Here is a 60,948-nt window from a genome sequence, read left to right as displayed (position 1 = left end):
GCCTCCTTTCCCCATGTTTCTGGGGCAGACAGCAAAGGAAATGAGGTGTAAAACCCAGTAGGAGCTAGAACACAGCCTTGCTCAGCCTTGATGCCATGGGAGACAAAAAGGCCTGCCAGCAATCCCACTCACCAGCTGCTGTGTGGAAAATCCCAGAGTGGGCTGAGATTCAGAAAAAAGTACTAAAATCTGTCTTGGTGGGTGACAGGGGCCTTAACTAGGTCATCTCCTGAAGCAGGAGGCTGAGTAGAAGTGAAGCCAAGCTCAGAAGAGGAAATGCTGGAATGATCTCTCTTTGCTTCTATTCTATTTTGAAGTGGGTAGAATAGTTCAATGGATTTGAAAATGGAGTAGCAGCAGCAGCTCTCTTTCTCAGCACCCTCCTTCTAGGAGGGTTGTATCAGTTTGCAGAACAGTCACTTATTGTTCTTCCTCCCTGTCTTACAATGGGGGACCATCTGCATACAGCCAAAGCACAGTCAGTAGCACTTGCCACCACCGCCGGCCCACAGCAAGGGTGAAATCCAGGGAAGTACCTGCAAGAAATAAGATCACCCACCAACAAATATGTCTCCAGTTATGGTATTCCACAAAAGAGCACCATGGTCTGCTGTCATCTTACCCCACAGCACAGGGCCTGTAGCTGGCAGAGATGGGTCCCGCCCCAGCACAGTGGTGAGCTGGAGGGTAAAGAACAGCTGCCTAATCATAGCAAAAAGTCTCTTGCTCTCTTGGCTGGTTTCATTTCTCTATTCTGGCCTGAATCCAGGCTGGGATGGGGCTAGGACACTTCCTCACCCTGGTTTCTTGTCTAGCTGTTACACTGACTTCTCCTTTGCTTGGCTGGATGCTCATCTGCTGGCCACCCCTCAGAAGGAGCTTCTGTGCAGGCCAGCCCAGACTGTGCAAAAGAGGCAGTGAAGGCCCTAGCCTCACACGTGGGGAGTGGTGCAGCTTGTGCCAGCGTCTGTCACAAGGCAGGAAGAGTAGGAGTCAGACTCTCCCAAGTCTCAGGCCAGATCTCTTTCTGGCCACCATGGGTGCGTAGGCCGACATGTGGGATAGCAAAAGCTCTCCTTGGTAGAAGTAAGAAGAGTAGTTTGAGAAGGTCCCAAGTTTTCTTCTCAGGAAAGTAAAGCAATACTATTTCACAGCATTGTGAGAACGTTGCTGACGTTTCAAAGAGAAAAGAGGGTCCACTGTCAGGAGGGCCTTCAAGTTTCTATTATAGTCATGCAGTGCAGCAAAGAACTAGGAGGCACAATGCATTAACCCCGTGGTTATTTGTACTGTGTACAAGCTGCTGCTGTGCTTTCTGGAGTTCATAAATATTCACAGTGAGCTCTGGACAGATGGCAGCCAGTGATGTCTCTGGGGAGTCAGAAAGTCTCTTGAATCTTCACTGTAAGGAGCTGGTGTCTGTTTGAAACAGTGCTGGAAAGGGCTGTCCTTCTCACTGACAGCCTGTGCTATGGCCAAAGCACAGGCACGTGTGTCAGCTGGACCAGAGATGTCATCCCTGGGTGGAAGCTGAAGGATGTATGCTGAAATCTCCCTGGAAGGCTAACTGTGACTCCCTCACCACTGCTGAAGGAAACAGCAAGCTCTTTGGTGAAACCCATAGCCTGCAGAACCCAGAAAAACCTCCACTGATGGCTCTTGTGTAGACTGTCAAATGCTTGAATTCAAGCAAAGTTTTCTCCCTTGGCAGAGAAGGAGCAAAGCCACACTTGACCTCCAAAACACATCTCCATTTTCCCTCCTGCCCCAGCCCAAGCAGTTCCCAGGTTGGCTGCTGACAGGCTGTGCCTCCTGCCATGGCCACAGCCATAGTCCTTGCTCTCCTGGGCAGCTCCGCCTCACGTGTGCTGTGCTGCAAACTATATCCCCGGGGAATCCAAGGGAAGGAGCACTTGTTACCAGGAAAGACAGGTTTCTCCAATGACTTTTGAAAAGCCTCTGAGCCCCAGGAGTGGGCTAGGTTGAAGTAATGTGTTCCTGGAGCAGGAACATGACGGAAGTCAGGAGGAAAAACAGTTATGGAAATAATAACAACAGTGCAAATCAGAATAGGTGGGATTGAGCTCAACACAAAGACAGCACGTCAGCTGGAACAGGCATCTGTTTCCGTGGAAAAAGTCATCTGCTGCTGTGATGAGCCTGTGCCCTCCTTGCCTTTGGGGAGCTCTGAGGAGAAGGTGGCAGGAGGGGAGCAGAGGTGGCTCAGTGTGCTGGTGACCAAACCTCTCTCTCTGACCTAAAGGCAAAGATTGAAGCCTTGGTGTGCCTGCAGCAAAAACAAAGGGAGCTCTTTGCCTTTCTCACTGCTCCCAGACAACTTCAGCAATAACATTTGTGAACCTCTGGGACAAGCTGAGCCTCAGTGGGGTGAACATGTCAGCAGAAACCCTAAATGCTTTGCAGGAAATACATCAGGTTTGGCAGTAGGGACCACCTGTGGTTTTAAACAGGTCAGCCCCAAAATACAGCAGCTTGTGATGGCCCTAGGTTTGTGGCCTGCAGATCGATGGTCTGGAAATAGAGCTCCAAATATGAGAGGAAGCCTGTCTGCAGCCTGCTGCTGTGAAGTCAGCTTGGACTTGGAGAGCAATGCAGCTTGAATAACCAAATCCTGGACAGTGAATGGCTGTACCTTGCCTGCTGGCACCATTCATTCATGGCCCGTGGTGTCCCTGAACCTGGTCCAAAACCAGCGGGGTACTGGGGTCCCAGTGGCAGGTGCTCTCATGTGACACAACCTTCCTCTCTGCAAGCAGTGCAGTCCTCCACCACCAGCTTCTCACCTCTGGTGGATGTTCAACTGACCTGTCCACTCCCCGTGGGTGAGATTGTCCTGCAGGATATCAAGAGGCTGGTGGCAGTCCTCCTCTCCTGGGCTGCATTCTTGTCACTTGCACAGTGATGTTCAGGTCACAAAGAATCACTTAGACCTGCACCAAGCCCCCACTGGTGGGGGGCTGCCCCATAGAAGTACCACCTGAGCAGTGGGATGGCAGCTCAGCTCCTGGGACCTGTCAGCTCTGATGCATGCACCCTTGGCTGTAACAGCACCACCCTGCTGTGTTTTGGAGCCACATTGTTCACAAAAAAATGAGCATCCCCCAAGCAGTCCCAAGGTCCTAATGCTACTTGCCAAGGATTTCTGCTGGGCTGCAGCTTCCAGCCTGCACGAACATCAGCCCAGCTGGAGATCAAACAATATCCTTTAATAGGAACAGATGGGCACCCATTTCTAGCACTGGAAGAGAAGAGCATTCCCCACTCAGAGTTCACACACAGGCAGCATGAGGGCCACAGGGAGACAAGGATGCCCTGATTTGGAAGTGTCTTGCTCGACTCAGCTACTCAAAAGGTGGCTGTTTTCTGCACTTGGGCCAAGGGAGATTTTTTATTTAGAAGATTCCTTGCCTGCTCAGCATAGAGAGAAGTTGAAAGGCACCAGCCTGGGCTCCGGGCCTCTGCCAAATGTGACTTTGACCTACAGCAGATATGGGTGTTACCAGCCACTTGTCAGAGCCCTCTTGGTACAGGGGGGCTGCAGTTTGCTGGTGATGCCATTTATGGGGCTCCCACTATCACCCTGATTAGATAGCACTCGCCCAGTGCAGGGGCACCTCTCCCTCCTGGGCCTCACGGCATTGCCTTGCTCCTTGAAGGCCACTCTGGGGTCCTGTCAGGGGCAGTCCCCAGGAAGAGGTCTGCTCAAGCACTCACCAGTGTAAACAGGAGCTGCCTTTAAAAACGAGCTGAACAAACAGCCAAGCTGGAGGGCATCACTCCTGTTTCCATGAGAACAAGCCTGCCAGAGCAGCCCCACTCTCGTCTTGGCTTTCCATCCCTTTTTTCACCCTTTAAGGAGATTTCTCTCTGCCTCTTCCCTGCTTTTACCCTCTTTGCTTTTTGGGGCTCCTTTGGGTGGGCCCTCCCTGTGGTCCTTACTCTCTGCAACCACTCCTGCTGCCCCCAAGCCCTGCAAGCCTTTCTGGGGCAGCAAAGCCACATCCTGCCACCACCAGCATCCTAGGGTGTGGGACACAAGGAGTTCAACACTCTAAAATGGCAAAATTTTCAGGACAAAGCCCAGAACCCAAAACAAGGAGCTGGGAGGGTTGCAGACCAGGAATCAGCCACATCTGTTACAGGGCTTTATTGATGCCAACACCTGAGTTGGCACAAGGGGCTGCCCTGAGCCAGTTCAGAAGGTTATGTCCCTTTTTGTGCATTCACCACAATGGTGGGAGGTTACCTGTGGTGGGGACCAGGGTCTCCAGTTGTGAGTGGACCACAAGGCTCTTCACCTCTGATATCAAGCTTTTTACAGTCTTTTCCACTCCCCCCAAAAAAATCTGCAGGAATTTTCTACTTCTGCAGGAAAGGCAGCAGGGAAAGGAAAGGTTGATCTCTCTTGAGACCTTTGCACTTTATTTTTACTTTTGTTGTTGAAGTGGGTTTTTTTAATCTTGAGGAAGGAACACACTAAAAAGGGCATAAATAAAATCCAGCTAGTTGGGACAAAAATACTTGGTTGGAATCCTCACACAGGACTGAGTTTGTATGTGAGAGAGACACACAGCTAAGGGAGGATCCTGCATCTCAAGCCAGGATTATTTCTTCAATTTATTTTGTTCTATATTCCATCTGGAGAAGAAGAAGAGTGACCAGGTTAACCCTCACCTCCATAGAGGATGAGCAGGAAAGCAGAATACCATGTCTATGAGCTGCTTGGGTGACCCTGATCCCAGCCTTAGGAAAACTGCTTCTTCCTCTCTGTGAAATGGGGATAATGATGCTCTCCAAGGGCTGGGTAAAAGCCTGCATGATGCTTTGCTAAATGCAGCATCATACAAATGCAAAGTACTCGGCATTAAGTCTGGTATAAGCTGAAGATCTTGTTTTCTATTCCAAGCCAGAGTCTGGTGGTTCTTTGTTGTTGATACCCTCAAAGCCCAGCTCGGGATGTGTCCTTCCTCCTGGGTTAGCATAGTGTGTGTGTGTCCCAGGGTGTGGCAGGGTACTTTTCTTCCTTGGAAAGGGAATAAAATACTGCCAAGCTTTCAGCCCCTTCTAAAATATGCTTTAGCTGCATGCTTCATGCTGAGTGTAAGTGCTGTTGCTTAAAATAAACATATAAAATAAATATGTAAGTATTTAATTTTCTTGTCTGATCTTCCCACTGTGTCAGTGTGCCTTGAGAATAGTCCCTCACTACAGGTTACTTTTCTGAGAGGCTCACTACCAGATCCCCAAATACCTCCTACAACAGCTCGTTTGGTAGCTGCAGCCTCTCATCCACAGCCACAGTGTCCTGGGTGTCGGCATAAGTACGGGCTTGCTGTTGCGGCCAGCTTGCTGCTGCTGTCCACAATCACCTCTGCTGGCACTCCAGGGTTCTTCTCAGTGGGGTGGAAGGACAAGAAAGAACATGTTGAGAAACAGCAAATGGAGAATTATGTGCCAAGTTGAAAGATTAGTGGTTGGCTTATTACGCTTTCCCTTGAGCTCAGTATGAAGTAATGCTAAATGACCTGCACAAAAGCCAGAAGAGAGGATTAATAAAGGCTTAATGGTGGATGTTTGTGTTTGAGAGTGTCATGGGGCTGAGTGTGCCAGCAAAGAAAGAACTGTTTGCCCTCTCACTGGTACCCAGGTTCACAGAGTGCACCAGGTTGGAAGGGACCCTTAAAGGTCATCTTGTCCAACCCCCCTGCAGTCAGAAGGGACACCTCCAACTAGATCAGGCTGCCTAGAGACACATGAAGTCTGATCTTGAATGTCTCCGGGGATGGGGCCTCAACCACATCCCTAAGCAGCCTGTTCCAATATTTTACCACTCTCACTGTAAAGAACTTCCTCCTTATGTCCAATCTAAATCTACCCTGCTCCAGTTTCAAACCATTGCCCCTTGTCGTATTGCTACAAGCCCTTCTAAACAATTCTTCCCCAGCCTTTCTGCAGGTCCCTTTCAGATACTGAGGTGTAGTTATATCCACTGGCATATGCTTCTTAGTACCTTAAAATTGTTTTCCTGTACTTCTTAGTTTTATGAGTCTTAATAACTGCTCACATGCCCACTCAGTATCAAGTAGCTCTTGGGTTTAGAAATGTATTTCACTGTTTCTCTAAATCTTCTTGTTATGTTTATTCCAAATCCCTTTTAAGTAATCTAATATGTGATTTTTGGTGGTCCCTGCTCAGGGCTGGCTTTAACTGGAGGTGAATAAACTGAGCTGAAATGCATGTCAGTTTGGAATTTAAACAAGCTCTATGCAAGATACTGGCTCACAAGAGAAGTTGTTTTTTGTGGTTCTTGAGCTAAGTTGTATGAAAAACCTCAACACATGGCCACATCAATGATAAATTAAATGGAAATGAGCATGAGAGGACAGTGTACAGGTACCCCAGGAAAGTAATGGCTGTAATGCCATGTAGGCTAAAAACCAAGATATGTCATTGCTGCCTTTGACACTGACTATATAAAGTGCTTGGAAAAGATGCACTGGCTGTCTGCTGTCGTTTGCCTCTTCATGGGCTAGAATAGAATAGAATAGAATAGAATAGAATAGAATTAACCAGGTTGGGTGGGAAAAGACCTTTGAGATTACCCACTGCTTGATGTCATTTCTCATAAATACTGCTTGATCCTTCATTCCTTATGAAGAAAAACAAAATACAATTTTTTCTGCTTTTGAAGCTGGTTTGTATTAGATGCAAAGGTCTTCATGAGTGTCATGCCCAAGCACCAGGGACACGCAAATCAATTCCACAGCACTTTGAAGGGAGCAGAAGGGGATTGTGGGATGAGGTGCTCAGCCTCTGGAGACATCCTGGTCCCCCCCACAAAGAGAGGAGAGGCACGTGGTATCTTACCAACAATGGGCTGTGGCATCAGGCAGTGATGCTCTTACTCAGGTGAGCCCAAGGCTGCACCACAAAACAGGCCTGTGAGAGGGCACAAGTGACCACCAGCAGAAAATGCTGCTGAGCATCTGCAGCCGGCAGTGGGAAAAAAGGCTGGATGCTCTAAGGTCAGCAGCTGGGGCCAGAATGACAATTCCCCACTGGGGCTGGGGCCTGAGTTTGTCCAAAATTTACGTTACAGCCAGGAAGCAAGGCACATGAATCAAGGCAGAGCACTGTGCTGCCGCAGAGACGCTCTCCCTCTGACATGCTCAGAGACCAGCTGCCCTTCAGCACACAGCAGAGACAGACATTTTCTGTACACTATTGAGGTTGTCCTCATCACTTTGTTTCACCTCATCAGTGACACAGGCTGGTACCCACAACCTGAGGCAGGCAGCTCCTTCCATGCTAAGCTGCATGGTCTCTGTCCTGCTGGCAAGTCTCTTTGCAAACCACAACATTCATTGCAAAAAAACCAACCAACCAACAAAAAAACCCATTAAAAACAAAATACCACCCCCCAAGAGGCCAAACCACCGAGTAACAAAACATTACAATAACAAAACCACAAAGCTTATGGGGTGCCATTCATTGAGAACCAGTCTGTACGGTCACCAGTGGCCAGGAGTGTTGGCCAGGACACAATCCTTTGGGACATCACTGCAGTGGGAAGGTGCAGCTTTCCCCAGCACTTACCATCTGCTGCTGGGATGGGACGTCACAAGAGTATTGTGGAGGGACCTTTTACCGTCCTTCTAGGATGCCATGAGAGACAATTTGGGCCAGGGATCAGCCTCTGAAGAACCATGGGCAAAAAGAGGATGTGCACACAGCATCTGGGGAGCATTGAGGCTGAGCACTGGAGGCAGCAGGGTACACTGTGGTGGTTGCACATGTCCATGCATGCCTGGCTTTGTGTTCCCTCTGCTCTGGCCTTCAGGACAGCTGTAAAAAAATCTTCAAGCCCCTCCTGAGGCTTTCAGCAGTGGGAAATAGCTAAGCTGGATTCTTTATGGCCCTTTGCATCCTTTAGGTAGGTGCAAGGCACTTCTGGAGCCCCACCAGACACCCTTCCATGGCAGCAGAGAGCTCCCCATACCACCCACCAGAAAGAGGAAAGGACGTGGTGCTGGCAGCAGCATGTTTCCTCGTCCCAGCAGGAGGCCAGAGGGGATGTCCCAGAGGCAGAAGGCACTTGGTCTATCTCCAGGGGAAAGAGCACCCTCAAAATGCACAATGACATTTTGCCTTAAAAACATGGCTTAAAAAAAAAAAAAAAGCCATGACTGTCCTGTAGTAAGGAGCTGATGCCATGAGCATTCCTGTCCATCACAGTCCTTTTCTCACACACATTTCCACAAGTATCTCTGCAGCCATCTCTCCGTGGACAAGTCCCAGCTCGAAGACTCTTACAGCAGCAATCCAATACAATGGTATCCCAATGCCCTTTGCTGAGGTCAGCCCACCTGTTGGGGAGTGTGGTCCCATGACTCTCCTGGTGTCCATCCCACTGGAGATCTCTCATCTGATGTCTATTCTGGAGATGTTCAGTCATTCCCAGCATGTCCCTTTGGATTGGCACTGCCAGCACGGGACAGCTCTCCAGCTTCCCTTGTAATTGCAGGCACGCTGTGCCCAGCAGCCTGGGAACATTGTCAGTCTGAGTGGTGATTAGTGATGATTCAAGGGATTTCACCACAGCCAGGGAGGCAGACCAGCCAGTTTCTGTGGGTGGACACAACCTGGCCCATGCTCACTGAAACACCAGTTTTCCTGCCTGACATGACTTCACCACCAAGTGCCCTAAAACCATAATGTTTGCCTCTTGCTGCTGTGGTTGGGTCCAACTTTGTCCCAGGACAGCTGGGCCAGTAAAGCAGGACAGGCTAAAGAACATGGCCTTTCAGGTGAGTTAGTTTACATATTTTCCAGTCATGATCAGCCATTGGCCAAACCCCACACCCACCTGGTTCTAAACACAGTGAGAAGCTGAGGTCTTTACAAAGGGCTGGGCCTTGGGCATGCATCTGTCAAATCAACCTTCATTTCTGATTTTATTCTGGATATGCATCATACAAAGTTCAAGGTTACTCATTCTGTATTTTTAGATGAAGCTTTTGCCATTCAGTAAAAACCAAAACATTCCCGTTTTTCTGTTACCTTTTCTCTCCATTTTCCCAGATGTTATGGATGAGACATTTTGACATTTTATATCCATATATATAGACACACATATATATTAAAATATACATATGTATGCATATATAAAAATATACATACACACACATATATATGTATGGTTTCTCATAGTCTTACTCACTGGCTGGAGTAGGAAAACAGAAACCTTTAGTAAGTATGGACGTATCTCTGTTTATTTTTACTCTGTCTGGTAACGCAGATTTTCCCCATTAATTGTCAATCCCAGTCTGAGCCACCACTGACAATTTAATTCCTAGATGTAGCGGACATGGCTTCTCACCTGGTGCACTCAATCTGGCTCTGTGCAGCATTAGGGCAAAAAAAAAGAGATGGTCTTTCAAAAGGCAGGGGATAGCCAGTATCTGCACATCCAAACAGCTCTGCAGCCCAAAGGCAGCCTTCACCCTTCATAGGCTTTTCCTATGCAGCAGCTGGCAGCTCACAGACAGTGGGGCAGAGGTGCTGTGAGGCTGGGAACCCAGGGCAGGTGGTCTGGGCCTCAAAACAGAGCTGGGCAGGAGCTTGCATAATTTACGTACAAGAAACACGTCAGAGGCAGGGGAAGAGAATCAAGCAACACAAGACACCTGGTTCTGATTAGCCTCTCATCTCAACATCCTAGGCTGTAGGGTGCCCTTCTCCATCACTGATCTTGACTGCCCCTTCACTGAGGACAAATAAACCCAGCAAAGCCCCAGGACGGTGAAGTGCTTTGTCCCACTGGTGGTGGGCAGGAGCAAATGCCTGCCCCAGCTACTGCCAGCTTTGTAACTGCAGTTTCTGGGGAGGTGAGAAGGCAGGCTAGCCGGAGGAACACAGAGCAGTTAAATGAGCCTGTTGGCCTGCTGGCTCCCCAGGGGAAAGAGCAAAGCAAGCAGGAGATGAAAAGGCCTTGATGCTGTCTCTGTTCCCAGCAGAGTGCCCTGCCCACCACACTACTGCATTTTTTGTGTGTGAGTGGGTGGGTGGAGCAAAAAAACAAAAAAGAAGTCCCTGTAACAGTGCTGCTCAACTTATTCCACATTGCGCAAAAGTATGGCAAGGATCATCTGAGGACAGGCTGGAGCCTAAGCCTCCTCCCTCCGAGGTGCATGCTGGAGACATTAGGCAACAGCACCTTCCTTTTTCTTCTTGGCCTAGTGATGGATTAATTATGTTGGGCAAAAAAGAAATGCTGGAGGAAAGCATTGCCCTGGCCTCAGCTGTGACTGGGGCTGAGCTGAGCCAGGCTGAGCCAAGTGAGGATCCCCAGCAGAGCACAGGACTCAGTAGCAGCTTTCCCCACCCTAAGCGGGGCTCTCACCAGGCATCCAGCAGATAAAAACACCTTGCTCCACACTGCTTTCATGAGGATTCACACTTTTTGGTCACCTTGTCCCAGAACAGTGGAGCCTCCTTGGAGACCCTGGACCTCCTCATGAAGCTGCTGCCCTGTCCCTTTACTTGGCTGTGGGCACAAGGAGGAATGCAGGAAGCTTGACCACTTCACTCAGGCCTGGGAGCATCCCACAGCATGGGAGGGTGCCCAGAGTTGATGTCATAATGCTGATTCTACCACTATCCTCTGTGTGGCTGAGTCCACAAGTGGGTAAAAGACCACAAATAGTTTTCCAGTAGAAGGCATGAAAGTGGAATAAGGACCATTTATGGGCAGTCTACTGCCAGAATGCCTAATGTGAGAGGCAAATGGTTTCCCAGGCAGCTCGATTTCCTGAATAAGAACCTTGGGGTCCCAGCAGGCAACAAGCTGCCTGTGCCAGAGTGTGCAGAAAGGGAAGGGGACTGGGCTGGTTGCTGCCGGCACAGGCACTGCACACAGGCCAGGGCTGGGCAGCTGCTCTCCTGAGGAAAGCAGAAATGTGCAGAAGAAAAAGACAAAGACAAGAAGAAATTCACCCAGAAAATGTTCCAAGAAAGGTGCATGCATTGAGTGGCAAGCCAGCAGCTGACGGACAGCACGACAGCCTATGGGAGCAGGGCATGCGGAGGCAGTGAAAGAGGACAACACAAGACTGGCATTACAGCTGGCAGAACTTGGCTCTTCTCCCTGGCAGGGGGAGAGCAGCCACCATCTCTGCTCCCAAATCTCAGCTGAAACATGGTAAAGCACATGTCTAGGCTGCTTAGCCTGCACGGCCCAAAGGGCTTTCCGGCCCCTCTCCTCCCCCAGCCTGCGCCAACCCATGGTCAGCACCTTTTAGGCCAACAGAGGAGCTGGTGCACTGCTCCAGGTTTGGTGAGGAATGATGCCTTCACCACTGGGTGTGATGCAGAGCATGGACTCACCCTTCCAGCAGGCTCTGCTGGCCACTCCACCTCCCACGACCTTTGCAAAGCTACATGTGGCTCTGTCAGCAGGGCTAATTACAGTTCCCCTGTATAAAACACAGCAGTGACTGACACCCTCCCTCTCCTCCCCTCAGTTTGAGGCCAAGGCACTCCTGACCCACAGCAGCGTGCCATTGCCCAGCACAATTTCAGGTGTCCGAGGCACATGCAGGGGTTTGCTACCTACAACCTACTTCCTATGGCCATGGTACCTGAGGGGCCCACAACAGGAACCCAATGGTGAGTAATGCTGAGAATCAAACCAAAGCTTTTAGGGTGAGAGGGTGGGAGGTTGCGTTTCTCTCTCGATCACAGGTTTTTACCAAGTCCCAGCTGGGGTAGGTCTGTGTGTCCAGCTTTTTGCCATGACATATTCATTTTCTGGACTATTTTCAATTGCTTTGTAGAAGCCGAAACAAAAGCACAGTTGTGTTATTCCTCATGGCAGCAACAGGAGGGAACACAGCAAAGGTGGTGGGTGGGAAAGAAGACAAATTAAAAAGAAATATTTTCTACTTGGATGCAAGCATTAAAGACTAGCTTGCTGCTATGACTATAACGTTTTAGCCAGCTACATATTCCGTGTAGGGACCCAGAGGCTAAACTGAGACAACTAGATGAGGCAGCTCTGATGGACACAGGAGAAACAAGATGCATAGAGAGAAAGATGTTTTTATTAGTCCAGCTGGTATAGCTAAAAAAAAAAGACAAGTTTTCAGGCATGTCCTTCCATTAGATAATTGTTGTGAGTGCAATAATGACATTGTGTTGAGGAGAGGCACCACTAAATGAACACCCTCTGATTACAAGATGCAGCATCAGCTATTTGCCAAGCGTCTGTGAACACTGACACAAAGCACAGCAGGGGGGAATCTACAGAATATACAGAACCAACTGGTTGTCTCTTGCACCATGTTCTCTTCCCCGCTCCCACAATCCTCACACAGAAAAATCCCTGTGCTGATTAACTCAAAGACAGGAGCATCAGCCAGCACAGAACAAAACTCCTACATGTGATCTCCCCTCCCCAACTCACTAAAATTTGAATCACATAGAAAGATATATTTAAAAAAAATAATCTCATCTGAGATGTTCACTCAGCCTTTCCCTCACCAAAATGTAATTATCTTACCCGAATTGGAGTCATCACTTTGGCTAAGTGACAGCCTGCAATCACAGCCTTAGAAATATCACAGCCTTTACAAAAGAAAGCTTCAGTTTTCTACACAAACCTATATAAAGCTGCAGGCTGTGAAGCTATGCATCAACCTTTCAGCTCACTCCCTCTTTAAGACAGGTTCTAGCAGTAGGTAGAGCTACTGAGCAGGTGCTACTGGCTTCCCACCTTGCATGAGCTGCAAAAGCTGTTGTTACCAAGGCCCTAATGATCAATGCTTCTGGAAAATGTTCACTTGTAGGTTAATATTGTGATGCTTCCGCACACCAAGCACCTGTGTACACCAACTACAGCCATCCTGGAGAACAGACCTACTTGATACAACACTGTAAGCTCACACAAGCCAGACCCAGTTGGGGAAGAAACCCAACTACTTAGTATGTTTTAATTGAGGACACTGCTTGTTTTTAGGTTCATGGAACAACTGGTTCATGGGCCAAGAGTCAGGTGAAAGCAAGCTATGATTTCCTGTTAACTGGCAGCTTACAGCCTCCATCTCTTCCCTAGCACAGCTGGAATCACCTAGAGAGAAGCATGGGTTTAAGTTAAAGTTCACCTCACTCCTTAATCCCCAAAGGCAGACAAGGTGTTTATACAGACTCTCTCCCCATCTCTAAAGATGTGATCTCCTCCCCACAAACTGCCTTAGTGTTGGTATTATTATGGGCTGAAGCATGATCTCAGAGCATTGCCCTGCAGTCCCAGAAGGACCTGTCTGAAAACAGTAGTCTTTTGTACCAAGATCTGTCTGCCCTTCCTTGCAGGAGTCTGCCTGGCTTGCTTTAGTTAGGATAATGACAGTTTACAGCTGCCATGTACAAGTCAAAGCCTTGGAGGCAGGGCATGTTTGCAGTGACTCATGTTTTAGCACTAGTTCTCAAGTTTACAGCAACTAAAACCAAACTACAGCTTCACTTTTGACACTGCTTTAACCACACCTCAAGTAAACTGCAGCAGCAGTGACAAAGATGTGCCAGCAAACAAAGCAGTACATCCAGTATAACTAAGAAAACCAAGTCACTTAAACCTCAAAGACATTCAGTTAACACATTGAAGACATCTCAGGCCAAAACAATACTTTATTTTGTTTTCAGCAACATCTCAACCATCAAAAAAATAAACTCTAACACAGATGGATGGAAGACTTCTCTACAGTGTAACTAAGTGGGCTCTGACCCCAAGGGTTTGAACTGGAGTGACATTTTTATTATTCATCCAATAAGTTAGGAACCATGAGAACAAAGTGCTTTATTTCTGAGCTGGCATGAGGTCATCAATGGACTGGCCTTTTTCAAGGCGTTTTTCCATTTCAATGAGCAGCTTCACACCATCCACCACCATCTGCACCAGCTCCACCTCAGAGAAGCCAAGACGATCAGCATTGGAGACATCAAATACTCCTCCAACAGCAGCTGTGTCCACACCACCTGGAGCATAAAATGCAGTTAGTACACTGACCACAGACAGAGCAGGTGAATCTACCTTTCTTGCCTCACTAGCTTGAGGTAGGAACACAGCAAGAATGCTCTCTACAAGCTGCCACTGCTGCCTCACTCCTACATGTAGGGAGCTAAAGCTGCAGGTGACTGCCAACATGAACCACTGAGCATGCCACTAGGCCAGCTCCTTATTCTTTTAACCCACAGGCCATCTAACCTGTGGTGAGAAGTACACACCATGGCTATTTCCTAGGCAGAAGTTAATCAGGATTCTCATGTCTGCTTATAACAGAAACACCTGCAGCCAGGCCCACCTTCTCTGGTGCTCAGAATACCACACAAAAGGATGTATCTAGATATCCAGATACAGTAAGGTCTAAGCACAGCACTGGCATCCCCAACTCCAAAATATGGTTTTAAGGCTGGGCTCTCTTCCTGCTCTTTACAAGGGTACCTTTCCAGATGGTCTGACAGACACTGCCAGCCCAACACACGGCTCTGACTTTAGTCAAGCTTCTGCAGATGTCTTAGGGCAGCTTGGACTAGGACATCACTATCACTTCTCACCTGTGCCTCGTTTCTGCAGCCGAAGCCTCTTGAGGACTTCTCCAAACTTCTCATGCTTCCCAAGGTTTGGTAGCTTGATATGCACACCAGCACGGAGCCCCGTTCCAAGGTTAGATGGACAGGTCAGGATGTAGCCCAAGTGTGAATTCCACATGAATTCATGGTTTTTGGCCTTGAAGAGATTTTCTATCTATAAATAAAGACAGAATGGATGTTTAGAGGCTGCTCTCTGCCCTGAAGGATCCAGGTCATCCATTAGTGCTCATTTACAGCTTCAGTTACATAGCAACAGCCACAACAGTTTGAAGTTAACGTCAGTCACTAAGCCCTTTCCATTTGGAAGAAAGGGCCACCAACATGGGGCTTTTAAAGCCTTAACCTTGCTCCTAGCAGTGAGACAGGCCAAGTTTAAGCTACACTATGAGTAAGTCACTATCTGTTGGGAAGCTTAATTTAACAGATGTGCCCAAGAGACATATGCTAGTATTAGGGAAGAACCTGGTTCACATCAAAACTGAAAAAAAACTTTCAGTCTATAAACTTCAGTCCAGCTTTGCCACACTCAACCAATTTCGCTTCCCACCCAGGGCATCTCAATGCTTGAGTTACAAAGTCACACAGAAAGCCTTTAAGTACAGTTCAGACACCTGGATAAGGGTGCCATATCAGAGAACACATTTTAGATTTCATAGTCACAATGCTTTGCCAGTGTAGTAGGTGCTTCAGAGCCCTCAGCTCTGGACTTCCATCAGGATGTTCTCTGAGACCCCAGCTATGAAGCACCACCAGGGAGGATTTTGGAGGAGGCTTAAAGAATTGGCATCCTCAGCTCTAACCAGAGAAACACAAACCATTTACTCCTACAGCTCAGGCAATATTGATTTACCTGTGTTAGTCCAGTACAGAAGCGGGTAAATACTTCCTTCATGTTGCCACCTTTCTGCATGGAAATAACTCTAAGGTGATCTTCCTCATTGATCCAGACAAGAAAGGTCTTGTTATCATTGTGCCTAGGAAGCAAGGCAAACAACTTATTTATCCCACCTGGTATTTTCAAGATAATTGCAACAGCACCAAATTATCACCACTGTAGGTTTCATTCAGAAGGCTCACTTAGTTGCTTCTTCAAAGACATTAATCTTACTCCTCCTATCCATGCAGGACCTGACAGAGTTAAGCTTGTGGTTTTCACCCTGCTATATTCAAGAGGTACTTTGAATTTGCCTTTATGTAAAGAGGTCAGAATGAGCAATAGCGTGACAGTATCAAACTCTAAAATCTAGCCATGCTGCAGAGGGATGATCAGTATAGACTTTGCAGCAGCCTTGTACAGTGATATTCATAATGGCACTATGCTGACAATGTCTAACAAAGCCTTTTGAGAATTTTGTCCAATTCTGTCAAACTATTTTTTCCCCCAACAATGGGGAACTAAGTTGAGTTTTTACTATTAAGTTTAGATTTGGGCTCTTCAGAGATGCTATAAAAACCTCCGAACACCCATGGTCCCCTCCTGCCCTAGCTTACAGCTGGCAGCAAGTGCTATCATCAATATTTATTACACTTATTAATTTCTCCACTTGATTAGGATCAAAAATTAACTAGAATGAGGAAAGTTATTTATGCAGACAACACTGGGAATTTACACTTCAGGTTTGTAGATTAGTCATGCTCAGATGACAGTGCTATCTTGAGCTGGCAATCTGCAGGTAGATGATGCAATCTTAAAGGTGACCTACAGAAAAAGCATGCTTCCTCTGGGCTGCAATAAGGCACCTGCAGTAATAAGATTGGAGCATTCCAGCTGATAAAAACCTAGCCACTGGCTTACAAGGGAGCAAGTTAATTATGCTGCAGAAGCTCCTGAGATGTAGAGTTTTATGTAGGTGACCTACATCTGACAAGAAGAGTCCTTCCTTTTCACACTTCTCCATCAGTCAACTCATGTCACCAAGCCTCTAAGGGCAGGAGAGGAAATCCTATCTCTGGAACAGGTAAAGCCATACTAGCCCAACATCAGTGAGTTTCTGCAAACAGAAGTGATGAGACAAGGCATCCAGTCTGAGGAAAGCCAACACTAAGGTTTCTTACAAGTTACTCTAAGCTGTTCAGACATGAGCTGAATGCAGTGGCACATCTACTACTTTAGAAGTGATTTACTTTTAATAAGCTGATTCAATTCAATTGTCGGTGCTGAATGGGGAAGCTCTCGTTACAGGCTAGCCAAGCTGCCTCGCTCCTACCAGCTCTGTGTGGTGCATAGTAACACTTGTCCAAATTCTGCTGGTTTAGATATGACTTCCCCAGAGGATACCACTCAACTTTCTCATGAGATTCAGTAATATGAGTTCAGAAGCTGCCCTTTTGCCCAAAAGTATGACCTACAACTGCAATATTTTTCAGGGACTTTGTACAACTCCTCCCCTTCCAGGCATACTCACCAGATACCCCTGGCATCAGGCCAATCTCGTGCCATCCCAGATGCCAACAGAAGAGGAGAAACTGGCTTGTCAAACAAGAAGTGATCATCAATCAGCTGCTGCTGCTCTGCATCAGTCATGTTCCTCAGAGCATAGTACTTCCCCTTGAGATCACCTTCCAGACTACCCAGAGCTGAAAGAGAATCACTTTTAGGTTGGTACCCAAGATACTAAACAATCTCAGCATTTTAAAGACCACACGTGAAGTATGGCATCATCTGATCTACTGGGGATTGGCTCCTCCCTTACTTTCATCTGCAATGGCAATGCCTTTGCAGCATTACAGGACACAGGGCAGTATCAGATGATTTATCTGCACCTTCCAGACTTAGACAAGTAGCCTTTGTTCCTTTATAATATAGAATCCTTGCTGCTGCTCAACTGTAGAAGTGGAATGCTTTCTTCCATGGAAAATCAAGGTCAGGAATATAATAAGCAGTATTATTCTAATCAAGGACTGTTACCCTGACCTTGAGAGTTTTTGGTGCAGCTACACTGTCTTCAGAAATGCACCCTGAGTGTTTCCTCTCCTCTCACTTAATGGAGGTGAGAGGCAATAGAAAAAACCTGCAGCTGAAAAATTCCATTGAAAACTGGGCTTTAATCAATTGCATATCCAGAACAAGACTACACCTCTAAGCAACCTGAACATTAATGAAAGTCAATTAAGGGCAGCCACAAAATACTGCAGCCATGACTCAAGCCCTGAAGTTGCTACATACCTACTACATGTCAGGTTTGAGCCTTAATGAACCAGCCTCTTTCCCCACACACACAGAAAGCAGCTTTTAAGATCAGCAGAGGTCAACTTAATGCAGTCCAACTTCCCTCTGACATGTGCTCTTGCTCTCAGCTACAGACTGCAATGCTGAGACAGCTGTAATGTAATGAGCCTTTTTCAGGGAAGGCTCCATATTCAGACTGAGTCTTGATGAAGGCAGCTTTTGCCAACTGCCTCCATTTTCAAACTGCAAAGAACACTTTGTGCAAAGGAATTAAGCAGTTTCCCCAATGTACCCACCCAGTTGTCACTTTACCTTCAACAGAGAGCTTTTCAATAGCCCGCCTCTCTCCACGACTGCAGTGTGGGGGAAGGCAGTACCCACGGATGCTTCTACCAGTTCTGACACGGGAACTCAGCACGTAATTGGGATCCAGGTCATCACCTCCCTGCACGATTAGGAAACCAGTTACCAGGATACCTACCCTAAATAGTGCAGCTCCCATGCACTGAAGCAGGCACCTTAGACCTGAGATAATTACTACTTGGCCTGCAAGCCAGTGTCTTACTTGAGGACTATTTTCTTCACCATTAGCTCAAGTATCCATGTAACACAAACCCTTGTTTCAAGGCTAAGGCTACAAAGACAGGGATACCATCAGCTTCATGTCCATTTCAGACCATAGTCTGGGCTTCTATTACCCCTTTAGATCTGCAATCTAGAGGTGTCAGCACAAGGCAAATTTGTTTCACTAGGGGCTTACTCTTGCAAATGAGAATTATTCACTACTGTAAGCCATACTTTCAAGACAACCTATGGTGAGCCAATCAACATGGCACTAGGAATTTCTAGAGTCTACAGTAATATTTGAAATCCATGAAATGGGCAGAAATCCTTACTCCTAGCAGTAATATTTACTAGTTACTCTCTAGTATGACAGGTGAGATAGCAGGAAGTGGTAAGTTTTATGACAGTCCTTGACTCTTAGAACAGTGCTGCTTAGCTTGACTACTGCAGCCCAGTTCAAGGAAATGCATGCTGAATGTCTTCACCATGACCTGTGCTGCAACAGCACATGAAGCAAGCTCCTGCTGAGTGCCAGCTGCTTGGTTTTACCCAGACAAATATCCTGCAGCAGCAAGCTGATAAGTCTGACTGCACTGATCACAACTTGTGGACCTGTGCTGGTAAAGAGTGAGGGGACAGACTGAGCAATCAGTTTAGGCAGTTCCCCACAATTATACCCAGTTCTCAGACCAGTAGGCACCAGTAATTGATCAAAATTTATACCTGCAAGTTATCAGCATTCAGGTCAGTCTTGTGCTCATCAGTTGGTTTGTAGCCACCATGCCTGTCTTCAATAACTGGATCAAAGAGTTCCTTAAACACATCATAGGATTCTTCATCACCAGCTACGCATCCTACTGTCATTATGAAGGGATGGCCTGGAGTGGTAATAAAGTCAGAAGAGCTAAGTTTGGGTGATATTTGGCTGTACTCCAGCACAGCACTAACCAGGCAAGTTCTTTAGTGGTAAGTCTAGTCACTTAGAAGTGCATTCTTACATTAAAATATTTGGAGAGACCCTACATTTTACACTTCAGTTAGTAAAATGCAGTGCTATGGAGATCCATAGCTGTTGCCATTAAACCATGCTCACTTATCAAGCTTGGTTTAGGACAAGTTTGCATAGCATATCCAGTTTCACTAGCTAGTTTAGACCACCAGATAAAACTTTACATCTAAACAGTCATGCTTTGCTGTAAGCAAGCATGCTTTGCTTTCTGGTTCCTTCTGCTATAGACAGAGCTGTATTTCTGTAGTCTGCTCAAATACCACCTCCACAAGATTAGTTTCAAGTCACCATATTCAAAAGCACCAGTTACTTCAGCTGGCTCACACAAAACAGTCTCAATGCATTTTACCAGGATTATCAACCCCAGTCTGAATGACATCATCCAGGGTGAAGCCACTGGGCGTGACTCTGTCTCTCAGTTTCTTGTATAAATCCAGGGTTAGAACTTTGGCCATGTGGTTGTTGTGGGTGCTCAGGTCCGGGTACTCCTCATCAGGAGGCAGTCTCTGATTATTTAGTTGGGCCATTTTGATATTGCTAGAGTGAAAATAAATACTGTAATGTTAACACGTAAACACATCTGCTCCCCCTTTTTTCATAGAAGTGCTAGGAAACATCACATAACCAGTTTGGAATAGGAATAGACCAGAACAGCCAGACAAACCGACTTTTTTTTTCCCCCTGGTTGTGTTATAATTAGAATGCATTTGTGGGTTGCCTTTTCTTTTTCTTTTTTTTTTTTTTTTTCCTCCAAATGAAAGTATTTAGCAGAGCAGTTACATAATTGAAGTGTCTGGGAATTGATATGTCAGATCACAACAAGGAACACAGCTTGATAGAATAAGGCCTCTTTTAACACAGTCATGTGCTTAGAGCCATTTCTCAATGCTTTATGAGATTTGCCCCTCAGCAGCTCAAGAGCTTTGGGTGCCATTGTCAAGAAGCACTTCCAGTGAGGAGGGAGAACAGATCATTATGCACATCTAACGGTCCCCGGCTGTTACCTGGGTTGTCAACCCCAGTCTGGATGACATCATCCAGCGTAAATCCACTGGAAGTCTGTTTATCCCTCAACTTCTTGTACAGGTCCAGGGTCAGCACCTTGGCCATGTGATTGTTGTGAGCGCTCAGGTCAGGGTACTCATCAGCAGCAGAGTGCTTCATCTTCAGGAGGTTGTGGCTGTTTGAGAAGGGCATGTCTGACCCTACCGCAGTCACTAAGGGAGAAAGAGGGGAAGCCTATCACTGGGGGCTTGGCAGGCCTCCGAAGTGCCCGGGGGAAAGCCAGGCACCCAGGCAAGGTCACCTTGGCTGTTGTTCCACCCGTGCAATTGCACCCTTGTTGCTACACAACCTTCCACAAGAGCCGGGAAGGAAGAAGGAACAAAGTTCTTCACCTTCACCGGCCTCGTCCCGTCCTTCAACAGCCCAGCCGCAAAGGCAGGGGGGCTCTCCTCGCTCCTCCGGGGCGCCGCCCGGGGGAAGGGATGCGCCCAAGACCGTGCAGAGTGGCCGTGGCAAAGCCGGGCAGACGCCGCCAGCGGTTCTGGGGCGGGGGCAGCGGCCGAGCAGGCACGGGGCTGCCGGGGGAATAGGGTGGAAGAGGCTCGGCCCCATCGGGACCCCAGCCCTGGCGGCAGGTGAGCGGGGCGGTACCGCGATGCCGTCGACAAGCGGTTGCGGCTTCCCCCGCCGCTGCCGGGCGAGGGGGACCAGTCGCTCCCTAGCCTAAGGGCGAACACCGCCCGGCGGCTGTTCCCTGACTTGAGAGCGGAGGGAAGCATCCAACAAGCCATTATACAACAGACGGCTCCCTCGGGGGACCTGGCTGGGGCGAGCATATGTAACTACCCTGCTAAATACCGGGTTAATCTGGTTTTAGAGCGGGGCCCGCTCCAGCTGGGGGCAAGCCCGGTAAGCACCTGCGCCGCGCCCCAGTGGAGCTCCGCGCGACGTCCCCCGCCCGGCTGCGCGCCGGGCACCCCTGCCCCGCACTGCCCCGCACTGCCCCCCGCCGCACCCACGGACCCGTTCCCGCTCCTCAGCCGAACCGGTTCCATCCCACACAATGGAGAAGAAAAAAAAAAAAAGGTACATAACCGCCCCCCCCCAATGTCAAAATCCTATTTTAAAGCCGCAGGACGCTACGGCAGCCCTGGGACTTACCAAGGGCTTCGCAGGAAAAGCAAGGATCTCCACACCCACTGCCGCCCTAGCCTGAGTGGAGCCCTTGCGCTGCCGCCGCGCCTCTTTTATATAGAGCGCGACCCACCGCCCCATTGGCCGCTATTTATAGCCCATTCATTCCATTGGGCCAGGCGCAGGAGGGTGGTGCGAGCACCCTGTCGCTGGTCAGGCCCAGGCTTGCCGCCATTTTGCTTGACTTTGGGGAGCCTGGGGGGGTGTGGGAGAGTAAGGGGCGCGACCGGGTCCCTGGGGCTTTACTGACGCTGCAGACTGACAATAGCGGCCATTGTGGCTTCTTTAAGCACGTGTAATGGTGTGGAAAACCACTTACACATCCTATCAACCAAGGGTTGTGCATAGGTGGTAGTGCCATCGCTCACCAACACAGGCACATGGCCAGTTGCTGTCCAGAGAATCACACCTTCATTGAGGATTCAGTAACAGGTAGAATAATCCACCATCCTAAAAGAAAAGGCTTTGTAGAGCCAGGACCAGTATGCCCTGAATCACACAAATGATTAACTGCCCCCCCCCCCCCAGTTAACTGGACAACAGCAACTGACATGGCTGTGGGTCTGCCATTCAGCTCCCAGCACTCCAGGGTGGTGGCCTCGGCCTGCAGCGGAAGGGTCTGGGGCTTGGCTGGTGCCTCACATCCAGCACCTGCAAATTCATGGGTTCACTTGAGTCTGAAAGGCAGTAGGGTGGTTATGTAAAGTGCAGTGAGCCTCCTGATTGTGTCATATGCCAAAAAAGTCAAGCTTTATTGGAGAGTGGCTCATTTCTACTGAAGACAGAAGCTCACCTGAAATTGAAATGGCAACTTCCACTGGTGTCCTTGTAAGAATGTGCAGGATTCGTCCCAAAGCTAAGATGCAGGTGAGAATCCCATTGTTTGTAGAAATAAATGTACTGCAACATTACATTAATCACTATCTTGATCTGACTTTCCATCTATACATAACAGTTTATCTTTCTCTGATGTGTATTTCTCACAACAGAGCCCATGTTTATCCTCCTGTCCAAATGGAGTGTACTTACCCACGTGAATGTGCATCTAAGCTGCAGAGCTCCTTTGTTTGACAAAGGTGGTGAATGTCAGGAGACATCAGCCGAAACTCTTTCTTTGCCACAATTCTTTCAGCACCACAATCAGTACCCTCACCCCAACAATGAGAAGCGTGTGCATTTCACAGAACTGCTTAGGATTGTTTTTAATATACATATGGAGAAAATCATTACAAAATTAAAAGCACAGACTGTTTCAAATAAAAATGTGTTGTGTTGGCTGCCATCCAGATTTTCAAGTTATTCCAGGTCTGGTAGACTGAGATGCTGGGTATACAGATCTCCAGTAGAAGCCAAGGACTCAACATCTGTACAAGTCTGGTCTCTTACCTCTCATATCAAAGAACAAATCCTCTCTTTAGGTCTCCTCTGCCTTTTTAACCTCAAAAAATATTCCCTTATCTTTTACTAGTCTCAGACAAAGCTCATGCTTCAGAATAGTGTAAATTGCAAATAATGCCATTGTTAAGCAAGTATTAAATGAATGTAAGTGTAAAATTTTACTCAGAATCCTCAAAATAAATCTAACACTGCTGGATGACCTCAGTTGCACAGATCTGATGTGTTTTTTCATGTAAGACACTCAGGGTTTATTTTTTTCTTGCATCATACCACATTTTTGTGGTGCTTTTCTTCACAAAAAAATTAATAAAAGTGTATCATTTATTGCCACACAAACACAGAAGCAATCAGCTGTTCTGTATTATAATTGTTGTGTAGATTTGTGGAGTCAAGGTCACCTCTAAACTAAAACTGAAGGATCCATTGTATTCATTTGGTACAGTCTTTCCGTCCCAGCCTTGAAGAGCAGGGAATGCCAGCCATTATTACAAGATGATAGTCTCAATGTGCCATTCATTAAAGCACCTCTGACACAGACACCTCTTCTTCACAGAACTTTTTTATGGAAAGAAGACGTGGAAAGAAAGTCACAGGTGTGTAACAACCCAAATATATCCAATTTACATGTTTAATAAACTGTGCCCTCTGTTCCCTTTTTCTTACCACTACTTGACAAATTTCTAGCTTGCAGGAAGTCAGAGGTGTCCATTACCTCACTGTGTTTTATTCAGACAGCATTTTCAGATTTCCTGAAAGCTGTGTGTAAATTGGATCCTACCTTTGTTACAGCATCCCATGCCAGCTTCCCCAGTGACTTAATTATAGATGCTGTGCTGTGTGTCAACAGCCTCTGATCAACCATTTTATCTAGCTCATCTGCTGAGAGAACACTTTCTTTGGATAAGCCTGTATGGCCTGTTAGACTGTGATAAAGGCAGCAAAACTTACTTTCCATGCTGGGGTATCTTAGTTCATACTGACTTACACACTATGTTGCCGTTCTCCAGTCCAGGATGGAAAGGTGGGATAATTACTCCAGAGATCTCTGCAATGAGCTTTACCCATGAAGAATTAAGAGAAGTTAATCATGGGGCATGCAGCTAACTTCCTAAGAGGCTTAACTATAAATGTTGTGCAGCATAAAACTGCAAGAGGAGATGTACGCTGGCTAGTGAATGTGTATTCTGAAATTACCTGCATGAACGTAAGATGAACCTGAAGACTTAAGAGGATAAACATCTTGAAAATCTAGAATAATATTCCAGGAAACAGCATGGGAAAGTGGTTTGCTATCAACAACTAAATTGTTTCCAACTCCTAATTGACAAGTGAACAGTACTTGAAAATTAAACATAACATTCATGTATCAGCAGATTAAAGAAATTGGTTATAGCTGCATCTGTGCATTAGTTACCGTGCATCATCTGCACTTCTCATATGAAACTTCTCTTCCCATTTACATCTATTACTTAAAATATATTTGCCTAGTTATTATTCTTGGTGTACTTTTTCACACTGCTTAGGCGGTCTGTTGAGAATTGCTGATCATTTCCAGTGAGCTGAGTGCCTGTGGAAACTAGGAGTTGCTGAGTGTCTTGACCTTGCATACTAGTCAGGCCCACAGTGATCTGAACAGCAGTTCATCATAGGAAAAAAAAAAGACTTAAGAACATAAACAATGACAAATACAACCAATGACACCAAAAATGACAGGAAAAAATTGGAGTAGGTGCAAATATAAAGACACAGTAGAATGATTGCTAGTCAGAAAAACAGCTGAGTAGGAGTTCAGTTTAAGAAACCTCTGAAACTGCATACATTACATTTAGATTAGATGGAAGAGTTTCATAACTACATAACAAAGACTGCTGCAATTATGATATGGGCAGGTCAACAGCATCACAAAAAAATATGTCCTCACTGAAGGTAATAGACAAAAATTCCCTTACACATGATGGAATCACAGTATTTTTTTTAAATCACAAAATGTCAACTAAATGGCTCTAAGTTACTGTATTCTTGATTGTGGAAGGATGACTTTTTCTCCACTATTGTCCATTACAGGTTGCAAGTGAATACAGCACTGTGCAGAGCATTATCTGATTTAGCCAGGAACATTACCTGCACATCCAGGATGATTCACATGTTCTCTCTATGCCCATACCCATCCCATGCCAGATGGCCTGGGCTTGTTGCAAGCAGATGAGGTGATATACTCCTCCTTTGCTCCTCTGCCTCCTGGCTACATCCCCCAGCACTGGTGCATTCAGGGCTCTCCAGTCATAGACTAGACTAGACTAGACTAGACTAGACTAAAATAGAATAGAATAGAATCAACAGCGTTAGAAAAGACCTCAAAGATCATCAAGTCCAACCTGTCCTGAACATGAGACAGAAGTAGGAGTTAGTACCATGCTATTTGGGGTTTAGATAACAATTCTGCTGTTCCTTAGCCCACATTGTGGTTTCTCCTACAGCCTCATGAAACCCATGTGATAAATTTGGTCAGCCTTGAGCTGCCTTTCCCTGGAGCAGGCTGCCCTGGGGGAGGGCAGGTAGAGCTTTCCGGAAGCCACCTGGCCAGGTGACAGAGGCAAGACCTGGCACCAGAGGCAGAGCCATTCCTGCCAGTGGCCCTCAGAACTCCCCAAAAACATGTTTTATGGATGACATTCATGAGTTCCCATTGGGTTCATTGGTTACTCTCCCCACAGCAACCTGCTGCCCACTGGGACCCTTCAGGTTTCCCAATTCCCCTTGCGAAAGCCAAGTATTACAATTTCTCACAACCAAGAGGTGTTGAGAACGGAGGCTGCCCCTTTACTCCCTCACAGCCAGCTGGGAGGGCCGCCCCTCGCCGAGGAAGGGCCACTCGGGCCGGCTCGGCTCGGAGCTCCCGGAGGGCTGCTGAGCATGGTCGGTGACTGCGCCTTCTCCTCAGCAACTCAGCAAGGAGCCCTGCGAGGGCAGGAGGCTAGGTCGGGGCAGCAGCGGGCTGCAAGGCTGAAGGCTGAGGGGATGGGTGCCTCGATGGGGCTGCGGGCGGCGGAGACTGAGAGGACGGGCGGCGGGAGCTGGGTCTTACCGCGCCGGGCACTGGCGGCGGCGACTCACCGGCTCCAGGCAAGATTGTCAGGGCGGAGGCGGCGAGGAGGCTGGAGCGTCAGCAGCCTGCGACCGGGGCGGAGGGAGGCGCTGGGCGGGCACCGCGTGTGAGGAGAGCAGAGCCGGGCCTGCTGGCGGGGCTCAGCTCCGGAAGGTAACGGTTGTGGGGACGGGGAGTGCTGGGGGGGACGCGAGGCCCAATGGAGCGGCGGGAGGCTTGGGACGAAGGCGCTCCCCATTGCCGCAGAGCTGCCGCACGGGCCCGTCACGGGTTAATGCTGCTCTCTTGCAGCCTAATCCCTCCTCTGACCTCGCCGGCGGGCACTCTCCCCTTTCCTCCTTAGTCCGTGCTTTTAACCCTCACACTTACACACCCTTCTCCCGAACCGCCCCCCCCCCCCCCACACACACACTCCCCCCCAGCAAATACCGAGTTAGATCACTGAACCCTGGACGCAGCCCGGAGTAGCAATGGGGTCTCGGGCCCTCTGCGGCGGGATGATGAATTCCCGTCGCGCGGGAAAGATATTGCCGCCCTCCCGGCAGGGGAGCCGGGCTGCTGCTCAGGGAGCGCGGAGAGAAACGGCCCTTGGGGTCGGCGGGAGGCCCTACGACCGGCGACAGGCTTCCTGCAGTGACTGGGTAGGCAGCGGGTTCACCAGCCTTCGTGTTGCCAAGCGTGGTGCGCGTCCCGGGGGATGAGGCGGTTATGCCTGTCTCCTGCTCCACGGGAGGTTCTCTCAGATGCCGTGACAAGCAGCCAGGCTTCTGAGAGAGAGGAGAAGCAGCCTGCCGGGTCTGCGCGGAAACTGGTCAGGAGAGGGAGAGGTACATCTGGCTTTTGGTTGAAAGGAACACAGTCATTGCAGTGGTTTCATTTGTGAGGCTACGAGGGATCGTCTGGTTAGTGAGTTTAGGTCACTGCAGTCATGGGAAATGTAAAGTTGAGGCAAGCCTACTTGTCTTAGAAAAGTCCTAACCCTTTGCCGCAAGCCACTGCCTCATCTCCCCTTCCACTCCACAGCCCCATGTGGCAAAAGTAATACTGTACCAAGAGATCTATGTGCTACCCAGACAGTTATGGTGATGCAGCTAAGAGCAGTACCTGAGGCCCTGCAAAGGGAATGGAAGATGACTCAAAATGATTTAAAATGAGCACTTTTAGATCATTGTGCCCCATGCCACAGGGGGAGACAAAGAAACTACCAAAACTCATGGACCTCACATTTACCCAAAGTATATGAATATAACCTGCCAGATGATATCTGAACCCAAGAGATCCATCTTGTGATATCAGCATACATTGTTATGCCAATTCACTGTTGTAAGTGTAGTGGCTGAAAGGAAGGCAAAGAAACTAGAGGCCAGTTTGTGTAGTCAAAGGGAGAATAATTCTCTCCATGTCCATGCAGATAAGTTGCAGGGACAACTACAGTCTCAGTACTGTGAGAGTATTGGCTTACAGTCAAGTTCTTTTCAAATAGTACTGTTCTAAGAGCTGAAAACTACATTGCATTAATAGTATCTAGAAAAAAAAGCCCTACAAGGATCATTTATGAAAGTTTGGGACACAAATAAGAAGCTATACATGAATCAGAAGCTATAAACCTTGGTTAAGCATTTGTACTATCTCACAAAGTTCAGTATGTATACAATTCTGAATTCATGGTATGCTTTTCTTACTATTTCATCATATGTCCAGACAGGCCAATTCTGCTTTGGTATCTGAATATCTTGTGCAATAAACACATCGTAAGCTTTGGAAGTTTTGGCCACAAACACATTTGTTTATCAGTATCAGTAACGAAAAAAATATAAATCTAGCTGCTTAACAGCAAATGAATTTTGGTCAACAAAACCAGACTAGAATTTGAGCATTGAAAGCTTTTAATAAAAATTATGAAGTAGGACAAAGCTGTTACATGGTCAGTATATGTCGTGGTTTCAAATACTTGCTCTGAAACCAAAAGTACTGCCACTATCAATTACTTCATGGAAGAAATACAAGAAATTTAACTTTCATAGCTTTCTGTTATAGACTTTAATTTCTAACTTTGGGATCACTATTTCTTCATTAATTCTTTCTGTGGACTGATCAACCTGCAGCTTACACAGTTAGCTACCTTGTCTGAAAGGCAATACCAGGTTTCATTCTAGGCTGCCTTCTAGTTTCTGGATTGTCTTCTCAAAGATGACAAAATTTAATTGTAATTCTCTAAGCAGTTCTGAGACCATGGGGCTAAAGTGATAGAACTGTTTGCTTTAGCTTGCAAATGGTTGTTTACATTTAGCTCCGGCACAGACAATTACTTTGTGCCCCCCAATGGCATAGTTTTCCTCATAGTTAATAAAATTTATGCATAAATTAATGCAGATACTATCTTTATCTTGTCTGTAAACCTTGATTTGGAAAACTGTTAATTAAACCTTTTCATGGTCCTAATAACTAGTGATTGGTATCTGGGAAAGTAACGGTTATGTTGTAAATCACCAAGGGATAAGCTAGCAGAAGGAAATAAAAGTTACTGCTTACAGCATACTCTGAGAGCTTGTGAACTGGAATTGAACAGAGTGCTGAAGTTGATACTAACAGAATCTTGGAATGGTTTGGGTTAGAAGGAATCTTAAAGATCATTTAGTTCAAATGCCCTTGCAATGGGCAGTGACACCTTCCACTATAATATCAGGTTGCTCAAAGGCCTACTCAGCCTTGCCTTGAACACTTCCAGGGAGGGGACATCTACAGCCTCTCTGTGCAACCTATTCCAGTGCCTCACCATCCTCACAGTAAACAATTTTTCTTATATCTAGTTCAGATCTACCCTCTTTCATCTTGACACCTTTACACATGCTGTCTCTGCACTCCCTGATAAAGGGTCTCTCCCCATCTTTCCTGTAAGCCCCCTTTAAATACTAGAAAGCCGTTATTAAGGTCTTCCCTTTTCCAGATGGAACAGCTTCAACTCACCCAGCCCTGCAAGTTTCTCTGTAGTATTGTGGACCAGGCTGAGTACATTATAATTTTTCTCTCAAATGTAATGTAAAATGGGGGAAATGCTAATTACATTCAAATCTCTGGGATCTTTCCGTGGTTTTAAGTGGATCAAGAGTACACTGGTGGGGAGAGGTCCTTGAACTTAACAGAGTTATCTTGCTAAAATCTTATTTGCATTGTGGTTTTGTTCTTTGTTGGGGAAAATATAATTACTTGAGTTTATGTGTGTTGTTTCAGCTTCACTGTGATCCTGCAAAGCTGTCTTGGTCTTTACTCTCGTGTATGTGACAACCATCAGCCAACTACAACACTATCACAATGAGTTTTGTTGAATATGGAGATAGAATAAAGGATGGTGACACAGCTATTGTGTTCTTGGGCCATGAATCCATGTTCCCTGTGAAAGTCCAGCATGGCACTGTAACTCAGACTAAGTATGGGGTCATCAGACATTCCACGGACCTCATAGGCAAGAAGTATGGCTCCAAAGTGACCTGCAGTAAAGGAGGATGGGTGTTTATTCTTCATCCGACTCCAGAACTGTGGACCATGAATCTCCCACACAGGACACAGATTCTGTATTCCACTGACATTTCTATAATCACCATGATGTTAGAACTGAAGCCAGGCTCCATAGTATGTGAATCAGGTAATAATTGATGCGTTGAAATCCTTTCTGCAGCTCTAGCACCAACATTTTCATGACAAAACAGGTTTGCCCTTGCATTCTGCAAAAATTCTCTTTTTTTCCATTGAGATATAGTTTGCCCAGCCTACACACTGAATAAGTCTGTCTCGTGCATGTGTTACCAGCTGCTGTTTCTTCAACAAGTGATGTTACCTCAGTATGCTGGCCTCATTTATGGGTATACTTTTGGGTATGTTTGATTAATTAATCTTGTTAGAATAAATATATAAACATTTTTCTTTGCCTATTCTAAAACTGTTATGCTTCAATATATTGTTAAATACATGATTTGAATCAATATTCAGGCTTTGAAATTGCAGTTTACGAGAACATTGCAGAGATTAACTAGTGAAAGAGACTCTGATGAACCAATAAGGGAAATAAATTGGCAGTATTTATATAATATGATACCATATAAGTACATCTATTTTGTGTTTTCCAGAATACAATCCATTTGTACCACTGCCACTGTGCACAAAATTACTGTAGCTGTGTAATACAATGTGTTCATCACAGGGCTGTGTTTTGTTTCTAAATTTGGTTTAATTTATTATGGGTTCCTTTATTTTGCTTAATTTGCAAGTAAGGACTGAAATTTTATATGAATTTTATAGATCTTTATATGAATTTTATAGATCTTTTTCATGGTTAAGTACGATTTATAATAACACCTTCATGACTTTATTACTGCAGGCAGTAGGAGGCTTGCTTGATAGGAGTGCATCCCTCCAGTTTGGAAAATACAAACAGGTAGTTTGTCCTTAGTTTTCCTGTCTGTTTCCTATGAGAGTTTTTATGAAGCAGTTTCATACACTTCCCTCCCAAGCATAGATACAGGCAAAGGATCAGCATGACAGGATCGTGCTGCACTGCATTCAGCATTTCATGTTCCCACCCAAGCATAATTTTGGGCAGCTTTTCAGGCATAATGACCATTTTCCACCACAACTAAAACGCCACTTGTCTCTGCATCCAGTTGCATCCATTAAGAAACAGATGGTATACGAAGCTGCTTGCTGTATAGCAGCACTTCAAACAGACAAAGCCATATGCAGGAACCTTGCTACTGCTAAAACAGTTGAATTCTTTGAGTTTAGAATTTGGTTTGTAGGTTGATGAGGCATTTTTAGGGTTGTCATGGAAAGTAGCAGCATTGTTCATTGGGCAGCTCTTCACCTCTTCCCCTCCCTGTGTTTAGAGAGGATGGGAAGAACAAATACAGCAAGTTAGTCAGGGTGCGGGAGAACTGAATTGCTCTGTGTCCTGCCACACTTGAAATATGTGAGTGTTAAAATACAAGACTGCATGTAAAATGTTTTCAGTAATGTCAAAGGTACCCAGAGAGGATGAAAGTGTTTAAAAAGCTCATCTATCTAAACAGCCAAGAAACAGAAACACATGATGAGATGACCTATTCAGATTCCCAGAAATGTTAAGAGTCAAAAGTCATAGCCACAGACAGTCCTTTTTGCTAGTGGGAAACTGGCCAGGTTTATTTTAATGCCTATGCTGTCAAAGTATTGCAACTTTAGCTTACCAGGAGAAGTGAACAATTATACTAGTATAATTTTGTTTGTATTGCTTGAGAGATTCACCATTCACAAGCAGACCTTGCTGCCAATTATGCTTGCAACTGCCCAGAAGTTGTGATTTGAATTTAAATTTTTACAGGTATTGACAACTGGAGCCTCCGGTGTGATGATGTAACCTGCTTTGGTGCCATTCTAAATTAGGCAGTATTCAGTGATCCAAAATCATTAGTTCTAGATTAACCTTGTGTGGCCTAGATGGAACCAGCCCAATGGTGATGAATAGAAACAAGAGAGGAAATCTAGTCTAGTCTGCTTCCTGTTGGTGCTGGGTTTAGATGTATTTCGAGCATTAATTAGCATGGAGGTCTGTCTTTTTTATTGGTTGAAATTGAACTGGTAGGCATAATAGCTGTACAGACTAGCAAAGCAGGCACTGCAAACAGGCCAAGCTCTTTTCCTCTGTCTTACTAATTAAATTGTGGAAGAGTGCCCTGCATTTACCCAGTGTAAGCAAGTAGAATTGTGGATTGGTTTCCACAACTGTATGAAGAAAAGATGTAGTAAGATAAGATACCCTCTGTGTTATGCTGTAATGCTGTGAATATGAGTGTAAATGATCTTTTGTGTCTGATTAGAAAAAATGCAGTAGAATAACCAGAAGGCTTAATTTTTTTTTTCACTTGTATTATGCTGTTTAAATTGATTAGTCCTAATTTGACATAGCTGGTTTATTAATACAGGTTTTACTATTTTTAATGGTCTTTAATAAATACATAAAGAGCAAGCTTGTTAGCAATGCATGCGTAATTAAAATGGTCCAAGCACACTCTGTTGATGCTGTAAGAGAGCTCGGCATCTGCTTGATGTTTTGTGCTGGAGGTGTAGGAATATCATCTTCTAATTTCTAATTTATAAAGGTGCATTGAGATTTAAAACTGTTAGCACTGTCGCTGGAACTAAGATCTCTTGAAAGCATTGGTCTGTGGTCTGAGGAGTCCCCCACTTTGATGTGGTCTTTTAACAGCTGGAGCTTTCCAGAATTGAAGGGTACTTGAGACGGCTGCTAAAATACTTGCTGTGGGTGGCCTAGTAGCGTGAAACTCTCATTCTCATCAGGTGACTCAGATGGCATTTATGTTTATTGTATATGCAGCCACTGTCTAGACAAAGGAATAAGCTGAATCTTCTTTTTTGTATGTCACCATACTCTCCAAAACCAATCTTGATGTCATCTTTCCAGGCAAGGCTGTTTGCAGTCCAGTGATAACAGCTGCATGTAGTACAGTAACTTAGTTTGGCAACAGATGTTGAGGTTTTTACATTTTATACTACATTGGAAGTACTATGAAACTTTTCAGATATGTTTTCCAAACAAAAGTGTGTGGAACCTTTTGTTTGTTTGTTTGTGGGGGTTTTGGTTGTGAGGTTTTTATCCCTCTACAATGCCCACGAATTGAGGCCTTTCTACTGACTTCTCTCCGTATGTCTGTCCTAACCATCTAAATTGGCCAGGCAATGCAGTACAGCACTGTGAAACCTCATTTAAACAGAAAAGTCTCCAAAATATTTTTGTTATGATGGAGCATTGTATTTAGACAAAATGTAACCTAGTCAGAACCATTCTAATCATTATCCCAGTGATCCTTCAGCATTCAATAAAATCAGGCTCATGTGCAAAAATGTTAATTGGATTTTTTGTGTCACTTCAGCTAAATCCCAAATTAAAAATTGCTAAATTCTGGATTACTCAAGACTGAGAACAGTATTCTGGGTCCTCCTAGGTTCTCTGAGGAGTCATGAGAGCTGCTGGCCAGCTTCATACTTGAGCTTTTAAAAAACAGTTATGAAATTTTCACAGTCACAGCCTTGATATATATTTTGTTAAGAGTACACTCATAAAAAATTAGTGAGGACTTAATCATTAATGGATACTCAATGAATGATTAATAGTTTATTGCAGAGTCCCCAGCAAGGTAACTGTATGATTATGACTCCTCTGATTTTTGGATAAATACTGCTTGTGTTTACAATTTTTGTGGCGTAAGTGTATGTAAACTGTTTGCAACTCTACCTTTAGCATAAACTACTGATCAAACTTTCTAAGTATTAATTTGGCTTTGAAAAATGCTCATGCTAATTAAATGTATGTTTTATGATGTCTCCCTTATCTACCTCTTAGCAGCTGTTCAGGTTAGAGTAAGAGAGGAATTAGAACACTTAATTCTTGGATAGCACCTTTTGAAGTATAAGAAGGGCCTCTTTGGTACAAACATGGGGCAGCATATTATTCTCTTGAGATACCAAAGGACTTAACCAAAACTGGCCACATAAGGCATCACTCTAATATATTCAGACTTGGGGCTGACCTGCAACAGATGAGTAATGTTGTTCATACCCTAAAGCATTTGTTTCCAGACCTTCTGGACTCACTTTCATCCTAACATTTCACTTGTCTACCACATGTATTTCACCTGCAGTCCTGAACTTAACAATATTATGTCCATTCACAGAAGATCCTTTCCTAAGAACGCCAAGTCTTCAGTCTATAAGGAAAAAAATGTTTTCAGTCGTCATGTTCTCATTCTTTTTGTAGGCAATGTCAGCCTTAAAAACTTCCTTACTATCTTTCCCTCAACTCCTCAATCTGGTCAGTGAACAGTATCCTGCTCTGATGTGAGCTCCCTGAAGTGCCTATTTCAGCACGGTGTCCACAATAGATAAACAGGAGAAAACCCTAATCTTTTGTAAAGGGAACTTCCTGATTGCGGTTTCCTCATTCAGCCACCAGCTCATCTCCTTCCCTCTCCTCCTTATTCGCTTTGTCTCTTTTCCTGCTGTGTCTCACTTCTGCCACCATTTTTGCCCTTGACTTATCTTTACAGTACGATCTTTGGGTTAATTTTCATCAGGTGCTTAATATCTCCTGATGTATTTGCTAAAGATCATTAATGGTTCTCCTGTTACATAAACTACTTGTGTAGAGTGAGCAGTGTTTATCTGTTCAGTGTTTCTTGACAGACACTAGCTGTAGAGTTAACTGTCTTAAGATTATTTTTTCTTTTCCTTCCGTTTTCATGGCTGACTCATGACTTGTCTTATTATTTGCTAGGTCTAAGTGGCGTAGCTAGGAGACAAATGCAGCAACACTGTCATTGTTTTGTTGTATTTACTCATTTTAGAATATCTTAGCCAAATTTTGCAGTAGAAACTTCAGTTCTGTAAAAATGTTACTAGATACTGTGTTGACTATTCAAGTAATACTCTGCATACTTTTCTTGTTTTCAAGCAATATGAACCTAGGTAAAACTAAGGGTAAGAGGAAGTTTTTTGCATTAAAAATAACTGCTGAATATTACTTTGTGTGACCACTGTTGTGCAGATGAAGTATTGGTAAATTGTTAGGTGAACAACCTGGTCTAGTGAGAGGAATCCCTGCAGGGGGGTTGGAACTGTATGATCTTTAAGGTCCCTTCCAACTCAAGCCATTCTTTGCATGCACTTAAAAGCTTTTAGAGCTTTATTCCAAAATGTGTTTGCTTATGCACTGCTGTAAATATCAATAGGTCCTAAATCACAATTCCTAGTTCCTTTTAAATAGGACCCATGGTGAGATTTTTTTAGGGAAGGTGAGGCAAGTAATAGCCTGCAATGAAGAAATGTAGTGGAACACAGAATCAGGTTATTTATGTTTATAGCATGAGTGGGATTCCAGGAGATTAGACAAATACCCTTTGCAATAATAAACCAGACTAAACAGAAAACAGTGTAAAAATGTACTCTCTTCTTCAGTTATCAGTCAAGTGCAATGCTAAACGCTGTGGTAACACTCAGCATTTCTCTTGATAGCGTTCTGTGGATCTATACTGTGTTAAAATAGCACATGTTGTTTTCAGACAGATCAGATGTTGTCCACTGCAGCTCTGAAAAGGTGAGAAACGATCTGAACATGGGCATTGTCTGCAGATGGCTGTGGTGTGTGTAGGCTTCTATGGAAAAGCTGTCACTTGAATAAGCAAAGAGTGAGAAGAATGGATCTGTTTGAGATCAAGGGGAATGATTGAGGAGTTAATTTGTGAAGTATTTCCTGTACAGAGATCAGAAGGAATATCAGTAGGTGTTGAGCTAGAGGCTAGGTGACCACTTGTTAGGATTGAAATCCTTCTAAAACTACAGTGTTGTACTAGTCTTGGGAGAGGGCAGAAATACTCATGTGAGCCTTGGTGTATCAGAGAAGAAGAATAAAGTATGTTTGAGCCCAAGAAGAAGGGAAGAATACTACAGTGGTCTGCAAGGTTATTGGCCTTCTAACTCATGTGGTTTTAATACAGGCTGTTAATTAGAGGACACAGTCTCAGGCTGCACCAGGGGAGGTTTAGGCTGGAGGTTAGGAGGAAGTTTTACACAGAGAGAGTGATTGCCCATTGGAATAGGCTGCCCGAGGAGGTGGTGGGGTCGCCGTCGCTGGGGGTGTTCAGGGCGAGGCTTGACAGGATGCTTGGTTGCATGGTTTAGTTGATTAGGTGGTGTTGGATGATAGGTTGGACACAATGATCTTGAAGGTCTCTTCCAACCTGGTCTATTCTATTCTATTCTATTCTATTCTATTCTATTCTATTCTATTCTATTCTATTCTTTAGACTAAGGTGGATCACTTTCCCATCCTCATGCCAATCCCCTACACATTGCTGCCTTCTCAGATTGTGAGCTTTGAGTATGTTTTGTTTGGGACCACCATGCAGTGTTTCATTAAATGCCTGCAATGCAGATGTCTGCTTTTTGACTAGAGAAGTTAGGATCACAGAACAGTCAGTGTAAAAGAGCATTGTATTTTCCAAAGGCATTAGCAATGACCAAAGTGGTCACCTAAAGTGAGCTCTAACAGCAGGTCTGGTATTAAGAATGTCTTCAGTACCATCTGAATGACCGTCTTTTTACCTCTCTTCTGTAGAGTTCATTCATGATTAATATGCTGTAGTTAAATGGTCATTGTCCTGTGGCAGAGAGCAAACCGTTTCTAAGGCTATTTATAGTACAAGCTGTCAGAGAGGCAAGCATCCAGGTGTAAAAATTGTAAACTCTGCTTGTTCTAGAAGCTATCTTACCTTCCACTTTCTAGGTCAAATCAGGACCATAGCTATTTCACTGCACCTATATGAGACTGGAAATCTACTGAAGTCCATCCAGTTCTTACCTTGCCTCTTCTGATACAAAATACTAATTTTTGAGCATTCAGGGCTTCTGTTTACTTGGTATACAGGTAATTCAGCTATGATATTTCAGGTTTGGTAGCACTCTCGATTGAGTCTTCAGTAGCACTCTTTGCATTTTGCTTCTTTCCTGACTGATTCTGTCTCATGCCAAGAATACCTTTCATACTACTTTTTTCAGTAATGGTTTTGAAATAAGGACAAAGAGAAACTGAAAATTCAGAAGGTGACATGAGGAGTCAAGTGTTGAGTGATGCAGGTTTGCAGGGGAGAAGGTGAATATAAACATTCATTTAATCATCTACAACATCACAGAACCATGGAGTTGAGCTCTCCTTTCTTTAGGCAGTGCTGATGGGGCTTTTGAGGTTGTGTTGAGCATGGACTCATGCTGAATTGCCAGACCCTCTCACATTCTTAATGAATTACATCAAGCATGCTGAACTAGTTGAGGGTCATCATCGTTTTACAGGACTGGGGGATGTCAACTTTTCAAGGAGAGATTTTATGGTGGTGGGTGATTCATAGTCATCTTGTTTGTTTCCTGCAGTTTCGAGAGTGTTGTCACAGAGAAGGCAGGCAGCATCTTCAGCAGTACACTCATTACTGATGCTAGTGTGATGGAATTTGATATGCTAAAATGTGATACATGTGTATTATTCTCATGTTTGCGGTAGCCAGCCAGCAATAAATAATTCCTGCCAACTTTGTTTAAAAAGCTCGGTCAGTAATACACCTGCAAGTGGTGACTTCCAACAGTTTAGTTCATGGTTTGGCTTGGAGTGTTTGTGGATGAAAAAAGAATACAGAAAAGAAGCCCAAAAATATTCCTGGGTTTTCCTAGGATGAAGACAAACAGTATCTTCTGTGGTTTAAAAGGAAAGTGATTAAAAATGTAAAAGAGTATGAAGAAGGAAACTGGATCTGTGCACAGGCTGCCTCTCTCTTCTGCCTGGAGCCCAGTTGTGCTGACAGGCCTGTTCATTCCTTTAGATGAGCAGAGAAAAGTGCAGAAAGTGTGCAGCATTGCCCATTTGAGAGGTAAAACAAATACCATCAGTTTGCAAAAGGTCTCAGATCTGCAGTTCTGCCTTCTGGCGTGAAATGTAAAGGCAGAAATCCTGTCATTTTTGGTATCCTGTTGACAATAGTCCTTCACTCTTGTCCTTAAAAAAAAAAAATCAATTAAATGCTCTTTTGGTGCTATCCCATGTATCATTCAGTTCTTACAACCATGTGGCTGCTGTGCTACCATTACTCCTTTCAACCAGGGAAAAGCTTATGTGGACATTTCAAGTGCCATGACGAGATAGTTCTTCATGTATGCAGGTGTGTCTTTTGGGGTTTGTTTGCTTTCTTTTAATACTGTCATGAATGTATGGATTTTCATTTTAAATAAACCTGTGTGTCACAGTTTCTCTCTTTTGGAACTCTCTGAGGCCAATGCTAAAACCTGTGGGTCCTACATCCCTGCCTAATCTGCCTCATTAAAGCTGAGGGGAGGGTGCCAGTCTGCCTGTTGGGGTCAGAGCCCTCTCAGAGGGAAGCAGGGAAGTAGTGCTGATTCCGCAGTGCCGTTGATTGATCTGGTGGTAAACATGGGCCCTGAGCTCTGTTTACAGTCTGAATGGCTCCCTTTCAGAGCTGTCTGATTAAATATAGTGTCACAACAATGTTCCTCCCCTTGTGTGACTAGGGGGCAAGAACCTTGGATCAGTCAGTAAACTCTTGACTTCCTGCACAGTTATGGAAAGTATTGGTCCAATTAAGCACTTGTACCAGTCCCTATGTCCCCTAATTAATTTCCTTTCTACTAATTTCTGAGCATTCTCCACCAGTGCTGTACTTCAGGTTCTGTCCTTTTTATATTTTTGTTTTGGTTTGTTTTTTTATATTTTTCTTAGTTGAAAGAACTTGAAATTTAGCCATTGATGATAGCTAGAAATAGATATTTTTTTTTCCTACAGAAGAAATGTGTTCCAAGTACAGATTTATAAATCAGTAAAGAGATATCTTGGTGTTGCTGTGGGATTTTGAGTTTGGGGGGGTTATTCTGTTTAATGCCACTTGAGTGAGTAATATGAAATGTGAATCGGTACATGGGTGTTTTCTTCAGTGAAAACGTTCGTTATTAGTCATTCATCTATTTAATACACCAATGGATCAGTTAAAATAAGTTTCCTAAAATACCAGACTAAAACGAGAGGAAAAACTCTGTCTGGATAGTCCCTGGTTGTACATGGGAATTGTACTTACATCTGACTTCAGGTATGTGATGGATCTCCCTAGGCTTTGTAAAGGTTGTGTAGGCATGTATGTCTGTAAGTCACCTGTGAAGTCAGGTTGTTCAGCCACTGCGAGTGCAAGGAGCCCAGAGGCCAGTGGGAGCTGAGGATGGCCAGTGTCTCTTAAGAGACCTGAGCAAAGCAGTCTCCATGTCCTGAAGGCTGTTTGTTTGCATGGACATCAATGGAATTTTCAAGCACAGGCACTTACCAATATCTGACAGGTTGGACCTGATGATCTTTGAGGTCTCTTCCAACCTTGGTGATTCTGTGATCTCTTCTTTGTTTTAATCAAGTATAAGGCTTTGAAAATACGCTAAAATCTTCTATCATCTCTTTTCACCCTAGAAGTCTGGCACTTTGAAAAACCCTCTCTGGTTAATTTCCCTGGATTTTTCCTGTCATGTTTATTTCCTCCTGTTCTCTTGTGGCACTTGTCAGAGCTATAGCTGACCCGTGGGATTGTTTTTTCTACTCCAGGGAGAGAGGACAGGTCCTGAGTTTGCCAAATTTTTAATTAATGCTTTGACAACCTTGAAGACCATTTAGTTCCCCTCTCTTTGTGAAGGAAGGACTGTTCTCTTTCAGTAGTTTAACCAAAGGTTTCTGTTCATTCGAGTTTTGAGTAAGTGTTCAAGTATTCAAGACTAATGGAGACCTTTGGTCTAATGTTTAACCCTGTCAAAAAGAGCACCTAATGAGTTATTTGTCTTTTCTAGGTACAGGCAGTGGATCTCTCTCCCACGCTCTCATCAGGACAGTGGCTCCCACAGGGCACCTGTACACCGTGGAGTTCCACCAACAGAGAGCAGAGAAGGCCAAGGAGGAGTTTCGGGAGCATGGAGTGGAGCATCTGGTCACAGTGACCAACCAGGATGTCTGCAAAAATGGGTTTGGTGTCTCAAACATTGCAGATGCTGTGTTCCTAGATATTCCATCTCCATGGGAAGCCATAGGACATGCAAAGTCAGCCTTAAAAGCTGAAGGTAACCACACTCTTTCTGTTCAGGAAGTACTGTGCATGCACACATCTTTGCCTTTGAGCCATATGGTAGATCTGCTCACTTCCACTGTGTGATCACTGTTCTCAAATGTCAGTCTCTAGACATTTCTAAGGCTGAAAAACCTTCAAAAGAGGTCTTCAATTTACAGTGGAAGATTTGAAAGGAGAACCACAACTTTTTCCTGCAGGCCTGTGCTAGCTGCTACAATTAGCATGGGCAGTTCATGAAAAACCCTTTGAACCTTTGTTAAGTGCATTTTGCTAGGTCTGAGTTGTGTGGGAAGCAGCAGTAACAATAAATGCTGAAAGCAAATTTCTTTGGCAATTCAGTGGAAAGGTGTTTATATAAAAGGTATGCAGACACACTTCAGTCATTGCAGATTTGGACCTATTTAATAGAGCACCCCATCAATAACGTTAAAGAAAACGTGGTTATGCTTAAATAGGCTTGCCAATTTCTGCTTTAAATCTCTGCTGTTGGAAATGAGAAGTTTGACATTGGTTGCAGTGGGAGTGGAACATAAAAGGTTGTTCTAGTTTATGCCAGTTATTCTGGGATTGTGACAGCAAGTGAGAACTGCTGTTGAGGTCTTGGATGGATTGTGTCAGTCATCATACTTTCATCCTGGAATAAGTTTTCCTCTAATTGATGTTACACTAATGTAACTGTATTAATGTGGACCTGAACTAACTTGTGCCAGATCACTTCCATCCACAAAAGTGACTTTTCTAAACAAGACAGCGTGGAGTGCTGAACAGTGCCCATGGTGGGATGTGAGTTTAGTAAAACTCAATTATGTGCCAAGGCCCAGTTCTGTGCTGAAGTAGGTAACCACAGGCCTGGCTTGAAATGAATTGCTACGCCTTCTTGAAATCAAAGGATTTAAGTTTGTTCTTAAAGGTCACTCAATGTATTACCTTGCTCAGTCAGGACCAACCCAGCTTTTAGGCTACCTCAACTACTGCTGAAGTTCTAGAAAGCTTTCTGATACCAACATAACACGTCTTTCTCTAAAAAGTGAAAAAATAATGAGACTTTTTAGCACTCTGTACCTGCAAAGGTTACAGCCCAATTTGTAGCTGCTCTCCAGTGTGTCCTGGGAGAAAAATTTGCACTGCACCGTATGATGCCCTTTCCATGCTCAAATTATCTAATCTCATGAGCACAACACTCGTCTGACTTCCCATCTTAGAAGGCATTGCATTGCGCAGTCCAATTTGAATTAAGTGGTGCATGTTTAGAATACTAAGCAGTGGTGTTTAAACAGTTCCAAGTTTTGAATCCTTGTCTCACTCCAGCATTTGAAACCTTCCAAAAGGTGTTACAGTCCCAAACCGGCCATACCATCTGATGTACTTTTCTGTGCTATGCTACAAGGTTACAAGTGCTTTTAAATCCTGTATTTTTGTGTTTGTGAAGTGGAATCCTGTACTTTATGTACCAGTCAAAAAGGCAAGGTAGTTGATCCTTGGTTCAGTCTTTGCTGCAAAGAGCAACCAGTGTCTGAGATTTGGTATTGGTCTAAGGCTCATCTTCTGGGCTTCATAGTAGCTGACTGAGCCAGCAGCATACTTTTTTATTTTGCATATAAACAATAGCTGGTTTTCATGTAAAATACAGTTGACTGCAGTAGTAATAGATACAAACAGGCACATTTCTGTTTTCTTGCAAATCATGTGAGTAGTTCTGTTGTGGTTTTATTTTACTGCTGTCAAATCTAAGATATGATAGAAGGGTATCTGTAACTGCTGCCTTTTCCTTACTGCAGGCAGATAATTTTATAGTGCTCCTTTGTTGTGTTTTCAAACCCTTAAAGCTCTTCTGCAGTAAGAACAGTCTGTGCACATACTGCTGTTGATCACTGCCATGCCATGGGTTGGTGTGGTCATAAAATAAAAGTGGAGACAATGCGTTGTTCCATCCCTTTCCCTCCACGCCTTCTCTCACATCTGGACAGGGTCACATTTGAGCCATTCACACTGTGGGTTTTGTTGTGATGTGCTGCACAAGCATCACAGCTGTACTGCCAGGAAGTGGTAATTTATTCCCTGGAGCCTTAAGGTACTTTGAACAAAACCAGAGCTAGGTGAATTCAATATAATGCATCAGCTAGCCTCCTCTTTAAAAGGAGTGTTCAGCACAGACAGTATCTAAGGGAGAGTTCTCAACCTTAACAAAACCTTATCAAATCAGTGTTTTCTCTCCTACTTCAGTTCAAGATCCTGAATAGTTGCAGCTGCTAGTAACTGAGCATTAATGATCCTCCTTACAGAGTACACTTACTGCTCATGTTATGCCTTGCAATAAGCTGTAAATGCACTACTTCCAGTAGCTCGGCCTCCTGTTTAAAGCACTGACGACCCATGGAGAGCTAAAATAATGTAATGGCACGGTTGGTTTGTGACTAGAAGGTTCTTTTCTGTGGTGATGTGCTCTGCCAGGGTTCAGCCTTGCATTTCAGCTGCATCCTTCTGTGCGGATTTCACCAGTCACACTTCTAGCAGAAATGCTGCTGTAATATCTGTCAGGCACTGCTGCACTGCAGAGCTTCCTTTCATTTCCAGACCTGCACTGTTTGTCTTTTGCGGTATCTGCTGATTAATGCTTTTCTGTAGTCATAGCTGCTGTTCCCAATATCTGACCTTGGTGGTTTTTGCAAAGTTACAGTTAACCCCTTCAGGCTACATTTATGAAGATGAAGAATAGGAAAAAAATTGTGAAGTAACAAAAATATCCTCATTATTCTATGGTTCTTAAATGCCCTGAAACTTTTGACTCACAGTCATCTCACAGCTAAATACTGTAGTGCTTTGAATATAATTCTGCACCCACCTACTCTGCTCTCATAAGTACTGTCTATTTCTTCCAAGGCTGTGGAAGATGAGGCAGAAACTCATTTGTACAATAATTTTCATAAATATTTTAAATTTTCAGATAAAGAGATGGAAAAATACAGCTACGTACTAGGTTGGATTGGCCTCTTGCATTATAAATTTGCCTTTGGTGGTGTTTAAATTAACAGTCTGAGTCATAAAATTAGTAAAACCACTCATCTTTTATTTCCTTTCTTTCAAAGATTTTACTCTTAAATTCAGAGTTTCTAGTCCCTCTTGAGGGTTATAAAGCTACTAAGTTACGAGTTTGTCAAACTGGAATCCTTGAGATACCACCTGTATCAGGTAACGTGGCACTGTCAGGCCTCCCCCAAAACTCCTTTGGGAAAGTTCCCTCTGGATGTTTCCCTATTTGGGCCTCTGTGTTTCCTGCCATCAGAGGACCCCTTCAGAGTACTGTGCTCTTTGTAGTAGGAGTTGGTTTTAATTTCCAAAGTCTTACATTTATTTTGTTTGTATACAATGGACTTAAAACAGGTCTTGTTTGCATTTTCCCCTCCTTAGCATAGCCATTGATTGTTGTCCTAACCTGCCAGGTTTGGCTATTACAGGTGCTGTATATGAGAAATAATATTATTACATCCTCCCAGTATCCTGTGGTGCAGGCAAGGCATTGCCCTGTTAAGCTGGTTTCAATTTTCATTTAGGTTTGCCTACCTCCTCCCCTGAGCTTTTGGGGAATACCACATCCATGTAGAAAGTCTCATTGGCTGTTTTTCTTGAGCCCCGGAGATTATTCATGGTCCTGTTTTGAAACCACCCAGGTGTGACTTTGAGGAGTGGCTGAAATCCCTGACCACAAATCTCACCCATGTGGTATCTGGGCAGGGAGTACTCCAGGTTCAGACACACTGGGAAGAGGGCAGTGAAATAGAGGCTGATATTGTTTGGGCTCAGTCTACCTGAAGACTTCAGAGGGAATGTGTTAGGGCAGGAAGTGGAGCCTGACAGTCTAGCATGCTGTTGTCCTCCACCCATGCAGGAGGTACTCGAGTTGGTATTGATGTTTTTCATGTCCACAGGAGATTGTTGTGGAATAAATGGATGAAGCAATAAGTGCTTGCTAAAATGTCAGCAATAGCTTTGCTAGTGTGGTACCTGTTTTGATTTGAAGGAGAGGTAACTCAAGGTGAGGTTAAATATCCACAAACTAACTTGACAGTGAAGCATATCCTTGCAACATTGAGGGGCTATCTAGAGTGGTGCAAAGCTACCCCACTAGGATCTAGGACTGGGCACTGACCCACAAAGCAGCTTCATCTGGTTCCCAAGCACTGGCTGTTTGCTAAGCCAGCCCCAGTTGTTTTATCTTTTTGGAAGGCAATAACCTAACTTGGGTCTTTCAGGGATTGTTAGGTTAGGTGCACAGCATGAGCCTGGCCTGAGTAAAAGTGGTCCTCTGATGTGTCAAGAGTCAAGCAGAATAATTCCTGCATCATAATCCATGCTGTAGAACACTGGCCAATGGCCGTTACACAGTTTCTAGGTAGTTTGGGATTAGAGGATCCTTAAAGGAAGTTGTTACATTTTCTTCCCCAGTTTGGAGCCAGCTTAGTTTTTAACTTCTTGTTGATGATTTTGCCAGCACATAATAGTGAGCAGGAATAAATTCCTTTTGAAGGATGTATCTACAAATGTAGAGGTTAAGGTCACATTTGCAGAAAATCACATCAAGCTCCTGTTAATGAGCTGGCATGTGATTTGGAGAAGATTTTATTTTCTGAATCAAGAAACATCCTTTAATGTCTTCCAACAGCCAAATCCTCTAATTTCACTTGTCAGGGAAGCTACATCAAATCGCCCACAAGCACACTCACTTAAAGGACGTTCTGTCCCCTTTTACAGAGGCAATATTTTTAGTGTCCTACTAGCACAGAGTAAATGCCACGGTGATGCTACTCAGTGACTCTCCTGCCTCACCCCTACATAATGATAATGCCTGTGTGATTTTCTTACTTCCTTGAGCTCTTTGTAACGTAATCTCCCAATTATGACAATGCACCGAAGTGTCAAAACCCAGGAGCTGTGTTCTTTTACCAGAGATAAAAATGCTGTGTTATATTCTTTACACATCACAGAATAATTTCTAAAATTACAGGCCTTTTTCCCTGGAACTTAATGGCGCTGCACTACATAGGGGTTTTTTGCATCTTCTGAATAATATTGAGATGATGAAAAAGCCTGTCAGAGCACTTGTGACACATACTATAATGCATAGAAGTGAGAACACATAACTTGGACATGTTTTCTGTATCGCAAGCATGCACTGGAGTTCTTGTTGATTGGGTAGCACTGCCAGATTTCCCATACTTGAAACCTAATGTAGTTATCAGCTGAAAAGAGCTGGTAGAATCCTTGCTCAGAAAAAAACCAGAAAGAATTTTGTTGCTTGGAGCTGCATATAGAAACATACTAGGAACTGCCCCTGAAGGAGGCACAACTTCCAAGGCACTGCCCTCTTGTAAAGATGCAAGGGTGTGTTGCTTACTAATTAGATATTGTCTGTTAAAATGTACTGTGCTCTGTGGATGCAAATTTTCTGTTTCCCTGTTCTCTTAAGCCATCTTCTCTAATCGTTCCAGTCTGAATTGTACTTCCATTTTCATATCGTTTCAACCCCGTTGCTGGTTATAATGAGTGCCAGGACTGTGTGGGCTTGTTCCAGCCTACGGGTTTGGGAGATTTAACCTTTCCATTAAATATTTCAAACTAACTCATTCCCTGTAAAACTGAAGGTAGAAAAAAAATTACGGCTTTCATACAGTCTCATTATTCTCTTCTCCTCAACGGTAGCACTTGTCAGATGCATTATACATGAATAAACACATTTTTAGACAGCTCTTCAGATCAAAAAGCTCACACAGCTTCCCAATATGAACAGGATTAATCTCAGATAATTACTATATCAATTTATGATGACACACAAATCTCATTAACCAAATTTAGGAATGGTAGCTTTCCTAAAAGGAGAGCTCTGAAAGAACACAAACTCTGTTTGTACTAAAAAGTTTCCGTTCAGTTGTTTTCACTGCTCCCTACTCTAGTCCACCCTTGTGATCCACAGACAGAGCAGTGTGTCCCAGCAAGGGAGAGGGAGGGAGTACATGTCTTTTCTTCATTCACTAAGGAATCTGTGGCATGGCAAGTTGAAGCAATGCATATTCAAGTTCTTTAAGTGCTAAATGCCTCTTCATGTCTAAAAGACAAGAGGGCTCTTAGAGAATCTGAGAATTCTGAATGCTGAAATCTAGATTTATATCTGCTTGGTGATTGTAACAGAAAGGGTGTTTGCTGGCTGGTAATCAAGTGGGGTACAGAGAGCAGCCCACAGTGTAGAGAATTCAGAAGCACCAAGTCTGTGGAAGATGGTGGTGTCTCTGCTTCTAGAACACATGAGCAAGTCCTTCTGAGTGCTGGTTTTCTGCTGCTTCAAGTCCACTTTTTTTACTGATCTAAACATACCATAGCAATTGAAGCTTCACAAATCTTTCTGTTTTAGACAGCCTCTCACAGCAATTTTATTTTTGCTTTCCAAGCTTTTGCTAATTGTAGCTTTCCAGTCTTTTCTTAATATCTGCTTAATCAAACAATTCCAGCCTGCAAGCAAGATCTGGCCTGCCCAATGGTGTGTCCAGGAAAAGGCAGAGGAGACCCGTCCTCTGCTTGTTAGGCTCCATAAAGATAAATACTCGGTGGTTCTGTTTCCAATCTCTTTGTAGGTATTTTTATTTAGGAGGGATGCATAATAATAACCACCAGAACATTAGGTATGAAAGGGGGAAAATTTAATTGGCAGAACTACTAAAACCCACTGGATGCTGTCAGTCATATGGAATACCAGCTGTTACTCTGTTTTCTCACTCTTATACCTGAGAAGCTTCCAGCAGTGCATTAAGTAAAGTAACATTAGGGGTTTTTGTGCTTCCCCTCTGGATATTAGCTCTTGCAGGCAAGAGCTTTCTTCCCTACCAAGCAGCTTGAAAGTATGTTTTCTGTAACTCTCCTTCCTCAAGCAGTCTGCTTTGCAAGGAGACAGTCTGATAAATCATCACCAAGTTTGGAAGTTTGTTGTTGGTGTGCTGTGCTCAGCTGACCATCCCGAGGCAAAATGAGGGGTGCTCTGCCTTTAATTGAAGGCTTGACAATAACCGTAGGCGGCTCTGCAGCTTGTATGGCAACAGCTGCGTGCAAGCTTCTTAGTTTTTGACTGTAAATCTAGAGCATGTGAATTCAGAAGCATAAACATATCTTGAAACCCTTGTAGTCAGAATAAATAAGAGCAAACTTACTGTATATATATTTCCCTTTTTTGTTGCAATATAAAACACTAAAACCAAAAAGCCTGAATGAAATAGTAGTAAGTCTCTGGTCTCTCTGCAAACTCTTGCTCTGCAGACAAAGAGTTATTGTGAACTGACATTTAGCTAGGTTAGACATTTGTTCAGTTCCCTGCATAATCAGAATATAACATTTTTCTTTATAACATATGAGCATCATAGTAGCTTTCTAATTCTGTAACAGAAATTTCTTCCCGAGCTTCTCTCTTTCAGATCTACATGCGCTTCAGAAGCGTGTGTTGCTTTGGACAGAAAGAATCATCTGTCTGATACAAAATCACTTTGGTAGCCCTGGCCGCCCTGATAAACATAGAAATGTAATTTCATGGGAGCTAACGGACTGGGTGAGCCATTAAATCAGCATCAACAGAGTTGGTTAATAATGACACACACCAGCATTAATTTTGCAGGTGATTATTAGATTTGTTTTTTTAATTGTCACTCCAGGGAATTACTTGTCCAGGGTACATTGTTCTGAAGATGCACGATAAGAAACGCTGGCTGTGGAGACTTTATTTCAGGATGAAAATTGAATCCTGCTTAGCGTATGGTGGATTAATAGTCATGGAAAGTGTTCTTCCCCAGTCAGTACCCAGCACATCCTCGCTGCACAGTAACTGGAGTGCTACAGTGACGCTTTCAGACCTGATGCTTTTTTTAGAGATGGGACTTTAGAAACGAAGAAGGAAAAAAGGGTAGTTTGAGATAAAGCAGGCTTCATGTAGTTCCAGACTAGCCTCTATTTTTAGCAGGATGCTTTGCTCTCACTTGCATGGGTTCTTTAACTACTTAGACAACTGGTGTTGGAAGGCTTGACTGGATGAGCCTGGGAGAGGGCTGGGAAGGAATGCAAATCAGGTCAGCAAGCATTTTCATCTATTTGTAATAAGTAAAACAATAGCTGAAGCTGCATTGCTCAGTGTTCCTTCCCCCAGCACAAAAGCTTTTCAGGAAGGGCAGTTGCCTTGTGGGACACTATGTCCTGGGTAAAAGCACATGCCCTGGCTTTATGGCAGACAGTGTCCTTATAATTCTTTGATCAGATTTGGCTGTGGCTTTTCAGAGTAAATCTGAATCGTTCTATTCTCAGCTGTTAAGCTGGCATTGTAATGCACAGAAAGTTGTAGGGGGCCTATTAATAGTCTGTATTTAGAATCAAAAATCTGAACTGTGCATAGACAAAGAGACAAGTGTCAGTTTATCATTTAAGTCCTATCCTAGAGTTTTGAAGCATTTGCTATAAACGTGCCCAGTGTGATACCCAGTAAACTTTAATGCTCGGGAGACATGCTAGTCAGCTTCACTAAAAGGGTAAAGCCCTAACAGCACTCCATCTATGGCCTGGAGAGATGACTTTATTCTGTACACACATACCATCGTTCTCAAGTAAACACAGCCGCTTTTGTCAGGGGGTGTGCACGCACACTTAGATTCTAATGAAGGCAACTCTGTACAGTGCGTGGAGAATGACTTCTGGCTTTGCGTAGGTGCCAACTTCAGTTTGGTTCCTCAGTCCAGAATGGTGAATAGTGATTCCAAAAGAATTGCAGTTCTGAAGGGATCTTTAATGGGTTTATCATGAACAAATGTGGTGGGCAACACTGGATTTGGGACGTGAATAAATTTGCTGTTGTGATTTTTAAAGGTTCGGAACATCTCATGGAGTGGTCCATGTTTGATTTAGTGGTGACACTTTAAACCTGCGTGGAGATTTTCCTGAAGAACGTGTTCACTTTGTATGTGTAATAGTAATTCTGAGGGCTTCTGGGGGAATTAAAACAAAAAGATGAAAAGTGCCTTGTTTTGGTTTTTGCCCTCTTTTCAACTACCTGTCTCGTTTTGCAGGTGGCCGCATCTGCTCTTTCTCCCCTTGCATTGAGCAAGTCCAAAGAACCTGCCTAGCGATGGAAGAATGTGGCTTTACAGAGATTAACACCTTGGAAATTCTGCTCCGAGTGTATAATGTAAGGACAATTAGCTTGCAAATCCCTGACCTTGGAAAAGCAACTGAGGATAATTCTAGCACGAGCTTTGACAGCAGCAACCCATCAAACCAAGGTAGCTTGTGTGCTAATCTGCAGCAAGGAACTGCACAGTTCAAAAGTGGGGTGCCACTGAGGGAGATGGTTGGTCACACTGGATACTTGACCTTTGCCACCAAGAGCCTCTTTTAGTACACGTTGAGATTGTGCAGTTTGGAGTGCTTTGTGTGTTTGTGTGTGCATTCTGTTTTCATGGTTCTTTTTTGTAGGGCATCTGAATTTTTGCTCATCAGGGAATTCCATATATAGTCAGATTTGGTTGGAATATGCTTTGTTTAAATAGCACACAAGCATTAAGCAGAGCAGCACCAGGGGAATGTTGAAACTCTGGAATGGTGCTCCACTTGCTGTCAGAAAGAAGATAAATTAACAGCAAACGGCCATTCACTGGAATGTGCAGAATAAAGATCCCTCCCAATGAGAAAGCAAAACAAACAGCACACTAGTTGCAAATAAATTGAATATTTTTCCTCCTCTTTTCTGAATTACTTTCTCAGGTTTATGTTGTTGCTTTTTTTCTAGAGAGTTTTTCCTGAATTCTGTAGTGCCTGTGTTACTCTTAGGGAATGTGAAAGTGCCTGTTTCGTTCAGTTTAGGTTCCAAAAGTTGCAAGGTCATAGGATTGCCAGCACAAATGATCACAGATTAATGTTTCCTTAGATAGTGTTTGGCTGCACAGAGGATTATTGACGATGCTCAGGAACACAACCTCACTCCATTCCACGATGGCAGCTACAAACCACTGAGATTACGTGAAGATCAAAATAGTGTGCTAATTGTTGGATTTGGTTTGAAATAGTATGTTGTGGTCATCAATTTGTAGCAGAAATTTGAACCTAGATTCATACTGTAACCATTTTCATAGTTGATGAATGCACTGTGAAAATTCACTGAACATCTGGTTAATACTATCTGAGCACCTGTTTTTAAGCAGCGTGGCCAAGGTTCCGTTTCTTTGGTGTTTTTTTCTGTGCGTCATGGTGTACGGTCTTCCTTCAGAACAGCCGATTACTTTTGGCAGAGTGTCTGTCTCCCAGTTGCAGCAGCAATGCAAACTTAGTAGAATTCTCAACTAGCTTTATTAAGTAAGTTTTCAGACTGTTTTCTCTGTGGTCTTCCTTACAAAGCTGGTGGATGTGATGAACCATTTGAATGCTGGATTAAATTTTGTACTTAAAGATCAGTGATGAAATCTATAAAGTTCCTTCTTCTTTTTTGCTATTTAATGAATTCACAAATATTTTTATTCCAGCCACTAGTCCTGTCTCCCAAAGCGTTTAGCTCTGCCTTGCACTCAGTACCTGAATGTATTGATTGCTGTGTCAGAAAAACAGCCATTCATAAACTGATGCCTGCTCATTTGAGCCTGATGTCCCTCCCCTGTTCTTGACAAAAATAAACAAAGCTGAGCTTTCAGCGTGTTATAGCAGAACGCTAATCCATAATGGTTTAAAGAAAGCTCAACCGATCACGACAGCAGAGATAAACTGTTGAGCAGATTAAAGGCAGAAAGCAATTCTGTGGACTAAACCAGTTATGTAATTTGGCCTAGAGCTCTGGCGTTTCTTCGGAAGTTATGTGAAAGTTCTCTTTCTACTGCTGTTCGTGTCCTCCAGAAAGGTGTGCAGTAAGCTGTATGTGTGGCTTGGCAGCCGTCTTGCAGTGCCATGCTTGCACAGGTGTTTTGCGTGCACGTTTGCATGCTTCAACCACCACCACAGGAGCATGGCTAAGGTGCTGACACCAGCCAGAGGAAAGGATGAGGAAATATATTAATGCTACTACCAGTTTGTTCTTAACTTTCTTCCAGGTGATTCTCATTCACTAACAAGTAGGATCCTCGATCTTCTCCAGGCATAATTCCACCTCTAGACTTGATTCTCTTTTACTGACAGACTTTATTTTAAAATAAAGTAACATTTAAGCAGGATTGAAACGGGGACAAAGTCACATTTTTGTCCTACAAATAGATGTGAAATGGAAATACCAATGTGCCTTCATGGAGCTTGAAACAAGGCTGATGCCTTTTTGCCTACAAAGCCCAATTCAACCCCCCTTGAAATAAACCATTGACTTTGCATGGTCCCATATTGATTTGATGCCTGCTGAGGGAGGGCAAGCATTGCGTAAGAGGAGAAGGATTTAATTTCTGTATTTGCAATATTAAAAAGGCTTCTGTGGTTTTTTTGCCAATCACAACCATGGCTGACAGCAACACACCACTTCCTGCTGTTGCTTTGTTGTCAGGGTCACAGGGATGATCCCACACTGTCCAGCATGGACGGTGCTTGCTGCCAGAAGCCCCCACTGTTTAATTCTGCTTGTGATCACCCTTGTTTTACATTATGGCTACATCCCTGTCAAAAGTGGTAAATCAGAAGCTTGGGATTTTCCTGCTGCATTGGGAGAATCTGACTGGGCCATGCTTTTTAACATATTTTAGTTTTCAGTCTGGAATGAAACTTCACTTCTTCCAGTCACATGCTGACAAGCAGGATGTTTCCACTGCTGCCCCACGCTTGGATCCCTCAGTTGTGGAGAAGCACCCAGTACACAGCTCTGCCCAAGAGCCAGGTTCAGCTTGTCCTGTTGTGGTCATGCCTTACAAGCTAGCATGGTGAGCAGTTTTAGACACCTTGAAACCTACAAGACAAACAGTAATGACTAAGATGAAGCTTGTGAGAGGTCTGCTGCTGTTCACCGTTTACCTGTGCTTTAATTAAAGCATTACAGATCTGTATCTCACCATGGTTGTTCCTTATTACCTGTTAGCACAGCATGGTTTTCCTGTGAGATGTGATCATAAATCCTGCTTAAGAACCTTAAAGGGATAAAGTAGCAAAAATGCTGGAACTCTTCTGCTTGATTTCCTCCTCTCTCTTCTCCTTAGGTACTTTGGGATACGTGATGGTGAGGAGATGGTTTTCCTGGGAAGCGTTCCCAAGACGAGGGTTCTGGTTCACACTTGTTCCCTCGAGAACACATCTGTGCTCCATTAGTCCTGGTGAATGGGATGATTGCGGAAGTCATGGTGACCTAGAAAGGAAGGGGGCCCAGGGATGCAGCAGGCCTAGATCTGCTTGTAAATACTACTGCTCATCCCAGCAGACTGCATCTTTTAGGTGAGCAAGTGCACTGGGTAGCCTACATGTTCATGCCTCACCAGCTTCCTGCTGGACAGAGACTGGAGAAATCTGTGTTCTCCTGGGCTGCAGTTTAGTGGTGTTCAGTGCTCCCAGATCACCTCTGATGCCAGTGCAGGCTTGGAAAAGGAGGGTTGGGAAATGGCTGGCCTCTGGGAGCTCATTACTGGGTTCCTTCTCAGCTTCTGCTTGTGCAAATACAAGAGAGGCCCAGTAAGAGCAAAGTGGGGGAGTCAGTATTGCGTAACCATGATGTTACATCAAAGGTACGTGCAGCTGTGACTAGTTGGAGAAGGGGGTTACTCTACTACCAGAAAGCTCTGGCTCTGTCACCCTGAGGGAAAGCATTTACATGCTGCTGGCCTGTGGAGTGCTCCTGAGGAACTGTGTTGTTCAGATGCCAAAAGAGGGGAGCCAGATTGTGTTATTTCCTTTCTCCCTACGTGACAGCTTCAGAACTGGAATGAATCTGCATCAATATCAACACAAGGAACAAATAAACCTTGAATTAAATAGTCAAATGAAAATAATTCTCCTTACTGGAATCCAACCCTTTACCTGCCTATCTCACCCAGGAGTTCTGTATCCTTTAGAATGCTGTTCAGGATGCACTGTTCTCCTCTGGTGCAGGGCAACACCTTTGAACTACAAGGTTAGCTGGGTGATGTACTGATAGAAATAAACATGGAAGCCAGCTGGGAGCACTGGCCTGTCAGGCATCTCACCATACCTGCATGTAGATTGCCCACAACTGTGCTTCTTTTAACAAGGAGCAGTCCCTTCCCATTATCTTCCCCCTTTGCCCTCAACCCCAAAGCTAACAGATGCCTGCTGGCATGCATCAGCTCTTCCTGGCACAGTCAGGCGACTCTGCTTGTACAGCCAGGTTTTTGGCAGAGCCAGGCATGTGGACTGCAAGGCAGGAAGAAGGGTTATTTTTTGTGGACATGCAGTCAGAAAGGCCTTGCAGGTATGGTGGCTGTGAGATGCAGTGATGAGGAGCTGCCTGACTGCTCCTGACCCCGGCACTCTGTAAGAGTGATATGCAGCCATGGCAACAGCACTGCATCATTCAAGCCCCCGAAGACCTCAGCCTGAAGTTACATTGACGGGGGCTGAGTGGGTCCATGCTACTGTATTGTTTTGTAGTTCTTACGAGGGTGATTTGCATGAACACTTCCAGTGGAGCTGTGGAGAATCTCTCCCCAGGTGTCTGGATAGCTGCAGGAAATGTTCGAGACCAGGACCCAGCAAGTTCAGAGCTTCTGCTGCCAGAGGTGCTGGCTGAGCAGCCAAAGCTATGTAAGTAGAGGAAGGAGCTTTTTCCACCTTTTTTTCTGAAAGCACGGATATTGATTCGACACAAAACCCATGTGCATACCTAGGTCTAGCCAGCTAGGAGAAACTGTTCAACCTCCCTTTGAATTAGGCACCATGCAGGAAGGGGAAGTCTGCAGTGGGATTTTCCTCTCTCTCTTGTGTTGCTCTGGGGGGGCTGTAGGCCCCTCCTTCCTTAAGTCATAAGTGTGTTAGCAGTGGTTACCCTTAACAGAATTGTCTGTAACATAGTGTTGCTGGTCCCTAGGCATGTGGAATGAACGTTTGTAATGACAAAATATTGTGATACAGAAGTTACTTTATTCCACGTGGGAGGTGAGGAAGATGATGAGATAGGAGCCTCTCTGGTACTTTCACATTGGTCCCCCATGCCCTTCAAAAATGCCCACAAAGCACTATTACAGAATAATAAAAGTAAAATCAAGAGCTACCTATTCATAGGAAGCAGCTGGATTTGAGAACCAAATCTGCTTGGAGAAAGAAGTGGAAGAAGCAGTAGCTTGCAAGGTAGAGAATGATTTCTTGGAGAAGGCTCCTCCCTTCCTGACCTTTTGCCATGAAGAGGCAATTTCCCAGAAGGTTCCAACTGCTCCCCTTGAAAGCTGCAGGTCGGAAATGCTCATTAGTGAGGATGTCAGTTCAATCAGGCTGTTTCAACAAAGCATGTAGACTGGGATCTACAACTGATGGAGTGGAAAGGAAGGAAGGAAAGGAAAGGGTTTTTTAAGTACTTGCATTCAGTTCAACCTGTGACATCTATGTCATGTCATGCTCTTGTTGCAAGTGTCGCAGTGTGGTGTAAATTATCGTAGCAAAATAGGCAATATACTTACATGGAATACAGACAAGAATCACACACTTCAATACATTACTATGCAAGACCATGAGATGAGAAAGAGGTTTGATTACTTGTGTGGAGAAATCAAGTTTAACTAAGGCACCAGTTGCAGTTTCAGTATGTTCTCTTGCTGTCTTTTTATGTCCTCATCAGATAAGGTGGAATCATTTAAGAAAATAGATAATACTTGAGTAGAATATGTAACTTACATGTACACAAAGCCTCACAGATAGGAAAGAGACTTCCATTTTTTACCACCCAGTGCTCCCAGGAGGATCCTTCCTTGACAAAATTTCCTCATTGATCTTAGTAGAACTTTAAAGAGAGAGAAAATTGCCCATTTTCAGTGGAGAGATGGTTATGGCTGATTACCAACCTGTGGACATGTCAGAGCAGGGACAGCAGTGCTAAACTACTTAAGGTTTCTTATGTAGGCTGTACCCTCTCTCAACGGGTTGCTGGCATTACATCCAGCCCCTGTGCATTGCTGGCATTATAGCAACACCAAGAGGCCCAGGTGGGCTGAGCACTGCACATAGGGCCTGTCCCAAAGCACTCACCAGTGAAGCAAGCCATGGACAAAACGAAGGTGGCATGAGCGGCACTCAGCCCTGCAGCATGTCATCTAGCCCGAGGCTTTTTCCTGACCTTAGGAACTCTGCTGGGTCTTGTGAGTTATTCTTCAGAGCATTTTCTGCCTCCAAGGGAATAAATATGCAAGGTTCAGTGTTTCCTTCAGACTGAACAAGTGCCTTTGCACCTGCCAGCTGCTTCTGTACCACTCCTGACAGAGGTGTATTGTATGAGTCAAGGTGCAGCATGCTTCCCCAGGAGAAGAAAACGCGATTCTTCTGCATGATAAATCTCTGTGTGAGACATGATTTCTGCTTTGTAAGGAAACAGCTCCTCATTTCTCATGCAGTTTAATTTGGATTCTGCAAAGATTTACTCGGGGATAGGAAGAGATTTATGAAATGGCTGCAGTAGGAGATGGAAGCATCTGCTGCAGTTGTAAGAGTGTGGTGGTGGTACCTCCATGTTAGGGAGCTTCTGGCTGCCTGGATAAAGAGATTTCTCAAGTAAATCCTTACTAATTTATTCCAGCAGCATTTTAGCACAAGTCCTTGGCCTGGCCTCTTTGGGACGGACTGTGCTTCTTTTAAAGGCTGATGTGCAAGGGGATTGTGCAAGCCAGTGGTAGGGTGGAAAACAGAACCATATGCCCCACATCTTCCCTCTGCTAGAAGTGTCACAGCTCCTTCCTAAATAACAGTGCTTTCCTCATGCTAAGCAAGAATTTCCTCCAGAGCAAAGCTCTCACATGGCAGCATCCCATTGCCCACAAGTTCTTGCAGTACCTGGATGCAAATATTAGATAATGTTCACTGTGTCACAACTCATTACCAAATCAGAGCATGCAGCTATACCACTGCTTAATGATTTTCTGAAACTTTAATTCATTTTACTCTGTAGCCATTTTCATTATTTAGCTTGATTAATTTTATACAGATTAAAAATATAAGTCAATCTCTTGGAAGCAGAAAAGTGGCATTTAAAAAAACTATATTCTATCTCAAGCCTATAAATACATCTGCCTCATAGAAATCAGCTGTTATGGTTGTTCTTGTAGCAGAGAGGATGACTCAAAGAGGCTTATGTTCTGCATTGTTTTTATTAGAGCTGAAAAAAATACCTCAAATTCCCCATGAATTAGAAGGGTCACTGACTATAGATAGATCCTCTGCTTTTTCCCCACCAGCTGAAACATGGCACTGGTTTTGGGTAGATTGGATTCCATGCAGTCACACTACAGCAGTCACATTATGTTGCACTTTCACAGAATACCAGCCAGCATTTGATTTCCTTGAGTAAAAATCAACAAAGAAGAAATACCACATAGGCCACTAATTGCTCAAAACAGCACATAGCCAGTGGTTTCCTCTCTCCCTGCCCCACTTCATTATAGAGCACCTAAGAATGGTTGAATTCAATTACACACCCCAAAACAATATTAATAGACCATGAGTAAGGCTGCAGAGTGACAGTCAAAAAGCTAGGGAACCTAGTAGAATTAAGGCACTTTCTGAAGCCATTTCTTGTAGGATAATTAAAGCTAAGTACTGAGTTTGGGGGTAAGGGACAGAGAATAGAGGTCCTAGCTGGGTCTCACGGGAGCAGTGTCCCCAGCAGCCATGCTGGTACTTCTGCAGTTTGTCATCGTTATAAATGACCTGGAAAAAGGTCTGAGCACTTAGCTGAGGAAGTCTGCTGATGGCACAGAGTTATTTGTGGCAGTGAGGATGGAGACAGGTTGTAAAGAACTACAGAAAGACTTCATGGGTGAGTCCCTCTTATGAATGACCAACTGGGCAATAAAATGCAGGTGAAACACAGTGTAGATAGGCACAGAGGGCTGCCAGGGTGAGGGTAAGGGGGACAACTCTGTCAGGCAGTGTGAGCCGATGGCTGTCAGGTATCTGGTGTTGGGGAGGAAAGCTGTGCTCAGCAACAGCTCGCAGCAGCAGCTGCTCCAGGCTGAGCAACACTGCTGAGAGGAGCACTGTCATCCTCTCCAAGGGAAGGACAAGTTTGTTCCTTTTCACAGGAGCTGTTTTAAACTTCCTAGTGGAGCGTGACTAAATGGAGCTAATGTAGGAGCTCATGCCCAAAGTCCCTCTGTACCTTCCTGGCAGCGGAAGCACTGTGACACTTCAGAAATGTATAATGGCTGCTTGCTGCAAGTCAGTCAAGTTCCAGTTGTGTTTTCAACCATAGTAACAAGATTGATACTTCAAACTCCAGTGCTTCTTAACAGCACATTTGCCCACTTGTAAGATGGGAGGTTTTCATTACAACTTTGTTTCCTAAACATTTGAAAGCCTTTGAAAAGCAGAGAGCTTGCTCAGCTGTGTCCATAAACAAATTATAACTGACTAGTTTTCTACCCTGTATTAATTCTCTTGAGTATGTGTGCTGCTGTTTAGCAAGTGCAGCAGCAGTCCTGTGGGACCAATAATGGAAGAAGCCTCCTACCTGCAGTGCAGCCTGAGGAGCTAAACCTTCTGGCTCCTTTGTCCACATTCATGATGAACAAAAGAGAGCAACTTTTTAATTCTGTGCTTACATTTCATTCCACCCCAAAACCAAGGACAACAACCACCATGATGCCAGGAGAGGCACTGCCAAGTAGCATCTTGGTGGCATGGATGCTGTGCAACCCCCCTTGTCCTGTGACTGCACCTCCCAGTCCTTTTACCTGAACCAGGGCTTGGGCTCCAAGCAGGTGGCTGCATCAGGGAGCAGCCTGGTTCCCCCACCAGGAAGTTCAAGCAACCTGAGGAGATGGCAGGGTTCAACAGGAGCAGTTTGTTTTACAGGCATTAGGATTTTACCACGACTTTAAGTGGCAGCTCTCTGCCTCAGGAACAGGTGACTCAGCAAAGGCTGGTGATGGTGCTGTGCCCTGCAGGGCACTCTGCAGCTGCAGGGAGTATCTGTTTCACTGCTCCTGATCACAGCTGCCCACAGCATTTCAACTTTTTTTCCTGATGACTCTTAAATCCAACTCTTCCACTTCGTTTGGAAAAAAAAAAATGCAATAAACACACACTACAATTAGCATGCAATTTTTCAACAGCCCAGGCTAAAATCAGTCCTTATGTGCTTGGAATTTATTTAAAATAATTGCTATTTATGCTTTTTTTTTTTTTGGCATTTTACCAATCTAATCAGCATAATTTGACTCTGCTGGAACAAATCTACAAGACTCTAGATCGCGCAGATTAAACATGAACTAATTTAGTAGACTTCTGGATCCTTATGTCCACAGCTTTAGAAGAACCTGACAATGCCCATCAGTCTTCCCACAGGAAGAGAAAGACAAAACCCAGATGCACCAGAAAAATGTCCACAGATGCAGATATGTGTGAGAAGTCTTTTCAAACAAACCCCCCAACAAACAAACAAAACAAATGAACAAAGCCAGAGACGGCAGTTAGGATCTTTCTTCTTTTAGAATAATTTTGTTTGTGTGACTTCAGTTTGCTTGTTTCTGGAAATTAGACGTGGTTCTGTAAGAACTAATGGTCATAAACCACCACAGAGTAAAAAGGAAAATGTAGCAGAAGCGGAGGACTAATACTGAATTCACCCACGAGTTAGTCCAAGCACATCCAAGAGCCGTGACGTCAGTAGAAAGAAAAAACTCTGTCACCCTGGGAATGAAACCAAAAATCACTTTGCCAATATGTGAAGCCTTCTTCACTCTGAAAGTCTTTTAAAACTTTCCTCAGAAGAAAACAATAACTTGATCATAAATGTTCCAGCAGATGATGAAGAACAATAACAGCTGCTCCAAAGCTCACAGCAAACAAAGGAAAGTTCCCAGTTGATTTGCTCACTCTTGAATGAGGGCCAAAATTCACAAAATTTCAGAGAAGAGGTAAAATCAGCTGTTGGCCTGCAAGAGTGGTGTTGGCACAAGTAAGGAGCTAGAATGGCCCATTAATTTTAAGTCCCTTCCAGCTGCTGCTTCTGACAGGCAAGAGCCTAAAAGAATGCACTGTAAAAGTGGGTTCAGTGCTGGTCCTGAAGAAAGATGCTGCCTTTCCAGCTCTGCATTTGATGGGATAACATGGACAAACTTGGAATTAGATCCATCATGCATAAGATGACGTTGTTAAGTCACAGGTGCATTAAAGAAGTGGCTTTATGTTTCTGTTTGGGCCACTCACATACAGTCAAGGTGCCTTCCTGATCCCTCCAGTACTGGTTTTACAGGAGCACTCTGGGTTGCATTCACTGGCACTGAGCTTATCAAGCTGTAGTCAGGGCTGATTGGGCTGGACAGGCTCTGCTCTTTGATCTGATCTGATTAACATCCCAGACTGTTTCACCTTCAGCAGTTACCCAGGGGATATCCATACATGAGGCTGCTCTAATGATTTCCCCTTGTCATCACCACCTAAGCCTTTCCTTACCATGCAAGAGCAGGAGGCTGCCATGACTGCCTGGAGCCCCCCTTTTCATACCCAGTGCAATTAGAGATAATGAGGAAATTTAAACCAGTGGCATCAGAAATGCTTTTGGCTCATTATCTTTGAAATACACATAAAAGAGGCAAGACAGCTTCAAAAACATCTGAAGAATGTCCTAGTGCTGGAGGCTGATTTTCTCAGTGCAGCATTGATGCTGTCCTGGCTGCTGGGGATTCATTGCCACAGAACCACAGCCAGAGCTGGCTTCTGGCACCGAGGCAGCCACAGGCCAAGCTCTGAGCAGCACAGGTTGTGGTGTTGGTGCAGCCTTGCAAGGAATTTTGGTTCAGTTCAGCTACCAGTAGGGAACTGTGGTGCCATGGATGGGGCAGCATAAGCAGTGGGATTTGCTAGCAGGACAAATTCCCTTTTCACCTCTTGAAGACTGGGAGCAAACCTGCTCAGCACAGCTTTGTGCCTTCCCCACAGTTCAGAACAGGTTTCAGTGGGGCACAGTAGCTGCGGAAAGTAAGCAGGAACTCACTGAATCCTAATAACATCTGCTTCGCTTTCATATCTCTTCCCCCCACCACCACCTGCCAAAAAAAGAAGCATTTGGGAAGTCCCAGAGACTCTTTCCCCACAGTGCTGCTTAAAGTCAGTTTCAGTAAAAGATCACACTTCTCTGTGAATGAAGCTTTAATAGCAGCCTTACTTAACAAGAAAATCAAGCTGAAGATAAAATTAACTCTGTTCCTGAGCCTTTAACTGGGTACATGTTTATTCTGTCTTTTCTCACAAAACTACATAATCTTTTATGTGGGGGGAACCTGTGTTGCCTCATACCCTTTTGGCCAGGTACAGTAAATACTCCTAAAAATAATCCTAATGAAGCTTGTGCAAACATGCACATCATAAGCATTCTCACTTCCCAAATTCCTGTCCCTGCCCCATGGAACTGAAATCAGGCTTTTTCCATAGCATGGTTAAAGCCTGTGCACAGGCTGAGCAGAGGCTCTGGATCCTAGTCCTTGCAGTTAAAATCCCTCTGGAATTTGTGTCAATGTATCCAAAGAGCTACTTGGAAATACAGCACAGGGCTTAAAACCCCCTCCCTCATGCTATTTTTGAGCCCAAGCTTTAGCAGCTCTGAAGCATTTATTTAAATTGCACCCACAACTTTTCATTTTGGTCTCTTTTTAATGTGCCACTTTAAATTTCTTCCCCTTTCTCAGGCAGGGCTTGGGCAGTGCAGTGGCACATGCCCAAGAGCAGGAACAGTGCAAGGTGCTCTTGTAGCAGTGGCAACATGGGAATGACTTTCCCATGTCACAGCTTTGCATATCTTGATAGGCATGGGGAAGGTCTGTTTGTCCTAAAAGACACGTTGGCACTTGGGCATATGTGAAGGCAATGCCAGCCAGCAGCCTTGGCTTTTATCTCCTTAATCACCTTTATAGCTTTACCTGCCTGCATCATGTGCTGTGACTTCAGACCTTAGTTACAGACAGGGCTTTTTTGCATTAAAGGTTTTATCTGGGGGAAGCTAAGAGATTGT

The 60,948-nt window shown here is 44.4% G+C and overlaps 2 protein-coding genes across 4 annotated transcripts; one reads left to right on the top strand and one right to left on the bottom strand.

Moving 5' to 3' along the window:
* Positions 1-13,686: 13,686 nt before the first annotated feature.
* CKB (creatine kinase B) lies at positions 13,687-21,657 on the bottom strand. 3 transcript variants are annotated; one of them, XM_009904910.2, is made up of 8 exons: positions 21,576-21,657; positions 20,414-20,626; positions 19,124-19,278; positions 18,149-18,281; positions 17,073-17,244; positions 15,518-15,641; positions 14,632-14,821; positions 13,687-14,052 (listed from the first exon to the last, which is right to left on the bottom strand). In XM_009904910.2, the coding sequence occupies exons 2-8, from the start codon at positions 20,604-20,606 to the stop codon at positions 13,874-13,876; spliced, it is 1,146 nt and encodes a 381-aa protein (XP_009903212.1). In that variant the 5' UTR covers positions 20,607-20,626; positions 21,576-21,657; the 3' UTR covers positions 13,687-13,873. The 3 variants fall into 3 exon arrangements, with proteins under 3 accessions (XP_009903212.1, XP_009903220.1, XP_054017768.1); XM_009904918.2 differs by lacking the exon at positions 20,414-20,626 and adding an exon at positions 19,759-19,946; XM_054161793.1 differs by having other exon boundaries at positions 20,414-20,589; positions 21,576-21,649.
* A 4,254-nt stretch (positions 21,658-25,911) lies between these two features.
* On the top strand, positions 25,912-50,278 carry TRMT61A (tRNA methyltransferase 61A). The gene is made up of 4 exons (XM_054161792.1): positions 25,912-26,265; positions 29,344-29,755; positions 39,538-39,804; positions 48,899-50,278. The coding sequence occupies exons 2-4, from the start codon at positions 29,425-29,427 to the stop codon at positions 49,225-49,227; spliced, it is 927 nt and encodes a 308-aa protein (XP_054017767.1). The 5' UTR covers positions 25,912-26,265; positions 29,344-29,424; the 3' UTR covers positions 49,228-50,278.
* The last annotated feature ends 10,670 nt before the right edge of the window (positions 50,279-60,948 follow it).

Source organism: Dryobates pubescens, chromosome 5 (assembly GCF_014839835.1).
Source record: "Dryobates pubescens isolate bDryPub1 chromosome 5, bDryPub1.pri, whole genome shotgun sequence".
In the NCBI taxonomy this organism is placed as follows: Eukaryota; Metazoa; Chordata; class Aves; order Piciformes; family Picidae; genus Dryobates; species Dryobates pubescens.
This window is presented reverse-complemented; position numbering and strand designations above follow the sequence as displayed.

Bases quoted from the DNA above. Each gene is read 5' to 3' on its own strand.
- CKB (XM_009904910.2), bottom strand. From the start codon at position 20,606: ATGCCCTTCTCAAACAGCCACAACCTCCTGAAGATGAAGCACTCTGCT. The intron at 18,282-19,123 runs GTATAAATTTTG...CTAATCGTGCAG, and splicing joins TGAATGCTGATAACTTGCAG to GGAGGTGATGACCTGGATCC. The intron at 14,053-14,631 runs GTGAGAAGTGAT...TTTATGCTCCAG, and splicing joins GCTGCAGAAACGAGGCACAG to GTGGTGTGGACACAGCTGCT.
- TRMT61A (XM_054161792.1), top strand. From the start codon at position 29,425: ATGAGTTTTGTTGAATATGGAGATAGAATAAAGGATGGTGACACAGCT. The intron at 29,756-39,537 runs GTAATAATTGAT...TGTCTTTTCTAG, and splicing joins CTCCATAGTATGTGAATCAG to GTACAGGCAGTGGATCTCTC. The intron at 39,805-48,898 runs GTAACCACACTC...CTCGTTTTGCAG, and splicing joins GTCAGCCTTAAAAGCTGAAG to GTGGCCGCATCTGCTCTTTC.